Genomic DNA, 72,089 nt, shown 5'->3' with positions numbered 1-72,089 from the left:
AAATCAGTATCACCCCTTCCAACTTTGAGCTTTGTGCAAAGTTTAAAAGGATCTGACGGAAAATGTGTTATCTGAGACACACCGGAATCTCTGAGACTAAATAATAATGCCAGGACTTTTGTTGACTATTAATACCACATGAATGGTCCCGCGTATCCGCAAGCAGAGATCCGCCTCTCCCTTTCTCACTCTCTGGTTTCTCGTTCTCCCACACAGATGAAGCAGAGAGACTTCATTTATATCGAACCATGATTCTTCATCTTACTATTTTCTCTGTCACGAAAACATCACCGGAGAACTCAACTCAGAAAAAACAACCCTAAACTTACCCGAAATCAATTGCCTAATCTGCAAACCGATTTTACAGAATTCAAATTATCTTTGAATAACCTGATTTCGCAAACCCTAGAAATTAGATTCTGAGACTCTACGAAGATTCAAGTAGAAGTGATTTTTCAAGTTCTGAGAAGAAGAATCAGGTAAACTCTAACTTGTTTTTGCTTCTGTTTGTGGTTTGCACAAGTTTTAATTTACAAGTGTTATTGCAAGGAGCATCTTAGTAGGTAACATCATCCTTGTTTATTGTTGTAATTAAGGTGTCATCATTTCTGAGATTCTAATGAAGCAATTTCCTGCTGCAGTGTGGTTCATTTCTTAGAATCTCGTGGTATGCTCAAGGATGCGCCGGAGGTAGCTACTGATCCAAATTGCTATTCAGCTTGGAAGACTAGATGTTGCAAAGGTTAGTTTTTGTAGCTACTGCACTATTCCCTAAATCGTTGTCCGTCCTTCGCTCAATGAATCTGTGCAATCATTACTTGGAATAGTGATAAAGTGGAAAATTTTATTTTGGAGGCCATAGTTGTGGACTTAAAGAGTGAATCAAAATGGAAACATTTGGGTCAATAGCTATGTCCTCTGGAAAGATAGTAAATAGCAATTCATATCTTGTTAGACTGGTCTTCTATGTAGGCAAAATCCAGATGATACCAGCTTGTTGTCGAGTTGGTTGGTTATTCTTCTGAGGACTTTAGTGTAAATTCTATGTCATGGACAACATGGTTGTGTTTTACTTGATGTTTCCTGTGTTTGCTTTGTTGCCACAAGTTGACTAGATAAAACGCCTTTGGTATTCGAATGGTTAAATCTGCGTCCAATGGATGGTCCGGCTTTTCCCTTTTCATATTTCGACAAAGGCTTTGAATGATAAGCCTGACTTTGTTGTTTCTTGCAGTAGATATAGGAATGATTGATATAGATAAGCAGTAAGAATTGCATCTGTAGCTGCTAGCTAAATTTTGCTGTTTGGAATCGACCGGTTTATTTTCTTTCTTGGTAATTAGTATTACTACCGGCAGAGATAAAAACTAAAACATAGATTTCAGGGACTGCAGTACTAATGATGACAGAATTGTTTGGAGCTGTATTTTGTTTTAATACTTTGATTAGAATCCAGTAACAAGAAAGTATGGAGCCTTAATTACTCTTTTTGTTTGTCTGAGCTTTGATCTAACTCAAGCTACTTTCATGTTGCTTAAATAATGTGCTTGGAGTTTGGGGATTCTTGTAAAATTATTGTACTGCTATTCCTTATGATAACTCCACCTGTGTAGTTTTTCTGCACAGCCTGTCGCAAGCCAGGATAAAGGAGGAACGTTCATTACGGGCTTGGCGAGCCAATGGAAATACCCCACAGCCATTCCCCTATGAAAATAGGTCGTGATCGGCTTGGCGAGCTAGCGATAGGCCAATAGGGGGAGAGAGCACTACCAAGATGGGTGACCGCTTGGGAAGTCCTCGGTACCTTTGTTTGGTTGAAAACCAGGCATTCCCTTGGGAAAGGGCGGGAGCAGTACCAGAAATGGGTGACTGGTTGGGAAGCCCTTGTATTCCCTTTCTTGCCTACCCCAACTTTTTGGGACTGAAGGCTTTGAAGAAGAAGACTGCGATTCCTTATGATACTATTGGACATGGTCCTGTTATCATTTAAGTGTTTTAGTGTTTAACATTTTGAGTACCATTTGTTTCCTCGTATTTCACTACTTCCACTGTATGTGGAATAAGTTCACTTGATATCTGATAATTGGAATCAGTTTAATTGATATCTGACAGAGATAGTTGCTGCCATTGTGGGTAGTTCATACTATCTAAAAATGAAAAGATGAAGAACTACGTTTGTGCTTGATCCCCTTGAGTCACGGAGAAAGGTAAGTAGGCAGCCGCTTTGCGGTCCAGCACAACTGTGCGAGAGGTTGTTCGTATCGTCGGGAAAGAGTAGGTTACTGCTTGGCAGTTCATACCATCTATTCGGAGATGATTGTAACCTTGGCAGTATTAAGAGGTTGTTCATATCGTCGGAAAAGATTTGGTTACTGCCTGGCAGTTCATACCATCTATTCGTGGATGATTGTAACCTTGAACCCTTCCGTTAAAGATTGGAGGCATGCAGTAAGTCCTTGTAGGCATGCAATAAGTCCTCTTGAGAATCGTGCAGGTGGTGTGGTAGATGTTGGTGCTGGTAGTGATCTTCTTTCACTATTTGTTTCTCAGGTAGTGGTAGATGACAATGATTTTTTTTTCTTCATATCCTTGGAAAAGGGTTGGTTACTGCCTTGCAGTTCATACCATCTATTCGGAGATGACGAACTACGTCGTGCTTGATCCCCTCGAGTAGCCGCTTTGCGGTCCAGCACAACTGTGTGAGGTTGTTCATATCTGTCGGAAAAGAGTTGGTTACTGCTTGGCAGTTCATACCATCAATTCGGGAGCAGTGTAGCTTCCGCCTAAGAGCATATCCTACGTGTGTTTTTTTCCACTTGGGTTACTTTTTGCTGAATCTTCTCAGGTCTTCCTTCTTACCTTTGAAATTTCCTCCTATCAGAAACCAAATTATGTATGCTTTCAAATTAGATTAGAAGATACATTTTCTATATGGGAATGGTTTCTTAAAATGGTCTGTTTAGATGATGGTATAGCAACCACTTGAACGAAAAGAGTACAGAATATCTTATTTTTGAAATGCAGTACTGCCCTGTTCTAATATTTGTCCAGTTGCTTGTGGCATATATGATCATGATATGCTGATGTGTCATATTGTCTGTGCAGTCGGTTGTTGATGTTTTTGACCCAAGATCTTTGGTCGCTCCATCTATATGCCACCCACTGGATTTTCTCTCTCTCAAGGTAATACTAGTTTTATAAGTTCATACCAACACATACGACAAATTTATTATGGTCCAATCTCTCTTTTGTTTTGAACTCAATTTGCTTTCTTCTGTCATTTGTGAATGTATAACGAGGTTGTAATTCACCCTCTAATGTACTTCTGCATTTAACTCATTGTTTTGGTGGATTGTAATTTCTTCTGAAGCCTCTATCTTATCAGTCACTATTACCTACACTTTTTTATCTTCTAGGAAGAAGAGCTTTATGAAATCGAAATTCCGCTAAGCTTTTGTTGACCTCTGTTGGCACTAGACTGCATGGTTTGGTTTGTTGGTTTGACGAAAGGTACATCTTTCTTTTCTTATTAAGGATGTGGATTTGTGCATTCTTGTTTCATATTCACTATGTCGTGCATGTTGCATATTCTTCTTGGGAAGGTTCTATGATGAGGTTTATGCTAACAACTAAAGTGAATATCCTGTACTGTAAAACAATGGCTTTCGACAGCCCGCAACCCACTGGTACCAACTCCATTGTGTTTTATCTCGGCCAATTTATGTCATGGCTGGACAAGAGATTACTGGAGCTCTTGGCATGGTTGCTCACAGTGCTCAGAGTTATCCCATGTAGTTATTAACTACGGTCAGGCACTGGAATTTTCTTTACTCTCCTTTTAGTGTTGTCAGGGATGGTGAAAACGTTAACCCTAACTCTGGAATTTACAACTTTTTAAAGCTAAAATGTGGGGTGCTGAACAAGGAGGAGTACTTCAAATGTCTACATGCAAACTTGATCTGAAAGAGCTTTACTATCCTCGAATTGACCGACTTCCGGGATTGAATGGTTATAGCCTTTCACACTCCCGACAGTAGTGATGTCATATTTGGAGTGTTACATAGTTGTTAGGTGGTCAAAAGCTGCATTTAGGAAATCATGCGTTCTTTTTAGAGTTTGGTGCCTGACGCTAAATCACAGAAAACGACGTCCTTCAATAGTTGTATTTTCTAGACGCTCCAATTGTAATTTTGCGATCCTTTTGCTTTCTTGTTTGTCGAAAAAAATATAAAAATTCTTTTAACCGCCTTTCTTTTCAAATTTGCTTGAATACTGTAGCTGTACAATTTGTGTAGATATTATATTATTTTAATCTGCTGAAGATCTTTGTGAGGTGAATAGGTTTGTGTTACAGTCCTCTCTCGACATGTTTAACACATTTGCAGGATACCGTGCTAGAGCTTGTTTAAAAATCATTTTCCATGCTTCAGGTTAAAAATATTGTTTTTGAATTAGGTTTCGAAACTCAAGATTATCTTTGAAATTCTTGAGTTTATTTTTGAATTAGGTTTTCAGGCGGCTTCAGGATTTATGGTATCATTCTGTGTGACTTGGCCTGTCGGTACTCCAAGACCTGTTGCATCAAAACTTGCTGCTGATACATCAATTCACTTCTTTTCACTACTTTTATCCTGTACAAGTTGTTCTATCATATTTTTTCATTGACCTCGGATGGCCGTTTATTAAGGAGCTGGGTAGTTTGTCCTGGAATTTATAATCTAGCACAGTAGCACCGCACTTATAGCTCAGAAACAGATGATGGAGAAAGTGAGAGATCTTAAGTTGGTGTCATCTGTATTTACTATGTTTGTGCCTGACTAGCTAGCAGCGATGAGGTTCATGCATGTAATGTCACTCCCTTATTTAGCCAAGTTAAGTGGGTGGGAGTGGAAGACAGCTGAGCCACATCCATTTGTGTACAAACTACAAAACTTGAAAGAGTTGAGAATCTTTTTCTAAAAACGGCAAAAGAAATTAAGCTTTCATTTTCGTTCTCTCTCTCTCTCTCTCTCTCTCTCTCTTTTTTTTCTTTTTTTTTTTTTTTGGCTGATGGGCTTTTAGTGTGATTGATTATGCGTGGCTGCTACAGGGGTACCACAATTGCTTGGGGGTTATCCGTCCAGTGTTGAAGACTGTTTTCCCTTGCATAGATTTTGACACCCCCGAGTAACTCTATACCCTTCCTCTCCCAGTAATCACTAAACATTAGTAGGCATGGATTTTACCAACATGAACTAATATGCCATGACATAACATTGTGATTAGCCCAAAGGTAGACTTATGCCATTTAGTTCTCCCTTTTGTGTGACGGAAATGACACACATCTACCCAGTTTGCAGCTTGCAAAACACGGGCATAATGGCCGGTTATTTGACCCGGCCAGCTCCCAGCTTGCAAAACACGGTCATCATGGCCGGCTATTTGACCCGGCAAGTTTGCAGCTTGCAAAACACGGCCATCATGGCCGGGTGAGGCCGGTAACATTGCCCTGACAAAAGAGACGAGGATACATTTTCAATTTCAACACAAATCAATGGGTTGAGCCATATACACATAAATACCATCCTAGCTCTCATTCATGATAAAGGTGGACTACAATAGGATATGATTATCATCGACAAGTAAAATACATTCAAAGAGCACCTAATAATAGATAGAGAGGCCATCTCCTACAAATCTAGATCTTGATCTTCACAGAACTCGCCGGAATTGTTCGAAGAGACCCAAATCTTGCTGGCGTACTTATTCAATGAGACTTGTCGCCGGAGTAAACCCATTACCAACTTTGAAACAAAAGCAAACAACAAAGACTTAGCTGATTCAGTTTTTGGATTCGAGATTGGAAATCTTGGCTTGTAGACGAGAAACTTCTAACGCTAGAGAAGCCAAAGTGACAGACAATTCAGTTTCTCTAGGACTGGGATCAACAAGAGCAGGCCCTCCTACTTCCATATATCGAACCTCTCGGTAGGGAACCCTCAAAACAGGCAGACCATATTGACCCAAGTTCAGTACCTCATGCGACCAAAATCTTACGATTAGGCCTGAGTCCATGTTAGGCTGGTGATTAGTAGCTATTTGGCGAGGGAAAGTGGTGGTAATCACCAAACCTTGACAGTTTACAAATATGTCATTGTTGTTTAAGAAAGCTATGAAAGCTTCGAAATCGCTTCTCTGCCATGGAAAAGAGTGACCCACGAGAGATCGATGATCAAGATTAGTGATATTACGGTAGCTAGCATAGAGACTGAAATCACCTGGATAAAGAGGGGTGGCGCCGGTTCTGTTATGAAGCTTCCATATACAGATCTCGTTGTTAAAATGTTCCATGAACAAGTCGGGATCTTCAAACCAGCACCGACGTGCTGCCATAGTTGATTGGTGAGGGGAAGAGGAGGTTTTTGTGTAAGAAATTGGAAGAAAGGTGTGAACTGAGTGAGGATGAAGAATTACACTGACGCATCAACAAAAACGAAGTCTTAAATAGGGGATCCAAAATGCTTGTGGTTCGTGCAGACAAAAAATTGCTTGCGTGTTTCCACTAGAGCTAGTCGGGTTTATCGTTTTCTCTATACCTCAATTATTGCCCTGTTGTTACATGATTTACAGTACAAAATTAGTTATAAAAATCCACAGTGGCCAAATTTGTGGTACAAAAATCTCACTCAAATTTTGGGATCCATTAAAACTCCATCGTAAATAAAATTGATACAAAAACTCCAAATTTTTAAAAATTGATACAAAAACTCCGAATTTAAATGTTGGTTTCATCAAATTTTATTTTGGTTTCATCATAAAATTTGATGAAACCAACATTTAAATTTGGGGTTTTTGTGTTACTTTTGTTTTGATGGGGTTTTTGTGTTACTTTTATTTTGATGGGTTTTTTGTGGAAGGATTGTGATATCTCTAGGGTTATAACTCGCGGACCGCCGTATGCTTTATCGGAACAAAATCCGTGTGTTCTTTGGCTATACACCGCTACATATCTCGGCCGTTTTATTGAAACAGAACGCGATTAAAAACGTATTGTCTAGAACAATGTAGTCAATCTCGGCTGAGATGGCCGAGATGATATCGGTTTCGGTGTTTCACAAAGATACCGATTTTTCACGGATATTCACCGAAATCATCTGCTAGTGACTACATTGGTCTAGAATGGCCATTTTTAAAAGCGGAGAATGCTTTGAGGGTCCATTGAAGATCGCATGTTAGCTTTTTTTCTTGTGTGTAGGCCACATCATAGTGATGTTAGACTTGCATGCGTCTAGGTCCTTCATTTACAGGTATCCGTGATCGATATCATGATTCATGTTCGAGTTTCAAAGAGTAAAACCAAGTCGATTGAGTAAAAGAGAGTTGGTGCAAAACAACGCGTCGTTTGGTACGGTTGCCTTTTCGGGTTTAATCCTACTGTATTTTTTTTTAATCAGTAGGCAAAGGTTTTTGCGTTCACATGCAAGCAAACGGCTAAATGAAGGACATAAGTTTCGCAACATTCAGCATAATCGTCGTCCTTGGAGACAATATAGCAAGTGCCAAAGGGGTGCCTACTATTTATTTACACTAGTTCTCTACTTCACTAGGGTAGGGTCCGTAGGGATGACATGGGTCTAGTCATGAATTTGAACATATGATTCACGATGGACACAATTGGGGAGAGTATGGATAGGTGATAAATTTGTTGGAAAACCACCGGTTTTATGTGAACAAAATTTTTTTATTATAAAATGGTTTTTCAAAATAATTAAAATACCTTCCAAAATTATTTCTTGGTTTTGTGGGGTAAGTTTAGCTTATATATTTTGGATTTGTACGGGGTTTTGAATATAGAAAAAAAAACTCTCTCGTATCCACGGGTGTTGGGTGTTTCTTCTTCGTTTTCTATGTTTGATATGAGGGTTTTAAGTGCTAACGATGAGTTTTTCCGCTGCCAAGCTCTAGAAGGACAAGATTTGAATGTGCTATTCAAGCTTTGTTAAGATTGTTGTATCTTTGGAGGCAGATGTACCCGTAGGGCTATAGCATCATCTTTTCAGAGTGTAGCCCGGCATTCTTGTCTTAAGGACAGTATGTTGAACATGTGCCTCAATCTGCCATTACCAGTTTGTTTATTCATGATACTTAACAGGGATCCATGATTCAAGACATAGGCAATCTTTCCTGACATGGGAGACGACACAAAATCTCAGATAAGTATTCATTAAACTAATTTGTTTGATATAGTATCGTTTTTTAATTGTTATCCCCAACAATCTTAAGGCAAGAATTTTTTCATGATAATAATTAAAATTGCGAAATTGAGTTTAATATTTAGGGCAGGGCAGTGTAGTTGGGTGTTGTTCGTGTTTTTTTTCTAAAAATAAAAATCTTTTGAATTCAATGATGAAAAGATCCTTACAATTGGTAATTGGCACCTAAATATTGATTTAAAAGTATGTTGAGATTGGTCGTCTCTCAATTCCTTGTTAAACCCATAATATCAAACGTGATATTATGTGATAAAGTGGAACCTAAAATTTAAGCCATGCAGCTGTTCGATACATTGTTTGATAAAGTTGAAACCATAAATTTAATTTGTATCGGTATCATGATATCTAATCGGTTGTCGTGAATTGAAGTGTACCTTCCTGAACCCATTCTTCCTTATGCTTATTTGGCTTGATTAGATAAGCCAATTGGAACCTGGTTATTTGCTAAGCCTTGCACGTAGTCAATTACTTTGGCAACACATCCTTGGAAACCTTCCTGATATTAATTTGCTGGCATTACTTGGTTGTGGGTCTTTGCTTTCACGGGGTGTTCGATGTACAATAAACGACCTTGTGATACTGATACAAATGTATGTTTGAATATGTTTTCTAGTATGGTGGCTCGCACGATGTTGAGACCAGTAGCAAGCGGCGTGTGACTCCAGTTCAAGGGATCGGCTTTCTTGGATTTCAGCTTTTCTTAGGTCTTGGAATTCTCTTGCAGCTAAACGAATACAATATTGTTCTGGGGGCGTCATCATTGCTGATGGACCCAGTCAAAGGCATATCAAAAATTCGTTTTGATACTTGGGAGAAAGAGATGACAGTAGCAAACTATCATATGGTCTAGATACTATATAAGTGTATCAATTTTTGGACTTGATACGCATGCTCAACGCTGGCAAGTGAGTAAAGGAATCAGCTGGCGTTTGCAAAAGCAAGGATCCTTCTTGTTTTCCATCACTTCTACGGACTCCATGGTGGTTTGACTTTTAGCATCGTGTGATACTGAGTTTGGCGATACACCCGACCACTGCAGATGTCTTCATACATAGTGTGATGTTGTGTTAACTGTGCATCATCAGTAATTACACTTACTATGAAAAATGCAGGTCCATAGAGAGGGAAGTAGAGAGAGAGATAGAGGGGATGTCAGTCGACTTTGTCCTCAACAAAGAGGATGGTGAATAACAGTAGCAATTGGTTATAATCTGAAGTCTTGAGATCAGTGGGTGGTGAATCATGAATTCGTATTAGCAGCTCTTGATCTTTATTGGGATTTGTCAGCAGCAAAGCTAGGTCCGAAAAGGGTTGAATTGGTTAAACCGATGGTGCAAATTAAGGGGGCATTACTTCATGGCTAAACTACTACTGTTTATGGGGGCGAAACCTTCTTCACCTGTCTGATTCAACTTTAAGCCGAATCATCACCTACTAAATCTTATGCATTACCTTGGATACTTTTAGGAGACTTGAATACTACTCTGCATGATTCTGAGAAAGTTAGAGGTACTGGTATCTCTTCTCGGCATCATCTTTATGCTTCTCAAATTATTAGGGAAATGGGTCTGACAGATGTTATGAAGTCAGGTAACCCTTTTATTTGGTCTAATCATAAAAAAGGCGAATCCCTTGTTGGAGTCAGGCTAGATAGAGCTCTAGCTAATTCTCTTTGGCATGCTCATTTCTCTGATGCTCTGTTAACTACTTTGGTTCCTATTGGCTCCGATCACGCACCAGTGCTTTTAAATACTAATCCTCAGTCTATAAAGCTTGTAAGACCATTTAGACTTTTTGAATACTGGCTGGGTCATAAAGATTATAAATCTGTTTTAGAATCTGTATGGAATCATCAAGTCCCATCTAGAGATCGTGATGTAATCCAGCAATTCTACTGAGAGTGCTTTAACTACTTGGAGTCAGATAACATTTGGAAGCATCACAAATAGAAATAAGACTCTTAAGAATCAACTTCAATCTATGACTAGGACTAATTCTCAGGCTGAGTTATCTTCCGAATATAGACAGATTAAATTGGAACTATCTCACTGGTATGATATCCATGACCAGCATGTAAGGCAAACTTCTAGAGATAACTATTTTGCTTATGGTGATCGGAACACCAAATATTTCCATGTGAAGGCTAACTTTAGAAGAAGGCGAAATCATATAGATTTGCTTCAGAATTCTTTAGGAATTTGGTGTAAAATACGCGATCAACTTTGGAGTCTTTTGAATGATCATTTTCAACATATTGCTTCTTCTTCTGACCCTCCATGGGATCAGGCTTTATTAAACCTTATTTCTCCCTGCATTACAGAGGATGATAATGAAAATCTTTACAAGTGCCTGATGTTCGTGAAATCAGAGATACTATGGCCCAAATGCCTTCGTGGAAAGCACCTGGGCTGGACGGGATCCAACTGGGTTTCTACAAACACAGTTTGGATCTTGTGGAGCATGATGTTGTGTGTATTGTGCAACAATTTTTTTGAAGTCATATCCTTGACCCTAGCCTTAACTTTACTTTTCAAACATTAGTCCCAAAGGTTGAATGCCCTTCTTCTCCTTCTGATTATCGTCCAATTAGTTTATGTAATTCCACATATAAGCTTTTCACAGAACTTATGGTGAATAGAATGAAGCCAATCATCTCGAAAATAATATCTCCTTATCAGGCAGCATTTGTGCCAGGAAGACATATCCAAGATAACATGGTCATAGCTCACGAACTGATTGACACAATGAAAACTAGAAAAGATAGATTTGGTGATGTTGCTATGAAACTGGATATGTCGGAGGCAGTTGATCGCTTAGGATGGAAACTTATTGCTGATGTTCTTCCCAAGTTAGGTTTTGCTAAAGCTTGGTGTGATGATTATTCAATGTGTTAGTACGCGTACAATTTCGCTTCTTTTGAATGGCTCTCCTTGTAAACCTTTTCAGCCTACTAGAGGTCTCCGTTAAGGAGATAGTTTGTCACCTTATTTATTTATTATTTGCATGGACGCACTATCTCGATTACTTTCACATGCTTAATCTCAAAAGCTTATTCATGGGTTAAGCCGGCTCGTTCTGGTCCGACTATATCCCATCTTTTTTTCGCTGATGATGTCCTTTTGTTCTTAAAAGCTAAACCTTCTGAACTTAGATATGCTCAGGCTATTTTGTTGCGTTTCAGTCGTGTTTCTGGTCAAGTTATTAATCCCCTTAAAAGTGCAATCACTTCTGCCAGAAAAATGCCAAGAAATCGTCAAACTGAGTTAGCAAACTTCTTACAAATGAAACCAATGAAACTTTCTGATAAGTATTTAGGAGTGCATCTTTTCCTAATATGTCAAAAGTTGAGAATTTGCAGCCTTTAGTGCAGCAAATGCAACGTAAGCTTGATGGTTGGCAGGAAAAACTCATTCCTCAAGCGGGCCGGGCTATTCAGATACAATCAGTTTTGAACTCTGTATCCATGTATCAAATGACTTGTTTTCCGATACCTGACTCTATTATCAAGCAACTTGATAACTTACAGCGTAGGTACTGGTGGGGGGCATCAGCCTAAAAAGAAAGGGCTGAATCCTATAGCTTGGAAAAGATTGTGCTTGCCAAAAAGGTATGGAGGTATAGGTTTTTAAAAACCTTGCAAAATTTAATCTTGCCAAGATGGCTTGGAGACTAGTTAATCACCCTGATGATTTATGGCCAGTCAATGCCAAGTAACAATTCCTGAACAACAACATTGGCTCCGATTGTGGCATATGGCCCAAATTTAGATTGTTCATTTGGAAGTGCATTAAGAAAATCCTACCTTTAAAGAACTATCTGTTCAAAATAGGCATTGTTTCTAATGATTTTTTTGATCATTTATTCTTCTACTATGTCCTGAAATATTTTCGATAATTACTGATTCTGTATCTGTGCAAAGTTGGATTTGGAGCTGGTTTACTACTAACCCAAATCCAGATTCTACTAAATTACAGAACTTGTATATTACTATTCTGTTGCTGTTATTCAAAAGATAAAAATTCAAATAGCTTCTTTATCTCAAACAAAAGCTTTATATAAATGTCTTACTGTTGATTCTTTCTCTGCCACTCTTAGATTTGGAAAGCATGATTTAACCTCATCACTTTTACTAGCCAATGCAAATCGCTTTCTAATGTTCCTGGATGGAAAACAGACGGTTCCTTTGTAGCGGCTAGATATTCTCAGCCATAGAAGCAGAAATGCAGGCTCTTTTAGCTGCAATTCAATGGGATCATCAACTTCAGGTGGACAACATCATTTTTGTGTCTGAATCTCAAAGTCTAGTACATGCAGTAAATGGAGATGTCTCTAATATTATTAGATTGTAAAAATGACATGTTATCTTTCTCCAAATCGCAAACTTAAGTTAGCTAGGAAAACTCAATTACTATGTCAGCCTCCAACTTGTTATCAAGTAAACTGTTTCTGTTAATTTACAAGATTCTTTTCTTTCAGAAAAGTAAATAAATAAAAACTACTGTGTTGATAGTTCCATTAAATTTCTCATTCCTCTTTGTAACTTTTTTTCCTTTTAATAGAATAAATTTTTAAGTAAAAAATGTGAAAAATAAACATATTGGGAATAGTGAACAAGTTAAGCATCTCCCCGTAGCACGGAACCTTGTGTACCAGTTCCATATAAACACCTGCAATCGACTTTTCGAATTCCCTAATGGCATGCAAGTAAAGTTTGGCGTGATGGTTCAGAGCCAACCCCAGTTTTTGCGTCATGTCCAACTCTTTCTCGAGATCGGCAAGGCTCTGTTTTGAGTGTTGTACCATCGGCCCAGCATCACAAAACTCATCAATGGTCGAATGCTCTTTTAAAAGAGCCTGGATTTCATCCGGGAATCTTATCATCCTTCGTAGAAAATCACAATAATGGTAACCATGATCATCTGATAAATCCATCTTCTTCTTAATTTGTTTATTAAACCCCAAAACTGTATGATAAATAAAACTAGATATATGATGAATTAGCCCCGGGACTATATATGTATTCATATTTATAGTGAACAAAAATCAATAAATAAGGAAACGTAAAATCGACCTCCCTAAAATAGATCACTTTCCTTCCTTTAACATCTTCTAATTCTATGCCGGGGTCTGAATCCACAGTAGGAAGCAATTAACTCGAGAACAGGCCTTAGTACTGCCTCCTCCACTATCTCTAATGCAGAGAGAAAGCTCAATTGATGCAAACAATCTATTCTTAAGAGCTTTATTAACCAATAGGAGATCCTCCTTTTGCTTCCTAAGAATTTCAACTTTTCTTGACGCACTTTCCAGATGGATGCAACACAGTTCATTAAGAATCTTTAACTCGTTATAGTCGCCATCAGAAGAAGAAGAAGATGAAGAGGGAGGAGTGAGAGAAACTGATTTGTTGGTTGATGATGATATTGGCGGGAATTTTGATGAATTCTGAGAACTAAATCTTGAACAAAGACCTGATGATGAATCGTTTTTCATTGAACTACCACCTGACGATTTATGGTTCGGTGATGTTTCTGATTCTTCTTCTTCCTTCTGTGTAAGAATCGGTGTATGATAATCTTCAGACGAATTGCTACTGCCGTCACGAGATCCAGATGAACCGTTTTTCTGCATCTTGATGATAATCGGAAGCGTAGATGAGAAGATTCTCCGGTGAGAGAAAGAGAGAGTGTGTTTAAAACCAGTGAGTTCCAGAAATGAAAGACCTCTTTATATGGCCTTTTGATAGAAAGGTGGGACCGGACGTTTTCTCTTGATAAATGTCACCGAGACATCTGACGTGGATGCGTATCCTTCGCTTTTTTGTTTTTGATTACGTGACATTACACGTAAGTAACACAATAATTAAACGGAAATGATCGGTGTACCGTGAGATAATCCCGCAGCCTACATCGTGTGAGAGAGAAAAAAATGATGGACCCCACCCCTGGATGATTAAGGGTCCGGTTGGCATGGGTGTAATAGAAGCAAGTAGTGCAGTCAACTGTGTGGTCAAGGATTCAATGTTGCCTTCTATTACACCATTGACCATTCTACTACCCCTTTGACAATATTTGACCATTATTAAAAATCAATCATTTTTCATATTCTTCTTGCTCGATCTTTTCTTCTCTGAAAGTGGGTGTTCACCTTTTCATATATATTCTTCGATAGATTAGATGGGTGATTTTCCTTTCATTCACCATCATATATTCTTCAATAGCTCTAATCAGATATGATAGAAAAATTATTTCACAATCTAAAGATATGATCATTGATTAACAAAAAAAAAAAATCAAAGTACTAAAGAATGAAGATGCACCATTAAGATTCCACTTGATCTGCTTTTATCTTATTTTCTATCTTTGTTTGGAATTTCAGATCTATTTTTTGTTCAGGGTATCAAACCTGTTTTTTCTCTTTTTAATCAAATCTGTTTTTACATGATCCGATATTTTCTTTGATTGATTTCAATCTTGTTTCCAAAATTAAATGAATTTTGTTTAGAATTACTTGCCTTTACTGGAAAAAATAATCTTTCATTGCTCATGCCAAAAATAGAATCCCAAAATACTTAAATTTAGAATTTCCTAAAATACCTTTTAGAATGAGAATAATTGTAGGATTACTTCTGTAACATGCACTAGCTGTATATGATGCATCCTGCAGTTCCAAGAGACCCCCTCTTTCTTTACCCAAGCAAATAGTATTCAATAGTCAGCTCCAGCGAGAAGGTCCTGAAAAACACAACGTGCCTCAAATTTAATGGAAAGAAATGCTCGAATCACTGTCTTAGCTTGGCCATGACTGTGGAACTAGAAAAGCTGTGGATTTTACAATTCCATTCTTTAATTGTTCATAATATCTCACAAATGCTATCATAATCGAGTTGGTTAAACTTAGCAGCTAGAAAACAAGTAGAATAGTTTAAAAAACCTGGAAAGTGGCAGCTTTCTATGCTACAAAGGAGAATTGGTCCATGAGGAATGCGGGTTAATCCTAAATGGCAACAAAGAATTATACAGCTAGTGCATGAAGTGGCTGCTGTAGAATGAAAAAGCAGAGCAGTCCCAGAGAAATCGATCAAATAATACCAATAAGTAATAACCTTGTTTCCTGGAAATCTTTTCACCGTACAGACATTTACACCCAAAAATACAGCAGCTACTGTCAACCTCATACTAGGATTACAAAAGGTGAATCCAAAATGGCAAAACAAAGTGCCTATACATTTGTGTTTGGATGCTATAGCTGGCTGTTACAATAGACGGAATCCAAAATGGCTCCCCAACCCCAAACATTTCACATATCTGATATACAAAAGCTATTACAGCTAAAAAACAGCACCTACTTCCAAACCTCATACTCGCATTACAATAGTTGGGCAAAAAAAAATAGACAATGTTAGCACGCCTGTACATTGTGTTTGGATCCTATAGCTGGCTGTCGCTGTTAGCACACCTGTACATTGTGTTTGGATACATTGTATGAGTTTAATCTTCTTTATTACAACCAAGCTCCCCATCCCGGGAACATTTCACATAAACGCTCTGAGTCAATGGCGTCTTGTATAAGTTGTTGTACCTGCAAGAAAATATAGCTCAAATCAATAAATCATGTTGATGGAAAGACCTTATAAAAAGTTGATGATACATAACTGGCTTTCCTACAAGATCAACCACATCCATTCACTGGCTTACTAGGTCAACCACTTTCCTTCACAATCACAATATTCCCAAGAGAGTGAAGTATTAAAAAGAGGAACTGATGAGAACTGTGGTCCACTGATGGCTTTACGGTAGTTGCTGGTCCTACAACATCTGCATCCGATGAGGCACTAATTTCTAGTTCTAATTTTAAGCATTAAAATTAACTCAATCAGATTACCTGTCCATGAACACTTCTCATTTCACCCTCTTCATACCCATCCAACTTCTGTCTCACACGCATTAATGCACGAGCAGCATCCTTATTCCCTTCGTACACATCTTGTGAATCTTCCAAGATTGTGATATCATATTCAGATTCCTGCAATGATGACGATGATGATGAATAGACGTTATTGTTTTTTGGTAAGTTTAATTACAGAATTAGATAGCTCTGTAAGTATTAAAAAACTAGACAAATAACTTCAGGTTTGTTCATCTGCAGAATTGGATGAACAGACGTTATATTATATGAACTCAGTTTTGGGTTATATTGTTTCAAGATCCGGGTTCATAATTTGCTCTATGACAAGTGAACAACAGCTATTCATTGCCAGAGTTAAAAGGCTGTTTCATCCGCCCCATCCCAGAGGAATTCAGCAGAACCTTTACTTGAGATGTACTTTATATTAAGGAACAATAAAACTAACTATTAATTTTCTTCGAAATACCATGGGTTCCTCTGGGTGACCATGAAAAGCAAATACGGTGGAAGGAAGAATCCAGATAGTATCAAATGAAGAGCAATTTGGGGAACCAGATGAAAGCAAAAAAACTCATCACAGATAGTCTTTAACCTACCTTTTGAAGTTGCAAAGCTTTCAGAGGAGACAACGCCCATTTATAGAGAGGATCATGGATGAAAACCTGCACAGCAGTACTCTGAGGTAAGAAAGAGAAACAATTGGATTTTGCTTGTTTAATTGAAAGTCTTCTGATTAATCATACTTCAATGATGGTTAGCAGTGCTTCCTTATTGGTCCTCATAACAGATAGAGTTTCCTCACAACATCTTCTAAAGACGCCTTCAACTCCAGTGACTCCCATACCATCTATAATATCTCTTGTTAGCCTAAATGGGACCTGCAAAAGATGGCAAAGAAAGACATTCAGGTCCCCTTGTGCAGGTAAAGTGCTAAACTATTATTCCACGGAACACAAAAAGACAAACCTGCTCAGGTGTTTTGAGCATTAAGCCTTGTTCAAACGCAACTCCAAGGTCAATATGTACTACTTCTGCAGTGGCTTGATCTAAGAGAATATTCATCGAGTGTCGATCACCAAGCCCAACGATGTAACCCACCTGCATTGAGAATGAGCAAGTGTCAATGTTACTGCTACTTCCCAGCAGTCCTGCTAAATGAAAAATTGACGTCTAATTTTACTAAGGATGACACAGTAAAACAAAGTGATTGTGGGATATCATTGATGATTGAGACTGATTATTATTATTTTTAGTCAAGAGTATCTGCAGGTGGGACTATCAATGAGCTGATGAATGTAAGCACCACTCTGACGTTAAAAAAACATACCTAGGATGAATCAGAAAGGAAACAAAGTAAGAATCCAGCATGTTAACCGTATTTGAGTAGATTAGGTAACATGGGCATGACTAAGCTGCAGAAAAAGTTGCTCATTACTAGAACAAGAATTCTGACATGTCTATGGTAAGAACATGAAATAACTCCTGAATGAAACAAGAAAAGAAGATATTGGTGGAAGAGAAAGTGCACTATGGAATCTGCCATTCAACTAGAGTACACCAACCATTGAACTAGCTGCCACACTTCGTGTATAAGAGAGTCTCTTTTCAAACCAATTAGCTGGTTGCAAGAATCTCTCCAAGAAGAAGTAGTGCATGACAGGCCTGCAAGAAATATGATCACACAAATAGTCAAAGTGAGCGGGTTTTCAGTTATACTAGCAAAAATGGCCAAAAAGTACAAAAGAAAGTTTGAACCTGAAATTCTCACAGACAGTCTGAAAAGCCTTGAGCTTGTCCTTTTCCTATATTTTACAAAGAAATAACGATTTAATATGGTGAAAAAAGGTAAATGGTAGAACTTGTCCATACTCTAGTCATCTTGTATCTTCACATACTGTGGTCTACTCTGGAAGTCAATACGTGTCCCACAGTTGCATAAGGAAAACGTATAATGCTAAGATGTTTCCTAGACCAACAGCAAGTACATGATGCAAATGAAAGGTCTTTAGTAAAAGCATGTGTCACTTGCCTTAGCCATATACTCACGACATCGAAGAAATGACCAGTCTCCTACTCCATAACGCACATGTGCACCTCCATTCTTTAAGCTAGAAGAGGCAAAATCAATGTGATCAAACATCTCTGAGGAAGCATAAATATCATATATGAGCACTTAAATATTACAGCACATCAACCTTCCCAAAAGATAATCGCCGAGTGGAATAGTGCCATCGACCCACTCAAGGACACCAGCACTTGGGGTAAATGGAACCACCTGTTTCATAAACAAAGCATTTGTCATTAAGTACATAATAACCAATAATAAAAAGACCAACCAATTGACAGCCATTTTACGTACTGTGACTCAGAAAAAATTCTAGCATAACAATATAAAATGTTGAAAAAATGTCATTTTTTCGCAAAAGCTGTAGATACCTTGTATGTGCGAATTCCTATTCTCCTTCTCCATGTGTCGCGGTGGTTCTGCAGAAAAGTGTTTACCAAACCAAAAAACTGCTCCATGACCTGTACAACCATCAATCTGTAAGCATCATAGAGGAATTACCAAGTACTGATCATAAATGTAATGTTAATAACATGAAGTCTGCTCAAAATATTGAGAACTAAAACTGTACAAGTTATACTTCAGATATTATTGCTGTATTTTCACTTTGATCAGGAAATACCATTGCCACGGATAAACCTCGCTGCAAACGAAATGAAGATAAAAAATAGACATAGTTTGAAATCTTACAGCATCTTGTCGTAGGTCGTCATTTCCAGATTTTGCTAGTTGACGATACTTGCGACCATCAGAGCCCATGCATATGACCACCTTTGGAGCATTTATACCATTCATTACCCTGCATAGTCTCGGACAATGCGTGAAAATTTAGGAACGTGATTCCAACATCGCAAAATATCATCTTTTCACTTGGTCCCTAGTTATTAAGGAGTTTGAGTCTTGCAGTTTAAATGATGTAATGATAAATTGGCCGAGAGCTTATTTAGATCCTCCTTGATCATAAGCTAGTAGCCTGTTACTAGTTTTGTTTTTGTTTCTTTTTGTATTTCTCTCAAGGGTGGTACAAGCCTTTTCCACCCTCTTGCCATATAGGATCATTTTTTTTTCTTTGCCGATCAAAAAAAAAAAACATCGCAAAATATGTAACTCCTAAACTGATTGCATACATGACAGAATCGGCTAATCCCTTGAAGTGCGGAAAAGATCCTTCAGGGTACTGACAGCTAGGGTCCACTTGGAATGTAGCTGTCACTACAGGTACCTGAAAGTGAGATGTGCCAAAGATTAATCACGGGGTTAAACATTTTGTCATCAGCTTGCAGAGTTTCAGTAGGTAAAACCGAAACGTCATCATTTTCTTTCATATAAGTACAGAAATGCTCTTACAAGTTCCAGTTGTCGAAGGCTTCGGATATCTCTAGGTAGCGGTATCCTTTTGTTTGTATCCTGTAGAAGTTATAGGGTTAGATAGTTGAACCAACAAAGAGATGAAATCTTTATGTCACTGACCAAAGATTACGCTAATATTATAAGATTAGAAAAATATCAAAGCGTTACTTCATATGTCACAGATAACCAACCTCTCTCTTTGTTTCTAACTCAGCCAGTTTAATGTATATCTCCACCATCTGCTTCATCTATAACAGTATATATACTTAAAAATCAGAATGATATAGAAATATATCTGACTCGACTAAGGTTTACAGTGATGGTGGTATTACCTGTCTAATAATAGCACCATGGTGTGCAGATAATTCGTCTAAAAGATTTTCAGCTGCTAGCTTCTTATCCATGTCCACCACAAATGAGTTTCTACTGCGTTGTTTGTCCTTGACTCGGTCACCATTCGCTAGGGCCAGAAGCTGATGCAAAAATTTTGCATGAAAACCATTATTGATTGAAGCATCTATGACTAGTAATTACTATAACAAAACAAGAGTGAGCAAACACTGATTCATTTTTAAGTTAATATAAGTTTAATGTCCACACCTGCAGTATTGTATGGTACGGATGGTCAATGGCCATCTTCTTCACAAGAGAGACCAAAGCATACTGCATCGAAGAACAAGAGTCTTTGATAAATAGAAAGTTGCCATATCTTTACTCAAATGAGCAAATGAATATCGTCTGATATACCTGAAAACTATGCCGCCCTTGTCCATCTTTCGAACTACCCATTCTCGATGCAATTTGATAAACCAATGGAATAAATTTGTAAGACTGTACCTGCAGAGATGTTTGAACAAGAGTATAAAATTTCTTGCTACAGAAACTAATGAACTCTTCTTTAGTTCTTATTTAATACTAGAAAAACAAAGATATAATTACCCAATATAAAAAAGGTACTCAGTTTATGTTTGAATACTTACTTCCTTTACTGCACTAAGCATGGCATTCACAACGTTTTGCCTTGAAGACAGACTGAACCACAGAGAAACAAGTCGAAACACCTGATAGGACATAGCTGAAGTATCTTAGGCATTCCTTCATATGAATTTTTAGAACCAACTTAATTTGGAGAGAGATGGAGAAGAACATTATATTTATAACTAAGAAAAATGTGGGAATGCTGGACACTATGATAATAATTAACAAAGATCGTGTGAGACAACTAGAATAAAAAAATGTGATATTTCAAATATTTTACATCATGTATATCCACACATTTGTGAGCAGTGAACTGCTCTAAGTTCTTCATCGGACTCTAAATTCAATATAGATGATATTCTAATAGGCACATACCACTCTGACGTCATATTTATCTCCTATGACCAAACAACGTTGATATCCCTCCAATGCTAAGGTGAGGAAATTGTCCCTGTCATCCTGAGAAGAAAAATTGCAACCACACAAATTAAACAAGTATCTACATATAATAATGGTCCAAATAGACAACCCTAATACTTTAACTTGCTATGAAAATTTACTAGAGTTTCAGATCGACTGCTTTCTATTTTTGATTTAGATCAACTTAGTACATAACTTCATGTGTACCAATTACTTTTAAGTAATTTTCTGGTGGGTCTATTAATTTTATAGCATAGTAGATGTCACCATCCAGCCATCCACCTCAACAAAAAGAACGTGCTATTTCATAATGCTGTTATTGTATAACATACACAGAAAGCCCCGGGATAGAACAAGTATCCATAAGATACACTAACAAATAGATAAAGCCATTTACAACATTCCAGTCTTCTTTAATCTTCAGCTGAAATTGAACCTCAACATGAATGAACTAAAATAATTAAATTGTGTTATGAATGGCCACATATCCTTTAGGCATAGTCTCGTTTGAGCGATTGCTGATTTCTCAAGTGTTGATGATTATCTAATCTTGTCTTGTAAAGCGTCTACTCTCTACGGCATTAACAGAGAGATGTTCTGATTTCTCAAGTGTTGATGATTATCTCCTTTTGTGTTGTGAAGTGTCAATAACATTAACAGAAAGATGTGCATCAAGGTCAAATTAAGGAGATCATGCTTACACAAACCTTTATTTATTTATTATTTTATATTGTGAAGGACTTGAACCCATGACCTTAAGCTACATACACGCCAACCACTGAGATACATGTTATTTGGTAAGCATACACCATCAGTCCATGGTAACTTTTTCTAAAATTAACAAGACCGTTTATTTTATACCTGCAGCTTTTCAGCCTCCCTCTTATCCATTGTGAGCTGCTTTTGCAATTCCTGTATTTTTATCGACAAATCCATCTTTTCTGCCTACAGAACACATTGAGAAAAGTGTCAAAAGTGAAAACAAGAATTCAACAATGACTTATCTCCCACGGGAAGGTAACGAATGGCGGTACACGAGGAAAAGTGGCATTAAAAGGTGGTACTTGCCTTTGTTGAAGTTTTTAGTCGTTCGATAAGTACTTCAAGCTCCTTTGTCTGCACAAATTTTAACTAATATATAAAATGGAATTGCATAATATCATCACCATTAATCAGAGTGCACTCACAACACAGGTACCTTGTGCTTTCTCAGTCGCAATGCTGCTTGCCATTCATTAGAGACGAGCCTTTCTTCATAACTTCTAAATAGAGCATCAGAATAGTGTGCAAGATGAAAATGTGTTTGGCACTGTCTCTGTATACACTTCTTGTCTACACTTTTTTTAGGCTCAGCGAGCTCCACTGCAGGTTTAAGGTACTGCTCCAAAATTGTCCTTGAGCTGCATCATTGCAAAGGTAAAAGAGATATATCAGCTCTCTGTGATGCATACTAGAGTCTTTACCAAACATACCAGTGGTAGTGAAATGTATTTTTTACTTGCTAGATCGAGTTTCAGCCAACCACTTTCCAACCAACCGATATACATTTGAGGCTTCTCTGTTCACCTTGTTATTGTGTAAGACGTATTTTGCAAGATTAATAGCCATCTCATGATGACCTTGGGCACGTAGCAACTTAGCTTCTTCAAGCTGTTATACATACAAGATCATCAGTCCCTCATCAAGGTCATAACTGGAATATAAATGAGAAGGCAAAGAGGCATCCAGGAAGCAAATGCACAGCTAAAGTAGGCTTAACAGTCGTACTTTCATGGTTCAGATGAGGAAGATAAACCCAGGGTTCCAAGTACATAGTTGCTCAAACTAGGCATTTTGACAACATTTCTAGGCAAAGAAACAATTTTGCTACAAGTTCCACCAACTGAGACCTAGAGATTAGCATACATAAAATGGTAATGAGGCAGAAATCTTGCAACTTCTAGTAACATCAACACTGCAAAAACAAGACCTAGTTCTTTAGAAGTATTTCTTGAATGTAGCAAATGCTCAGTCCTATGACACAGGTAGCTGATGTTGTATATATAGGGTCATGTGCAAGTTGTTGTGTTGTTGGCTCGTGCATATAACCCTTCAAAACTATAATTGTTCTAATACGAAAGAAAACTACTAAAACAGCGTACCCTTCCCGTCAAACATATGTCTGAAGTTGAATTTTGTCCTTCAGTTCCAGAACTGAGTAACTTAAACTCGTGTAAAGCTGCAGCAGCTAAGGAAAATCTACCGCCCTGTAAACATAAAAAATGACATAAAAGAAAGATCCCCGATGTCATAAGACATAAATGACAACTTCTAAGGTAATGTTGACAACCTTACGAAGAGTGGAAGCAGATTCCAAATGATGTTGTATTGTGGAGTCCTTGCAATTCAGAATTTGAAGTAGAACTCGCCTAAATGCGATAAACGGTTCTAACAAAGTCATATGAACTTGTGTCTGATCCAAAATGAATCTCCAATCCATATTCAGCAGTTCCATCTGAATTAAAACAAGACCATTTGAGTAAATTGAACAAGCTTCAGAAACAAGATAAAAAGGAAGACCTAGATTTGATTCAGGGCTAATGTGACCTAGATTCCAATATTGGTTAAAACAGAAAATGATACCTGATCCATGGCAGGAATGGTAGGTTCAGAAAGAACTTTCGGCTTCTCAAAATACAATTTTGTTTCTTTATGAGAAGATGGATTCCACCGTAAGTCCCAAGCCATGCCAAGATGGTTTAAGATCTGCAGGATGGTTGGTAAAATGAAGTGTCAAATTTTGCTAAGATAAGTGGCTGAAAATATTTATACTGGTTTAAAGATTCTGAACCTGAAGTTTAACTATTGTGGAGTAGATATATTCAGTACTCTCTTTGCTTGCATGATGGATCGATAAAACAAGTCCCTAACATAAAAACAAAGACTGATGAGCAAGGAAATTTAACATGATGAAAAGACAAAAACAAATTGATGGACAATCATCATCACCTGCTTTGAATCTATAAGCTTCTTGTAAAACTCATCGGAGTCCCCCTCTTGTAATGACTTTAAACAGCTAAATATTGAAAAAAGAAGAACATTCTGTAAGTTACGACACGTTTTTGCTTGGTTAATTAAGACACACACCCTACTATATAAGAAAGAGAAAGAGAACCAGACTTGCGAAATAATCAAGCACCAAAACCAAAACGAACTAGAGGTCATTTTATCCAAGTGAATGAACCAAACATCACAGTTTTCCCAGCAACTTTATACCTACTGATTGAGCTCATAAAACATCATTTACACATATATGAGTTACTTCAAGCTTATAATTCCGTTATCAGAATTCAGAAACCAGCCAGCATAAAAAGAAATCCGTAAAAAGATATGTTGAGTTACTGAGTGCATAAAAGGAGGAACCAGGGCCGGCCCTGACCTTAAGGATGCCCAAAGCAAATATTAAAAATATTGCCCTCTAACCATTTGACCAAGTCAACATACTTTAACCACAGTTTTGACCATTGGACCTACATATATTGATTTTTTTCATACTAAACTAATATTTCAGATGTTGCAGTAATATTACACTAAAACTAACTTAACACTTTAACAGCTATATGTAATAGCTCAGCGATGGTAAGGCTTATTAAAAATTTATAGTAGTAACTTTTACTAAAACTAATAGCAACACTTTTGTTCTTTAATTGCTCCCAGATTTATTAATTTCCTATAATAAAAAACCCCTGTGTATAACAACAAAACTGTAATACTACTATTTATCTTTTTTTATTAAGGTGATAACATTAATATTATTACTTATTAACCACATGATATCATGCTTAAGGTGTACTACCTTGAGTTCGAGTTGACTTTGGTCTTAAGATTGTACATATGATGGCAGTTGTGAAATTGTGAAAGTGGTCTCAGACAAGAAAATTGATGCCTCCTTGGTTTGCTCCCCAAAGTTGACCATCGTCAACTTTGGCCCAAGGTCGGGCCTGGGAGTAACAATTACTTGCTGATTTATCATCTGTTGAGATGCAGGCTAGAAGAAACATAAAAAGTTTACTACTTGGAGAAACCTTCTAAGAACAGTATCTGTTCACTTCCAACGATACAAAGATGCACAGCAAGATAGTCGAAACTCGAAATACAGCAAAGTTTACCTGTGCAGGTTTTCATTAAAATGATCAATTTTGTTGTGTTTTCCTGCCGCTTGATAATCAACTTCCACGTGAAGTAAGGAAAAATCCCACTTTCCAGTACGCCAGGCAGCTTCATACTGAAATAAATATGGAAGACAAATACAGGAACAAGTATTATAAAAAAAAAAATCCAGCCAACGTTAAGTATGAACAATTAACATTCTTCTTTGAGCCAGAATCTGTACTATTAAAAACCTGTAATTCGGTGAATTCTGAATCATGTTCAAACTGGCTACTCTGAGAAGTCAATCCCTGACAATATAACTCTAGTAAATGAGTGCAACCTGTTTGCTGCAAAGATCTCATAAGCCCTTTGTAAGATTTCTTTTGATGGATATCATCTTCAGATTTAGGAAAGGGAAGCTGATGGGACCCGTGAGAATGCTCCTGCAACAAATTGCGTTGAGAGCCTTCTAACTGCCCTGCTGGCACAGATCGCACTTGCAAGTCATAATACTCAAGAGCCTTACTCCAATTACCCTCATGTTCATAGGTAATGATTTGAGATTTCAACTGTGACCAAAACAAACACAGTAAATTAGATAATCAATAAAAAAGAAAGCACAAGTAATCACAGTAACCTCTTCCTACGAGGCTCTTGAAAAGCTTGTACACTTCATCCACATCCACACACATATGAATTTAACGTATTAACCTTGTATGATTGGACGATCCCATATAAGCTATCAGGCTCGTTGATCTGCGTGACTGCTGATATAAGTATCTCGATGTGTTGTGAGAGCTGAAAAAAATCAAATAGAGAGGTTATGGTCCAAATTTTTGTGGAGGGTAAAAAATTACAAAAAGCATTGATCTATTGACCCTATTTTTCAGAATGTTGACTCAATCTTTGTACTCACCATCTCAATAGGTGAAAAATCAGGGCTTCCTAATGTTAGGCAATTGAATTGTTGTTCACACCAGTACTCCACATACATAACAGCAGTGAAATATGAGCCACAGTGCTGCCAGAGAAATACATCCAACTTGAGAAAAAAATCAAAGAACAACTTTACCATGGATTAAAGACAAAACAGAGAAAGCGATACTTACAATGGCCGCTTTAGCAACAAGAAGATAATCAATTGAAAGCCAATATACCTGGCACCATATCAATGTGTAAGAATAACACGAAAACTAGAATTCCTAAATCATTAATTTAAATGGAATGTTGTAGAAGAAATTGTAAGAGCAGTGCTCTTAAACTTGGTTATAAGTAAGCAAGAACACAATTCAAATGTTGCAAGCACATAAGACAAGCCTTACTTTCTCCCATGTTTGGGTTGATATCGGCGTTGAACTCGAAGTAGCTGATAAAGCTTTGGATTTTTCAGAAGTGGAGCGAGACCTAGAGGTATAACTGGATGGTTTATCATACTGCAAAAGCGCAACACAATATGTTAATAGAATGACCACTGAACTCCAAGATAGAAGCATCTAATTGCTACACCTGATAAAAGTGCTTGTTTAGCATCTACCTTCGGACTATCTCGCTTGAGTGGTGCTGACGAAGTGCCCCCTCTTTCCATGACATAATATAGTCGGGTTTCATTTAGTGCATCCAGCATAACCTGAACTGATTTGATCAGTTCATTAGACTCCGTAAAGATGTTTTCTTGGACCTGCATTCGAAAATAGATAATATAGATAAAACATCACGGTAAAAATTGGTGCAAGTAAGATATGGTACCAGTACATTTCTAACAAAAAGGGAAACAACAGTACAAAGTTATCCCCTATGGCAACCAAGGAATGGTTGGAGACCCTAATGAATAGCTCCACAAAGAGATAACACTGAAACGGGTCCAAATGCATAAGTAGAGTGACAGTAGGTAAGCTGATAAACCTGCGAGGAGATTAATTTACAAAGATCAACTTGTGAACCCTTCGTTCTCGCTAAGTTCACCAAGACATGTGACAATAGTAGCTCCGCAAGTTCATCCTTCATCAAAACAATATCTTGACATAATCTGAAATCAGGAATTAAGCTTAGCATTTATTAAATCAGCTTTTACTGAATACCTTAAACACAATTGGAATTTTCTGAGTTAAAGTAAAACAGAAAGGACACCTTAAAATCATATCATCAGTATGCTCAATAAGTGAATGAACAAGAGGACAGATCCAAGTCTCCAACGTTTTCCCAAGGGTCTTCCATAGAGAAGAATTCTCCAGTGGAATTGTTTCAGCTGTTAAGTGGAACAGTGAAGGAATTCATAAGAAAAAGGCATCCACCCAAGAACACAAATTAGGTGAAGATTAAGAAACAAGAAAATAAATTTCCTAATAGTGGGAATCTTAGAGCAAGCTCAAAAGAAATGAAAAGAAAGGATATGCACGACAGAGGATGAAAGATCTAAATGGGCCTTTGATAATGAATGGGTAATGGAGCTCAGCTGTCTCCAGAAACTACATAAGACATATTCATAAAGCCATATCAAAACCCCAGGCAGAAGAGCGAGCAAGGCAGGTGTTAACCTAACTGCTGTTAGTGGTAGATCTCATAGGTTCGAACTGTCACAACAGGCTAATAGCAGCTGATCTTGAAAACTGGGACTCATCGGAGGGTCTGCGGCTCTCTCAAAGGGAGTGGTCCTTGTGATCACACAACTAAAAGAGGCACACTCCCAGGGCAATGGAAAGGAAATTTTCCTATTTAACTGAAGTCTGTAATTCATATACTAGAATATATAGCGCTAGGGGACTTACAGCCGACAATGAATACTGCTAATAAGCATCAAAACTATGAAAAAGAAAAGGAGAGCATATTAAACAAGTATGGGTCTACCACTTGATGTTTTTCCTGACTGTGATAGCAACTTCTCGACAAGTTGCATATTAACCCCTTTTGAGTGCACCTGCAGCCAAAGAATCAAGCTTAACAAACATGAAACAACTACATATATGAGCATACTCTCATAGCCGGCAACTGGACTATGCCTCACATGATCAATGATTCAAATACAGTAATATACAGTATTTTTACTACACACTGTGAAATTGAGTTAAGTTTGTGTACCATAATAAGAGACCTCTCGTAAGAATCCAGTGATAGCAGAGCTCTTTGTCCCCTTTCCGTTGATAATATCCCCTTTAAAGAAGATGCTCAATGATTAAAATTGAAGACCATGAAGATCTCATGAGTAATCATAGCCACAGAAACAAAAATTATGCAATAATCTGTAGTTACACCACATAATAATCAGAAAGTATTTGCACTCAAACAAATCGTATTTATCAAGTGAGAGCACATTCAATATGAATCCAAATTCCACATATATTTCCAAACCAGTACCATCTTAGGCTCCACTCAGTTATAGCTTTACTGTTTAACATTGTTCCTTTTTTAATTATTAAACAATCCAAGGATTCCAAACTAGAATTACACGATAATATGAAAGAGGAAAAAGAATGAAGATTCACTCTTTTCCTTACTTAAGCCAGGCCCAAGCTGAAACTGAGGTATTGTCTTAAGCTTGAGATCTAAAGTATGTCTAGCTCACGCTGGTTCAGAAATGAGGCATGAAATATGAATAATGTAATGGCAAGAAACTTTTGCGAAGGTTCCATCATGTCATTCCTAAGACTAGAGCAAACAAGTATTTAAATGTAAAGCTCCGGAATTCTGAGGCTCCACATTTTAACTAGAAAATATTTCCTTTTGTTATCAAGCATGTATGCCTATTAACGGAAACTTGGGAATATAACAATCTTGAAATAGCGGAATTATCTGTTTTCAAACTGATACTTCCATAACAAAACTGAAGCTGAACTATTTCAACAGTTCAACTAACTGGAAACATAAACAAATGGTGTTACAACGGTTTGAAGATCTCAGAAACAGAAACAACACATACACAAACAAATGGCGCTCACAAAATCTGCATGTTGAACTTAAGGAAAAGACGATTTACCCGAAGAGCTCGTGATGTCATGTCTATTATGTTAACAGATTCGTCGAGTAGATACTTCTTTAACAGCCTTACAAGTGTGATAAGGAGTTCTTCAGGTAGTCCAGTGTCAGAATTAAACCCAACTTCTGTAGCACCACCCTGTTCAAGCGGTTGAGAAAGAGACATTTGACTGGAATCACCTGGCAAATGGAAAACTACCACATGCGGATCTCCAATGCCAACCTGTATTACAAATCAACAGCAGAAACTTAATTACACACAACCCATGCGGAAAACATGTCTTAGCAGGAAAACAATGTAACATATAAATTTGTGTATACCCTAGAAATGAAATCCGACACCAATGCTCTTATATCGATAGCATCATTAGAACCGCACATCCGAATTAGAGTCCAGACAGAAGATACAAGTTCAGGTTCACAATGCCAGCAATTGTACTGCCCCACTGCATTTTCCACATTCTTCTCTGGTTGAATAATTTCACCCATAAGCAGCTTCTTATGTAATGTTTGAAGACTGTAAGAGATAAATAAATAAATAATACAATGATTAAATCCATCATTTATGTAGAATCGGCTACACATAAATATATGGAAAAGTGTAGACCGTATTGAGCTAGCAAGGATAAGAAGGCACCTCCATAAAACTAATCTCTGAGGAAGGTACGATGTTCTTCTGACAAACTTCAAATGACATAATGCACATTAGAACAAAAGAATTCGGAAATCTCCGAACAGATTCACAGCTTAAACAAATAAATGAACGAGTAAATAAACTGAACTATGGCCCCATAAGCAGTTACCTTCAAGAAGTGATCTCTTGTGGAATAGTCTTTGCAAAGTTCCTGATGAAACTCTCGAATATCATCAAAGCCGTCAATCTCTGGAAAAGGTTCCAGCTCCTGGCCATGGCAATAAAAACATCGTAAGCCACAAAATTTGAAGTCGAGACTGGAAACGCAGAAAATATCAACTCCAATAAGAGTACTCATGATAATTATTATTCACAATAAGAAACGTATCTCTATAACTCCTTTTACTAAAAGATAGATTCTTACTCTGATGTAATCATAAAGCGAGGGGTCGGAATCTACAATTAACTGCCGAAGCAAACACATGACTTGAGAAGATGGGGAACTAGGAAGATCTCCCTTGTTTTCAGACGGGATACAACATGACACCAATTTCGACACCAAAAACTGCAGCAGAAAGCAAGAGCATGATATAAATGAGAGAGAGAGAGAGAGAGAGAGAGAGAGAGAGGTATGTCTACACCAATAAAGTAGCTGAACTTGGGTACCTGAAGCTGTTCTCCAAGCACACACATTGCATCTTTAGAGGGGTTATTTTTGAATGCCTCGAGCAACATGGACAAAATAAGACAGCACTGCTCCTGTAAAGCATGATCTCCAATATTCTGCCCAACTAAGTTGAAAAGGTAGCTGCAAAGACAGTAAGTAATGTTAGAAATCAATAAAGCAGGTAATTTTGAGAGCTTCGGAACATGAACATTTTGAACTAGTGCTAGTACTCGTGCTCAGCAGAATAAGAACTAGTAAGCAACTAATGAGAAAGTAAAGAAGGTTCTATGGATTTCCAAAATAAGAAGTGTCTGGTGAAGTTTATAGCTGAACAAGTTAGAAATCGCAGACATTACATACTTGGAAGTGCTTGAAATTGCAGCTCTATGGCCTATGACAGTGATAAGGGCCTCAAGTCCAGAAAACCGATGGCACCTATGTCGATGATGAATAGCAGCAGTAACTTCGTAATGCATATCTACTATGAACTGCATATTCGCAAGGATAAGTATAACAATGTTAGCCCTTAAGTAGAAGAAAAGATTAGACACCATTAAGATCATGTACATATTTAGGAAATTAAAAATGACCTTAAAGACTCTATCAGCACGAAATACGTTGATTTTGTCAACAATGCCAACATTTGAAGGACACTGCTCCCTGCAAAAATCCATTAAAATAGAAGTATTATATGCTTTTTGCCTTTTTGTTATTCTATTGGAAACATGTTCCGATAATGTATATGAAACACAACAGAAAGAAATATACATATCCAGGAATCCATCAACAACTGTTTGTATTGCTTTCACAATAACATCCATGGAGAAAAATGGCATGCCAGGTCCTGAAGCAGAAGAAGAAAGTGACAGAATGAAGCTAACAATGGACACCTGCAAAAAAATGAGATATGTAAATAAACAATCATGATAAACGACAGGATATCACTCATATATGGATATAAATACCAAGTATCTAAAACTAAGTGGTACACCCTCCAAAATAAAATCACTGCTCAAACTGTCCTACCATTCTATTACGTAATTACTGGAATGAAAATGTTATAATTTGTTTCAGTATGATCACGTTGGAATGCCTATGACTGATCAAAGTTATAGAAGGTTGCAATTTGTTTGTTTCTTGGACGTAAAAAATACTGAGAAGTCTGAAATAGAGCTGGTGTATAGCCGTTGCACCAGTATTAATAATAGAGCATCAACCCCTAGCATCAACCATAAGATCATTTGTATGCCGTACAGACACATTTAATTACTTTCACTATACATAAGAAATCCAACGAATTTATCATTTACGAGGTTCGTACTGGTCAAAGACTAGTAAATAATATTTACCGCCAACTGATATTAAGCTAGCCAATTGTCCAGATTAATTAACTTGTTGAGTTCTTTCATTATCATGTACTTTAGGTGTTAGATTTCTTACATTCGCATTAGAACCCAATTCTTAGTTCCTGCAGCCAGGAGGATCCACCAACCAAAAGAAAAAAAGTATATACTAGGATAAGGATTGTTTTGAGGTTCTAAATTTCTTTAGGAAAATCATTATACATCATTAAAAAATTAAGACAGATATTGACACTGGTCGCACTGCAGCTAAACCCCGTTCATTTCAGGATATGGAGAAATTAATTTTCGGAAATCAGCTCATTTTCGGAAGTCAAATACTTATATTCCAGAAATGTAGTTTATCAATTTTTATATTCCAGAAGTTAGGTTTATGTGCCTATCTATCCTTAGGCCGGTTCCTATGGTAGCTGGCTAAATTTTCAAACTGCCATGCGAACTGGAGTGGCAAATTCATTTTGCGACTATGGTAAAATGCTATAAGCGACAGTCTCCACCGGGAGATGGAGAAGGAATCGCTCAGTAATACTTCGGTGACATTATATTAATATAATAATGACTTAAGCTGCCTTTAACTGTCCCCACACATAAATATAGGAATAAAATATTAGAAAATATAGTTGAGCCTTGTGAAAACAAAACAGGTGTCAATAAAATAACAGAAAGTATTACTCAGCGACTTAGAGTTGATCGCTAGGTGCATACTACACCGCTCGGTACATATTCGATCTCACCTGGCTAAGTGGCAAATTTGCCACTTTGCCAGCTCCATAGTGGGTGCATAAATGGCAAACTCTTTGGTTTGCCACACCCATAGGAAGGGGCCTTAGGGAGTTGCTTAAATAAGAAAACAACTAAAATTCTTGGGAATGTTCTAGGAGTGAAGAAAAATGCTAACCATATGTTGCTTAATGAGATTGTCTCGTTCAAGCTCAGAAATCTCGGCAATACTTAATATAGAACTCTGAAGTACTACAGCTCCTTTTTCCCTTCCCAGCTTCTTACTGCAATGCAATGCCATACAGACACCAAAAATTGGCACAAAATGACTTTTCACAAGAACTGCCAAAGATTGACCAGCAACCTATACACAAATAAACAACAAATTCAGTAAAACAACATGGTTTAGAGGAGTGCCAAGGAGCAGCTATCAGCGTAGAAACATGCACACTGATTTGTTCCCTCCAACAGAGTACAGAGGCAGAAGATAAAAGCATGCAAGACAATGTTCAAGCGGCATAACAGGTTTCTCGAAAATGAAAAGTTCTATGCCTATTGGAAGCTAACCAGTCTGAGCTTGTGATAGAGTAGGTTGCGTAGAAGAAAGAGGACGAATGAGATGAAGTTATAGAAATACCTTAGCAACCCACTTCAGATTAGTAGTGTCCCCGCTCAGAATCAGAGCTGGAAGTAGCCACGGACAGCAATACTGCATGAAGTAACTAGGTTCTGACTTGAGAACAAAAAGATCCCGTATCTGCAATGAACATTAGCTATATCTTAACATGATGTGTAGCACGTTAAATAAAAATAGTAACATTTAGCCAAACAGAAGTATCTCACGGTGGAAAGACATTACCTCCATAAGTGCAGCTACGCTTACTCTGCAGGCAACCCAAGAAAAGAGAATGACTCCCATAAGTTGGTCTAGGTACTGCAGGAAATTAAGTAAGAAAGTGAGAGATGATTATAAACGAGCATTTACAGTATCAGCTTGCTCGTCTTGATTAAACTAACGGAATGTAAGAAAAGTATCAATCTAGGGTATAAAAAGAGAATGAGTTGATTGAAACGGTTTATTCATGCACAACTAAGACCTATAATAGTTCAAAAGACTAACTTGACATGCTATATGGATTATGGCATTCAACGGATGTGAAAAAAGTTGACAATGTCGTGTGCTATCAAGTTCCCAGCTCTTGAGACCGCATAAAACTAGGCAGAGATATCTCAGACATCATGATGGTATGGTAAAAATGTTGGTTTGCACAATATAGGAAGAAAACAAATAAACTGATCCCAAACATAAGGGACTGAAACTCTTTAAAATGCACCAGTACCATAGTAATTTTAATTGATGTACTCTAATCCATTGAAGTTGTAGTAACACCATTAACTTCTAATAAAAATAATAGTATAGAAAAGTTAGATACAGCACCTTGGATCTAGTTGTGTATTGGAGTTTACTTGACAAATTATCAAGTACGGCAAAAGCCAATTCCCTGGAGATATTTCGCAATGAGTGAAAACCACCAACACCAATCACATACGATAGACAGGGACATGCAAGGTAAAAATGCATACCTCTGACAAGGATCAATTGCTGCTATGACACAAATGATGAAAATGGCCTACATTTTCTCCCATGGGAGAACAATATAGAATGATTAAGTTAAGGAAAATTCCAGAAAGATAATGTATCAAGATACAGTACATATGATCCAAATACTAATCTAGTAAATCAGTACCTCTAGTTCGATCTTTTCACTGTGAAATGCAAGATGCGCCAAAGTAATAATAATTGTCTCCATTGCTGGACGAGGATGAGGACCTGCAGCTAGGACCTCTGCTGCAGTAACAGGTGCTTTCGATGAAGACATCACCAACTTGACGCCAAAGTTGGAACTGTGAAGAATGGGATGAAAATATAACTGCTTAAACAATCCCCTTGATTAGGTAAAATATGAAAAGCAGCCATTGAGAGTTTCAGCTAGGGAGACCAAAAACCTATCATCAGTGGCATTCTCCATCAAATACAGAACAGACTTGGAGATATACAGAACAACAACCATACAAATAAAACTTAGAAAACTGGACCTGCTTCAAGTTTAGCAGCACATTTCAAAATCTGTTAGTAGTCCATATAGAATGTAATACACAGGGTTGTTGGCCCAATTCCTTCAGCTAGACTTGCAGCAGGCATATTACATAGCTCAAAGTATGACGATCAATTAGCAGAAACTGCTGTGTGTACTCTTTCTGTTTTCCAGAATTAAAGGGAAAAAATTTCATTTAGGTATTCAGTAGGCTCTTTTAAAGTTGAACAAGATTCCATAAAACCACTTTTAGCAAGTAAATTAATAAACAACTAGTTTCAGTCAGGTCCATCCTAAACCAGCACCAGAGTAAGATCAAGAGGTTATGCCTCTTGTGTCACTAAATACTATCTACTACAATCACAAAATCATCAGAAATATAAAGATAACACACTAATAGTATTTCGAATATTAACCAGATACTCACTCACCAGACATCTTGAAAGAGCTCATTATGACCATCCCAAGTCTGGAAAAGAACTCCAATCCGCCTAGCCAAGAACAGCCTAACTCGATAATCACAATCTTGAAGCATTGTAAGAAGCTTTTCGATCATTACCTGAGTGTAAGTATGACAACCTAAGATTATAAGAAGATAGCAATGCACAACAATCGATCTAAAAAAATATCCAGGTATATGGCCTGAACACTTGAAGAAGCAACACCTATGAGAAGATATGATGGACAACAAAAAAATAGGCATCATCACCTGGCCAATAGAAGGGTCAAGTATAATGAAATTGCATATGCAGTCAATCAGTTTAGCACGTCCAAGCCAGTCAAGCAGATCATTTTCCCCAATTTTGATTACCATGTCGCGGAGAGATTCTACACTCTGTATATCCGACACCAAGCAAAAGTAGAACAATGAGATCCGATAAATAACAAATTGACAATTATCAAGTCTCAAACAATGAGATCTTAATTGTTTCTTGGGGTAAATAATATACCTGATGACGGACGAAGTGGAAGAGATATATAAAAATAACATAAGTGATTTAAATTCTTTTCATTAGCTTTTAACTATTGGCATTTTGTTTAAAATGAATAAGAAGAAAATGTTGTAACCAAGAAAAGTATGACTTCAGAACAACGAGAACGATCTAAATTCTTTTCATTAGCTTTTTAACTATGGCCATTTTATTTAAAATGAATAAGAAGAAAATGTTGTAACCAAGAAAAGTATGACTTCAGAACAACGAGAACAGTTGGATGCAAACTTTGGGTAAACTTTTTATGCCTTTACAATGCCAGATTATCTCCCTTCATCTTTTTAAGCAAAAAGCACTATTAAGCCTAACTCACTCGAACATTGTTTATCATAATGCTGAACATAACCAACCAGTACTAAAGAAAGCTAACATATGAGATTACCTGTTCAAATGGTCTACCAGGTGTATGTAATAAATTTAATTTTTTATCCTTTCCACCATAGCCTGATGATATTAGATTTCCAAGCAAACCACGTGTGGCAGTTAATACATTAACACAGCAGAGTTTAAGAGACACTCTCACTTCAATCATTTTATTCACAGAAATCACCTGCACAAGAGGAAAAGAAAAAGGTATTCCAAAACATTAATATTGAAGCGTGGACATTAAACATCAACTAATCCCAAAAGTTATTAAGTGGGAAACTTGCAGAAGTTTCCTAAGAGCAGTACCAAGTCCGAGAGCTTGGCAAACGAGGAGCCTGAAAGATGTTTACAGAGAATATACAGTATATATTCAGAGACCTGGCAAAAAGAAATTTCAGATATTAAGAAATAACCAGCTAGCATTCTAGAAAAACACCATCACTTGATGCATCAAAACATTCGACGTACCTCAGAATCATTTTCCTTGTGCATCAGAATAAACAAGATTTCCCATGTAATAACAGGTAATACGGTGAAAAAATTTGTCATCACTGAGATCATGTCAACCTTCCACTTCACAGAAGAAAGGGGAGTGACTATACCCTTGCTAGTGAAATCCATATCTTTAGAATCCTCGTTCACGTCCAATTCCATATCAACAATCCTTGCCCTATTGCCACCCAGCAGATAAGAACCTTGTGGACAAGTTTCAAAGGCAGAAAACAATTCCGCTGTGGCTATATCAGAATATTCACTCCTTGAGCCATCACCAAATTGCTCAAATAGTTTTGCGAAGGCCCTTAAAAGCTTCTCAATAGCATGTACAATAGCTCCAGAAAGTACATCAGCAAAAACATTTTGATCTTTCCCACTACTAAAAACTGGAGAACAAATCAAACTCTTCAGAGAAACTAGAGTGGACCCTGTTCCATCAAGAACGAGACCAGCGCCAGCACAACCATGTCTTCGGATACTATTTATGTTTTCGTTAATGACAGAAACAGCATGCTGGAGCAATCTTACTAAAAGCTTGCACATTTTGGTGACGAAGGATGAATTCGCATCTATTAACCTGCGAGAAATAAAATGTGACAAGTACAATGAAGCGCGGAAGCCATGCATACGGGATAGAACAACGGAATTGGCAAAAGGTGATCACATTGTTCTGAATATACGATTTACCGTGTTAGAAGTGAGCCATGAATGCAGTTGCATAAGAGACCGCTCAAAAAGAAGAGATCCGGAAGAAGCATCTTTTCAATCTCCTTATCCATAACAACTGAAAGAATGTGGTTTTCCAATTCTTGAAATAAGGGTATCCATACTTGACGGGGGAGACGTACTCTATGGTGGGATTCAGATTGAAACAACTACAAGATTAAATTGTAACCATAAGTTAGAAACTTACAAAACCAGTTTAAGTTTAAAGAAAGTTTAAAATATAGATAAATAAATAAAAAACACCTCTACAGAAGAAATAGGCTTAATTTCAGCTAAGACTTCCACAGAACATTCAACAGGTCCACTGAGAAGATTTTGGTCATGTTCCTCCCCCTACAATATAAGAATAATTCTTCACTACAGTTACCGATTTCGACATGCACTTACGAAATTCAGGGAAAAAACAAGCTTTTTAAAAACCTTATATAAATCCTCGGCATCTTCAGAAGGACCAGTAATAGAGTTTGAAAGGAAATGGTCCTTGTAGCAATGAGGGAAAGGAGCAGAACCCCCACAAAGGGAAAACATAGCAGCTGGCAATAGCATTGTCAAAGACTCATTCAGCAAAAAGCTTTCCTGAATAAAGAAATACATGTTAAGAAAGCATTATATTCCAAGTCCAAAACACTGAATGAAAAATGTAAGGAACAGAAATTTTGATATAACATGGAGCTCCAGATGGGAAGAAAACAAAATTAAATACAACTATTTAATGAACATTAAGGATAAATAATGTTAGCACTTTTCACATATCCCACAGCAAATTGGATTACACCACTAATTTCCCTTTCGTTATTTATTACGTAATCTGACGCCATAAAAGCAAAGACTTGATCTCTTCTATAATGAGTCACATAGAGAATTTTTGTAGAAAATGGTCAACAACAGCCAACTCAAAAGGCTCAAATTATAAAACAGAGGACTATGTATGTGACAACATTCTGTGAGACTAACAAGGAGCACACACATCTCCAAGAACACTCTCCCAGTGCTACGCTGTTTATTCATATACACAACCTCCTAAGACAGTCAAGTGGAATGCTAACAACCATGTGTAGATAAGACTTTGAAGGAAGCATGACAATTGCATAGAAGAGTGTATGGGTCTAAGAGGGTTAGACAAACCACTTCCTTCATCCCTATGCTGGACAGTTAAACCTCAAATCTTAGCTTATTCATCCCCATTGCTATGCTGTTTATACATCCCTATAGATTTTTAGCATCAATACCATGCCAACAACCGTAGAAATTTTGGCAAATTCTTTTTTGTTTCAAAAAACAAATTCTATAGTAAACATCCATGGAAAACATTTATGGTTCAGAAATTTAAATAATGAATCCGGCCTAGGTGAAGAGAAACTAACTAGAAACTGAAGACGCTCCCTCTCGTGATCTACCACACGTAACTTCCAGAAATGACAGTTCGATGCATTTGAGTACCTTAAATTTACAATTGCTTCTTGTTTAAATTACAAACTGAAACGCAAAAGAAAAAATGAAATGGCCAAACCTTCCAGTTAAGTAATCCCAAAACTGATCTTAAAAGATTTTGCCTGAGATGTAAAATGTCTCGTATGTCACCCTGCACAAGTAAAACCAAAACACAAGAATAGCATTATATCAAATCAGCGTGTAAGCTTTTTGTAATGTGTTTCACATGCGATATCCAAACACAATTAAATGTCAAACCATGTCAAAGAATAAGCTTCTAGAATGATATCAGATGAATGGGGTCCATAACAGAAACAAATTGTACGAATGTGATTAATATTAATAGAGAATATAAGCTTAATCAAGTTAAAGATGTGAAAATTGATAAATACTGTCATACATGACAAACTTCCACAATTATTATTGCATAAGAATATTAAGAATCTTCTTTGCAGGTGTTAAAAATTATCAGAAGACATTCATAACTAAATTTTTCAACAAATGCAACCTTGACCACTAGCAAACAAATACAGAGAAAGCAAGTATATACCTGTGAACCTTTTCTTGAAAAATAGCAGGCAATGAAGTACAATGCTGACCTGGTTATGTATCAAAACCATAAAATAAGATAACAAGAAAATTTGTAATAAGAAAAGGTCAACTATGGAACCGCTTACGTTGATGGTATGTGCTTAAATAAGCGAAGGTCCCACACATCATGAGGTACTATAGGTATCTGTACTAGCTCCTGAAAAATGACAACTTGAGACACTACGGTGTAAGATGATACCTTAACAGAAGCAACAAAACATCATGGAAGCGCCAGACTTACATTTGAAATAATATTTCCAAGCAGCGTTAAAGCAGCATCTGCCTGTATCAAGAAACATGTTTAATATAGCTAAAACTAATCACCTTAATGATCAAGAGAGCTGAGAAATCATGATGAACGTAAATTTATTACTTGAGAACAAAATGAATTTTCTAAGTGGAGTGCATAATGCAGCTAATGCATGGGGAAAACAGGGGAAAGAGTTAAAGTGTGAGCAGAATTTCAGTAGCGTGTAGCTACTAAGACTAAGAAGACATCATAGAAATGATAAAAGCAGCAAAAGAATAGGTGGACATGGACTAGTAGGGGAAATACAATAAGTTACCAGATCTGCTGCACTTACTTACAAAAATTAGCAAAATCAAGAGTGAACTGGGGCTTAGACTCTTAGTATATATCCACCAAAAGAATCGAAATCTAACAGCAAAAATCAGTACAAGCAAACTTACAACAGAAGTCACATTACTGAATATAGGCAGCCCGTGAATCAAAGAGCTCCATATTTTGTTCCAACTGGCTCCAAGCTGCAACGTTAGTCAAGCAAAAAGTTTTAATTAAATACATCCAGTTTGTAGGTAAAAATAAATGGTTGCATAATTAAAATACCTTGTTGCAATATGGGTGGGTACATAATAAATTTCAGTTGTGTTTCGAGGCATTAGTCTAACTAAACATGTCTTTAATAGTGAATTAACAATTGGAAGGTTGAACTATGTTGTATCTACTGAAGAGGGTGGGCTTTTATTCTGACTAAATAAGAAAATGCATCTACAGCCCACTGATGGGGGTCTAATACTGCCACTCGTTAATTGCAGGATGACTAGCTTTCTTGATAAAGGATGCATCTATATTTTGAAGAGATAGGCTATATGTCAGCCCATCAGTAATTCAGTTCCAAATATTAAAATTTCCATTACGGTACAAAGAATATCAGACATACACATGCACATTAACTATAAAAATACATCACTAGTGGACCAACCAAAACTAAAATTAACCTCATTTTGTGGAGGAGACGAACTATGTGCAGCATCAGCCCTTGCAATAGGAAGCAAACGGATAGAGCAGAGCTCCTGCAGGCTCCTTCAGAACAAGTTAAGAAGTAATTAGTTTTTAGCTCAAAAGATGATTATAGTTGCACATAGCGTGCAACTTTTTTTCCCTTTCTCCTAACAAGTAATATATATTGCCATGGGACATATATGGGCATCCTTCGGATTATGTGTGCCATCAATTACCACATCACATGTACATATGGATATCATACGCCTTCTTTTTTGTATGTTCATGAAAGAATGTATGTTTTTTATATAATATAAAGACTGCCAACTGGATAACATGAGACAAATACAGGATATTTCTGAAGAAATTGAACCACTTACCGCAATACCCACAGCAAACCATCGTATGAGTGTTCTTTATTTCCATCGTTCATAATCCTAGCAAAGATCATTAAGCATCCAAGTCATTGAAGAGAGACATGATATGCAACACTTATGCATACACCATGGATATAACAGCGCTTGCACACGCACACCATTATTGATGAAAAGATTCTGACAATCACATATTTTACTTAAATACTTGAATTCTACACTTGGACATACTTACCTCTCAAAACTTTCGCAGATGCCCTCAAACCAGTAGATAAGAAAATCCTTAGGGATGCGAGAATTATAGTTTTGGACAAGAAAACAAAAGGCACCGTTCCTGTATTAGAAAACGAAAAGCACCATTGGTTTGTGGCTTTTTCCAGTAATCACAAGCTGTGAAGTGCATGTGTGTATATATGAGCCTACAGGTAACAACATACCATAACCATTTCCCTTTCATCAGACCCTGTCTTAGACGGGTAGCAGCATCCTCCCTTCTAGGTCGTTTCTCAGAATTTGATGCCTTGGATATACCAATATTTACACATGCCTGGAGGAAAAGAAATCATCTGTAAGCATCCGAAATACTCTTGAGATTTTTCTCAAACAGAAAATCTTAACAATCTTTAGATGAAATGTATTACTGTGTTCAATGGAAATTGTGAATATCAAATATAAACTTGAAAACTTAAACTTTGGAATACCAAACTGGAACTGCACGAGTTGTCAAAGAGTCTTTGGAAAAGAAAATATCTGTGGTGAAAGCCTATCAAATATCCCTTTTGATTGCGGAATAATCATGAGTTTACAGCTCCAATATCGTGTATATAGCTGAGAACTGAGAATTGTAGAAACCTACCCTGTAAAATAGAGAAGCAGCAAGCTCCAAGAGACCGCAACGTAAGTTCGTCAACATTCCAGGCTTATCATCCCTACATGTGTCACCCCTGATTGCAGCAAGCACTTAAATGATTATCCATCAGAAAAACCCATGGAGCTTCCCTGGAGAATAAAAACTAGAGGACACCTACACTCACCATAGAACTGCAGAGCTAGCTATATTGCTTTGATCTAAATCCTTGCCAACAATATCTAGAAGTTGTTCTACCAGATGACCCCCGTCAGCAGCAGTTCTGATTAATTTTAACTGCAATGTTGCATAAAGGACAAGTGCATCCTGCAAAACAGAAACTATTAGACTATACAGCCTCCACACACAAAGAGATGCAATCATGCAAGTATGGAGACTCACTAAAAAGACCTACCTTCAGAGCACGATCATGAGTTGTGAGCCAACAACGAAATACAAATTCTTGCACAGCAGAATGGATTTCCATTGGCTCAGAATCCAGATTGGGGCCATTCTTCCACAAGTATGTGTTAATGCATTCAATAAGCTTGCGAGAGATCTTCCCCTCATCCCTGACGTACAAAAGGCATTTGAACATGCTCAATGACAATGCAAACGAGGTCAAGGAACATAGCCTTTAGGTCTAGTAACACAGATAAGAATTTGTCAAGGTGTATACGGTGTACCTTATGTGCAAGAAAATCCCAACAAACCCCTTCACAATGTCTTTTTGAAGATTATCTGGGAAATCCCCAGGAGGATTTTCTAGTAAGGAGTGCAATGTCAGGATGCAGCGAAACACTTCCTCTTTTGGGTTAGATTGAATGTTTCTTTTTCCATCTAAACAAGTTTCCACCTTCCCCAAATACAAGAGAACAAGACCTACCAGCGGGAAGAGATGAAAAATTACAAAAAAATAACATCGAAACAATGGATACCAAAGCTTCATATATAAATAAATAATGTACTTACCACAATAAACCCGCTTCCTCATATGAAATCTATAATCTTTTACTGCGATAAGATGTCGGAGAATGGTCCCGTATTCAGACTGGTAGCTTGGAACATCCCTCAAGACCTCCCATATGTGACTAAACAGTGACTTGACAACGGATAATAAGAGCTGCATCTTGCCTAATATAAAACAAATGAGATATGACGAAAATCGAATTAATACACACTTAAGGAGTTCAAATGAACTAATTCTAAGTTAATAACACAAGAGCTACTTCCCGACTAGTGTAGACAGCCTTTAATCTAACAAAGCGCGCAATTCTTGTCCATATCAACTACCAGGCACCCTTTTCCCTTCAGTCAATATAAATGAAGGAAGCTTGAAAAATCTTTTACAACATCCAGTCGCTCTTGACCAAAGAAAAACAGGAGCGGCATTTGGTCTAAGATAGAACAAATGCAACTACCAAAATGCCATTGAATTTTCATGTTTTTAAGGGTTGTTGAAGTCCAGTCATTCATGTAATACATTCAAAATAAACAGATGACTAGAGAATGTTATATTGTTATTAATTGCAAAACTCAACGGTTCCCACATCAGCAATTTTCAGGTTTCTAGTTTTGGCTTGAGTGCAGTAAGATTGTAAAGAACACAATCCTGACTAATTTGGTGGTTCCATGGTAATTTGGTTAGTAACTAGCTTTTCAGATGCAAAGCAAAATACAGATACAACGGGAAATCTGGTGTTATCTTGCCTTTTTTGGGGGGTTCACTGTATCTGAAATTGCAAATTTTGTCCAATTCAATCAGTATCTAGTTTTTCACTTTATTCCACCAAAATATCCTTACAAAAACATCCAAACGTTTTTTAATTCCTAACCTGAAAATTTTGTATCCTCAGCCTGTTGAATCGCAATCCGAAGAGTTTTGGCAAAAATCAGCTTTGGTGGACGCTTCTTGCTCATAGATATCTCAGACGAAATACATCCTATGAGAACCCTAATAAGGAACGGCCAGGTTTTTGCTGAATCACAAACAAACAATCAAAAACATTACATAAGAAAACACTAAATTAAAATCCTCATTTGCTTTTTTTCAAATACAACACAAAACTTACAGTGAGGAATCTCATTAGGTTTGAGTTTCGCAGTATTTCCACTAAGAATTTTGCAGAATCCAAACGATCTTTCTCCTTCTAACCAATTACTCAACAGCTTAATTCCTTCCTACAAAATCCAACAAAAAATATTCAAAAAAAAAAATCAAAAAATCAAAAATCAAAACCGTAGCATTTCAAACATTTCGAGTTCTTGACTACTGCAACTACACTGATAATTGAAAAGAATTAAGCATAGAAAAACATACTTCTCGAGTTTTAACTTTATCTGATGAAAGTTTTGAAACAATCTCTTCAATATCCCCAGAACTAGCCATTGTCATTACTCCAAAACACTTTCAATACTCCTCCAAAGTTAGGGTAAAATATTTGAGTTTGAATAATCTTCCATGAGAATTAGGGTTTCGATGATGTTCTTAGACACAGTGTTTTGTTGTGTTCGAGAAGTTGAAAATGGGGAAGAACTAGAGAAGAAAGAGAGTGAGGGTTTTAGAGAATAAAAGAATAGGAGGGTTTTAGAGAATAAAAGAATAGGATGGTTTTTCCCGGGAGTAGCGACAAAAGCGCTTTTGGTGCCCCAAACTTACAGGGCCCATCCGACAGCACTGGACAAAAGTCGGGCCAATGGGTATTTCTTGATGGGTATTTGGGTACTACGATGAAGAATCTCAAGAGTCGGAAGCTTTTGCTCGGAGCCCACCTAAATCTTGGCTCAAAAAAGCAACTTTTCAAACAAGCTTATTATAGGGACCCTCCCACCGAATTAAAAACTTAAAATTAAAACCAAAACAGGAAACTTAGGCGCAAGCCCAAAAAAAATAATATTGTTATTGTCAGACCCACAATTAATTTTAGGTACCGTGACACCCATAATTATTTTCGTGGCACCCATAATTATATGAAATTATTACAAATGTCTGCATTACGGATTATGCATCCGCATGACGGGTTATGCATTAGGAGTATAATTGGCAACGCAACTTGGATATAACATATCTAAAAATCCGTGCCTTGAAATTTTACAAATTTTATATCGTTAGAAATCTTTTCAAGAGAGCTACGCAACGAGTACAAACAACAATATCAAATTTTTGTTTTTCACGAAAAAATCGGAGGTGATCATCATTTTAGGCAAAATTTCGAAAACTGACTACATAACCATTATGCAGCCACCAAAAAAGATGCACAACACATTCTGCAGACGCATAATGAATTATGCATCTATAACAAGTTATGTAACCATTGTTTTGGGAGATTTTAGTGCGTACATAAAAAAATTGATGCATAATGCAGTATGCATCCATATTTACGGATGCATATCAAGTTATGCATCTATTTTCTCGATGCATAAAAGATTGTGCAACAATTTTTTCAATGCACAATGCATTATGCAGTCATATTTTCGGATGCATAACGTGTTATGCAACCATTCTCTGGACTGCATAACAAGTTATGCTGCTATTATTGTAGGTGCATGACAAGTTATGCAGCCTTTTTTTTTGTTGGTTTCAATATTAACAAAAATGTTGTTGCATAACGTGTTATGCAACCATTTTCGCGACTGCATAACAAGTTATGCAATAAATTTTATAGATGCATAACAAGTTATGCAACCATTTTCATAGTTGCATAACAGATTATTCAACCATTATGAACAACACCAACACCAATAGATCACACTAGCTTTCCAACCAACAACATCTATCCCTTTATTTTGCTATTAATATAGATTTTGTCAAGGGCGTTCTTGATCTCATCATGGAAATGATAATCCAGTCCTAGCCTTTGGATGGTATTGATCAGCTTCAACGAATATGGCAATCCACTGACTCCATCAACGAATATTCCTTCAGCTTTTCGGCTTTATTTGTACAGATCTCACTCTGTCCATTAACAAGGTAATCCGCAAATGGAACATCAATTAAAAAATCTATTATACATTACACAAGAGGTCGGAAGTATGACCTATTGGACCATGCACTGAAATAGACTGATGAAAACACATGTGCAACAACCATAGCTCCTATGACGATACCACAAACTGTTGTTGCAGCTCCAAGACTTAGAGAGTAGTTATCAGCCGTTGGGACAATAATATACGTATTGACCATATACAAGAATGTATTTGCTAAGTTCAACATCAGTGACGTACAATGATATCTATATTCATAAACTGGTTTATCAGTTGGCATTGGTAACTCATCTTGCATGATAAGGGCATGTTGCTGTTGTCATGCCCAGACCCATTATTATCCAAGTTCCAAGTTTTTCTCACAATCCCTTCCATACAATATTAGTAGCTACAAAATTAGCTGTCAGATCCGCACAGGAAGTTCGCACTAAAAAAAGCTGGCAAAACCAACTGAGACCCATTTGCTTCTGGTCTCTCCTTCTCTCTCTCTTTATGCACACCAGCAAATGCAAACATTCTCTCCCGCATGATACATGGTGAAGATTTACAGCCACCCCATACGCCAATATGGGATATCATTCTAGTCGGGAATCCTACGCAGGAACGTCATCATTCTGCTCAACCCGACCAGACTTTGATCAATTGCTTGAAACTGTCGACCTTGATTGGCCATTCAAAGTAGACGGTGTCGATAAAGATGATGTTCGAGAAACTGCAAACGAAGTGTTTTTCACGTCATGTCGTTCTTCTCCAGGGTTCGGTGGGAGGAATGCATTATCGTATTACCCATCTGGGCATGACAACAACAACGGGGATGGTGGTAGTTTTGGTGGAGGAGGAAATGGGAGGAATAATAATGGGTCTGGTTTGGTCGCGACCAGTAGATTAAAACGAAATATACATTTTGATTGAGGAAAGAAGATAACTTCACTTTGCTATCGTACCCATCATTCCTAAACTAATCAGACACCCACATATCAGTCAATCTTCACCAATTAACGGAAACAAGGTCTTCTCTTCCTCCCATTGCCTTCTTCATCTCGACCACCAAAACCACCACGAGTTTTATCCAGGATATGTTTATGTTTTCGCCATCTTGGATATGCGATTTCAGAGAATGGTATTTCGAATTTATTTATTTTTGTTCTTCTTCATCTGGTTGTAGATCTGACTTGATGAGTTTGGATGGGGAAAACCAGAGGTCTGAGTTGGGGTTCCAGTTTCCTATTTTCTGGATTTAGGGTGAGGAAGGCGGAGAGAAAGAGGAGAGGGTGTGTGGAAGTGGCATAGAGAACTCAGAGAAACATTAGGTTTAGGTCTACAAATCTGTGAAGCCATTACAATAAAAATATCAACACAAGTAGAATACATCGACAAGAAAACATCGAATATTAAAATATGGGCCTGTGCATAATTTTATCACCGAAGATGGGTGCGACCGTGAGTTTTTTTGACCGTGGGTTTCACAGTGGAAGGAAAACAGAAAATGGGTCTGGTTGTAGTTTTCACAACCAAAAAACCAATATCAGTTATCCCCATTTGATTTGTGCCGCCATACTCGATACTTAGGGTTAGGTTTGAATATTTTTTTCTTCCATCTTCCTCTCCTCTTCTTCATTGTTCTTCGTATACTCTACGATTAATCGTTGAATCAAAAATTTCTTCGTCGATTAAAACCAACCCATAAGAATGCCTCCACGAAAAAAATCAGATGCCCAATCGAAATCAAAATCGATTGCTCAACAGAAATTAAAGAAAATGCTTGCTTTGATTGCTCAAGAGCAACAAAACGAAGAACAAGAGTTATCGGACGATCAACTACTCAGAAATATGGCTTCTGTGAGAAGGTAAGTCACTTAAAACTGTTTAATTAGTGTTTCAATCGATTTGTAGCAATGGGTTTAGGCCGAAATCGCGAAACCCTAAGTGAAACAGTTGAGTTTCAGAAATTTCGGCACTCATTTTAGTATGAAGACCACACCGGAAACTAGTATCGGCAGTCAATCTAGGATGAAGACCACACCGGTATCCCGTTCCGGCATTCAATTTAGGTTGAAGACCGCACCGGAACTTAGTTTCAGCATTGAATTTAGGATGAACACCATTTCTGAACCTAGTACCGGCATTTACTTGAACTTTTACGAGTACGCCGGTAGCAAGCTTCTAATCAACAAAAAACCCTATGTTTTTGTTAGATGTTCCGTCGTAAACTTTACGTTAGATTCCATGCCGGTACTAGAGTTTTGTATCCAGAAACTTTAGAACTACTACCGGCATCTGGACAATTTTATTTCAACGTCGGTACTCTGTTCCAACATTTATTTTTATTTTACGTAGCTTCCGGTACTTGAGTTTTCTTATCCAGGAATTTGCTATAGTAAACCGGCATCCTAGAAGCTTAGTTATCAATGCCGGCAGCTGCTCCCGGCATGTAATCGTTTTGATATACTATGTCGTTATTGTATTCCGGCATGTTCGATACTTTTTTTCAGTATGCCGGTATTAGAAATTAAAGTTAGTTGTCTTATATTTATTTTGTGCTTCTTTTGAAATAGATCTAAAGCAAAGAAAGCTAAAGCAAATGAGGCTAACAAAGGAAAATGTAAAGATGTTGTCACTAAGAAAAGAAGGAAGGATAGCCTTGATACTCCTCAATATCTGCCTCCTCGATGGAAAAACAAAAAGCGTTTGGGTGCTAATACAGGAGGGGAAATTTGTGAGAGTGGTCGTGATCGTAGTAAAACCGGAGCTGTTGGGGAGGAAGATGAGCAAGAGGAAAGTGAGGAGGAAGATAATGAGATTGAACCAAATCAATTAGAAATCCAAAGCCAAGGAGTAGTGGAACAAGGTGGTCCAAGTCAACAACCCACACAAGGCAAGGGTAAAGGAAAAGGCAAAGGCAAAGGCAAAGTTAAAGGTTCGCACCTTCCTCATGTTATTGACATGATGCCCGACCTTGATCGTGGTAGAATTTGGGGCGCAGCTTCTTATGATCCGGGGTATCTATTTGGCTACAAGCACTCGTGGGCTCGTACTATATATCAAACCTATGTAAGAATTTTTATCTCGTGCATATGTATTGTTTTGTATTTATTCATAATCTCTTAATCATATTATCTCTTAATTGTAGGATCATACGAAGGTTGTGCGTGTTTGCCGAAACCAAGCCGCGACTCATTGGGATTTGTCTAAGGAGCATGAAGATGTTCAAGCAATAGTTAAGGATTCTGGTCTATATCCTTTGGTTGAAATTTACGTGAAGCCAGATATTGTGACAATCAATTGCTTCGTCGAAAGGTATTATGGTGAATCAGATACCATTCACTTCCCGTTTGGCGAGATGACATTGATCCCTGATGATGTTCAGAACATCCTAGGCTTGAGTGTTACCGGAAAATCAATTGCAGAAGGAGATAATCATTCTTTTGAGCTAGAATGGACGAAGTTGCACGAGCTTACTAAAAAGTTGCTTGGTTGGGATTACAAAACTTCTGTGGGAAGCTTCTATGTATCTAAGCTTAGTAGGACAAAGACCATCAAGATGACCCTACTCAAGGAGAAGTTTCAAAACTCAAAGGAAAGAAGTTTGAAGGATGGATGGGACCCCGCACATATTCGTTATACAGCTGTTGCATACCTATTATTCATTTTGGGCACTAGGGTATTCCCTGACACTAGTGGCAACAGGGTTAGTGCAAACTACCTTCAATACTTGGATCCATTGGAAGATGTCTTTAGTTATTCTTGGGGCACCGTGGTAATGGCACATTTGATGACGGAGATGAGAAGGGTCTCTTTGGCGGTTACAAACCAATTTGTCGGGAATTTCACTATACTCTAGGTAATTTTGTTTTTAAACTTATGTTCTTATTTATATTGTTCACATGTACCCTTTTCACAAATTTTACTGATTTTTATATGTATCATTTCACATTGGTATAGGTGTGGGCTTATGAACATTTCCCAACATTGTTCAAGGACAACCCCTTCTTGAAAATTATTTCCGTTGATGTCCCAGAGGAGCCTAGAGCCAAGAGATACCAGTTCAACATCCATCCGAAGCCCGGTAACAATCATCGACTGCCAGATATGAGATTGGCTCTGGATGCGATGACTACCAAAGATGTTCTATTCGACCCTTACAAGGAGGCTAGAGAAAACCGCGAATATTTGAGATCTCATAACGTTGCATTTTACAATGGGCCTTTGTTCCACCCAAAGGGATACGTTATGGATGATCCTCGACGTGTGATGCGGCAACTTGGATACAAGCAATTACCCTGCTACATGACATCCTCTACTGAAAGGTATCAGCTTTACCTTTATGTGTCCATGGAAAGTTCCACAAGTTTGAGGGTAGAGTATGATCCAACTCCAGAACCAACACATTGGAAGGATAGGGAACCACGTCGTTTGGTAGATGCTACTAATTGGGAGCTTGCGAACAACGGTGATGAAGCCGACCCAACCTACATTGACAATTACTTGGAATTGTCACATCCTTTTGTCGTGCGCCAGGAAGACGTCGAAGTTCCACCTCATAAAAACCCTTCCGTTCCAACTCCTATAGAGGCACCACCTACGATGACCCAACTTAATAAGACCGTCGGATTGCTAGTAAGTATTGTTAATTACTTACTCGTTTAATGTAGATATAATTTTATATTAGCATATATATACTAATTATGTGTTGTATGTATGAAACTAGCGGCGTCGTCTTGGCAAGTTGAAGAAGATGTTAGGTTGCAAGTACGAGGAAGGAGAGGTGTTATCCCTTGAAGAAATGAAGGAAGTCGTGGAAAATCTTGATAAACTTGAAGACCCAAGTGAAAGAACTTTGTTTGGGGAAACAAGGAAGGTGCCTGTTTCCAATAAGCAAAAGACCAAGTGATGACTCTATAGTTGTATTTCGTTATTTGGATGGTGGTTGTTATGTTTTGAACAATTTCTAACTTTGTTGAACTCTATAGTTGAACTCTTTATTTGTTTGGTTTACTTTTGGTTTATGATACTTTGATGAATAACATTTAAGCACGATCCAGTTGTTTGGTTTATGTTAAACATGTTTAGATCTACGTAAGTTGTTTGGTTCCGGCATTCAAAGCAATTTAATTTCAATGCCGGCATGTATACCGGCATGGAACTGTTTACTCCAAAACCATGCCGGGCACAATGGATAAAAATGAACAAATTTCTGTGTAGATTACAGGTAGTTCCGGCATCAGAAAAAGTATTAGATCTAAGCCGGAAACCTGATTTTCTTACTCTTGCATAGTTTTGCATAATTCCGGCATTGGATTTTGATAAATATAGTATGTCCGTATTTGTTATAAACAGGTTACGAATTCTCTATTTATTACATTCCTAGATAATCTATTACATTAGATTTCAAACTTTAAATTAAAACATACTAAAACATGGTAATGGAGTAACTTTGGTTAAAGATGATCTCATAATCTATTTCCATCCTTTTTAAACAATTGCGGATCCTTTGAGCCTTTCGCAAATATCTTCGAAGACATCGTCTGGAATGGGGGTGTCAAGGACAATCTTCATTGGTTCATCTTCCCTTTCAATATATTCCTTCCCCTTCATATAACACCCATCACACCTATCAATAGGCTTGCATTGGCCCTTGTGGTTTTCTCTTGATTCTGCTAGTTCAACAACTTTGTCAAACCATTGAAACCCATCGCACTTTAGATAATTCAAACACCTTAGAAACATTCTTCCATTTTCAGCATCATCAGTTTTTTGCAATCCAAAACCGGAGTGTCCCATCACAGCTTCTACACTTTGAATAAATAAAAGGACAGTCAATGGCTAGATGAGAAGGTGACTTGCAAATTTGACACCGGCAATCATGATTCTGTAAGAGAACATTGTATTAGTTATGCATCATAATAGTGAATATTTTAACTGTCCATATATTGTTAGTAATGTTCAATCTACTTACTTTGCAAATAGAGCTTGATGATGAATCTCCAATCGCTTGTGAACTTTAACCGTGCTTGATTGATCTATTTTTTGGTGCTTGCTTTCTTCAGAAAAGGTTTTTTGTTATTTGGTAGGTGTTTTGTGTAGATTTTTCCAAAGGAATGGGGGGTATTATATAGAAATGAATCTCCAACGGTCTTATTTTTCAAAAAACTAGCCGTTTTTTGTTGAAATTCACAAATACCGGCATGGTCTCAATTATATATTTAATGCCGGCATCTAGTACCGGCGTTGAACCATGTTGTTCAACCATGCCGGTAAAAGTTGCATATTTCACTGTGAAGAAATTCACTTGTACCGGCATATACATCCAACGGTAAAATCTACCGGTACTTGGTGCCGACATCCTATGTCACATTTACTTCTATGCCGGTGTTTGGGTGATTTCAAAAAAACTAGTCGTTGGGGTTTTTCTTTATATAAGGAGAGATAATACTTGGACCCAAAATCCCAAAACTCGTGTGTTCTTATATATCTCCTTGAGCCTCTTAACTTAGAAACCCTAAACCCTAGAATAATTATCTATAAATAGCTTAGTATATATAGTAGCTAATCCCACATACAACAAATGGCAACGTTCGACTCTGAGGAAGATTTAGCAATCACCCAAGCATGGTATGCCGAAACTCGTCCTTCAACTATAGATAACAGCACGCGGTATTCCATGTGGTTGAAGATTTTTAACAAATTTATTCACGATTACGGTAACCCGAAAGGGAGAACTGCTCAACAAATCGAGCAACGACACGACATCATCTTAAATGCGGTGGTTGAGTATCTAAAAATGAAACACCAGATCGAGCACGCTACCCACAATAGATTGTCCCCTCAACAACTTGTAAGTATCTTTGTGATTAATTCGACACAATCCACTCTTTTTCAAATTTTATGTAAAAAACTAAGTTTTTGTGTTGTTTTTGTAGCATGAAGCCGTGAAAACGCGTTACTTACAGGAAAAGGGAGAAGCATTCATGTTTGATGCCAACATGAACCACATTGTAAGAAAAGTCACGGAGTACCACAAGCTGGTTGAATCGGAGACGAATTCTTCCTAAGAAGATTGATAGGGTTAGTGGTATTTGGTTAGGTTTTGGTAAGGTTTTGTGGTTTAAAGGCTTGATGCACGTGCTAAGTGCATTCGTGCTTCCTGCGACAAGGATTACATTTGAAATAAATTTTAGTTCCGGCTTACATCGTTAACATAATTCAATACTGTTATATCCCCGGCATAGAAACTATATATTATTTTATGCCGGAATTTAGTGTCAAAATTCTGTCTGCAATAAACCAAGTTCCGGCTTTAAAGTTATATAAATTACAGTGCCGGTACATCCTACCGGCATGGTCTAAAATCTGACGTTCACTGCCGGAATTGAACATTGAATGCATAACGGCTATTTTTTTTAAACCATAAACCAGTAAAGACCATTTCCGGCATAAGATCTAAGTTACTGACAATGCCGGAATAATAAAGTGGAAAAGATCCATTGTGTCCTCATCTATTTAAAGTGGATACACCTATTGCAGTTGATACCTCAAAAAAAAAAATCAATCACATTTCTCTGATGGAAAATCAATCACCAACTACCGATTTCAGAGAAGTTTTATATAAAAAAAATTATTCACTCCGATAGGGAATCAATCATCAACCACCATCAACTCAATTCCCATAATACTAGAAAAACTTAGAAGGAAGGAGCAAACCACCAAGTCACTTGCTGCAATGGAAGAAGATATACTTAGAAGGAAAAGAGTAGAAGAAGAGGCATCAATAAAAGCAAAATATCACAAAGAAACTAAAGATATATACAAACGTGTAAAACAAGCGAAGATAGAAGCGGATGTTGAGGAAAAAACCCAATGGATAAAAAATTACTATATAGTATCGGATCTCCCGGAAGATCACCGCCCTTCAAACCTTTTTGGGGTGTTTTTGAGGATGGTCCTTATATGCCGGAGTTTGTGGAAGGTAAGTGCAAGAAACGCAAAAGGGATTACGGGATGTGTTTGTAGCGAACCGCACAATTGCACTCATAAAATTATGTCGCAAATACAACGAGTTTCTCGCAAAATTCAGAGGGAATAGGTATCAAGCTCAGGACGCATATTTTAAGTGGAGAAAAGATCCTTTTAGGAATTTTGAAGCTGCTTTGTTTCTTGAATCTCGTCCCAAGACATGATGTTAGTTGCAATTAGATTAAGATCCTTCATTTCATTTGTAACGTTGTTTATGCGGTTAGTGTTTCTAATTTTATTTCCTTAAGATTAGCATGAGGGCATGTTTGGGTTAATGTTATTTGTTTCCTTAAGATTATGTGTTTAATGTTGTTTTTTTCCTTAAGTTTATTCCCAGTGCCGACATTCAAAAAGAACCAAATACTATACCGGTATTGTACACCCAATTTAAACTTATTGTCAGAATGCCGGCATTGAATTGTACCATATCTAAATGCCGGAATTATGACTGTTACAAACTCAATTTATGTGGCAGTTACAAACCCCTTAATTCCACTTATGAAAGTTCGACAACTCATTCTAACTCCTTATTCTCCTCCATTGTAACTGTCCCACCAATTATCCCCCATTATAACCGTAACAAACTCCCTCATTCCATTTATGTGACGGTTACAAACTTCATTGTTAAATAAAAATTGACGGTTATAGAATGGAAAGGGTCTCATCTTTCTATTTTTTTGTTTTCACTTCTCCGGCCATTCCAAAAGAACTTCCAAAACCACTAAACTCCATTATTTGGTTTCATCCTCTGAACCAAATTCATTCAATTCTTCAAACCCAAAGAAGAATGGGTCCTCGCAAACCTCCTGAAAAACCCATACCTAATCCTGGTGGTAAATCGAAATCAGAAGCATCTATTAAACAAGATGATGAGGAGGAAATAACATAGATGATGAGGTAAGTGATGTCTATGTTTATTGAAGCATTTTTAGGGTTTATTTCATAATATAAAAAACACAAACTGAAAATTGCATGTTGTATTGTTTCTACTAGGTAAAAGGAAATTTGAATTAGTGAATTTGAAACTGAATTTAGTGAATTGAAATTCCAATTTAGTTTCGGCCTACCATTAAATTTGAATACAATGCCCGTTTATATGTCATGTATCCCCCTTTTGTTTCATGTAAGTTATTAGAATACCGGCATAGAACCCCTATAAAATTCAACACTGGCACCTATGCTGGAAGTATCGTAATATTCAATATCCATGCCGGTTTTGATCACCTTATTTTGTTAAATATCTGTAGACAATTCCCATATTACCGGCATGGGATTATATTTACATACAATGTCGGTACTGCAAAACCGGCATATCATATTTTTATATTACAGTGCCGTTAGTTATGTCGGCAGTATCGTTTAGTTCACCGGCCATGCCGGTTATGATTTTCTTATTATGTTAAATCTCATTTTGTACGTAGGTCCATAGCTGCCAAAAAGAAGAAAGGAAAGGGAAAAGTTGTTGATGAAGGAAAACCTAAATCTTCTCGGCCTCTACGTAGTCGACATGATCCGGAACATGGTAAGGTCATGATTCAAGAGATTCCCTCGGAGGGAAGCATAAGCAGCGATGATGATGCTGAGTGGGAGAAATTTGTACCTCCTGATCCATAAGGTGGATCATCCTCACATGGGTTAGGACAACCTGAAGTTGAAGCCGGTGAGAAAAAGGAAAAGGACCCACCAAGGCACCTCCCAAAAACATATGACATGATTCAAGAACGCAATGATGGCAAACACTGGGGTCAGCCGAGAGATCCAAAACTCTTATTTGACTACAAGGACTCTTTGGCTCGTTGGATCTATTCAACTTATGTAAGACGTTTGCACCTTGTAATTATATTGTTTATATATGCCATCAGGTGAATTGATGTTTGTTTGGTGTGTTTTTATATGACCACAAGAAAGCCTTCCGTGTTTGCCGCTATCAACAAATGGATACATGGGATTTGGAAGGGGAATGTGGGGATGTTCAAGCAGCAGTAATAGCATTTGGGTTGTATTCCGCGGTAGAAAATTATGTGGCCACTGATCAAGTGACGGCAAATTGCTTCTTAGAGAGATTTTTTGCTTCAACCGATACCATGCATTTTACTTTTGGCGAGATGACCATTATCCCTGAAGATGTCCAAAGAATATTATGTCTAGAGATCCTTGGAAAAGCCGTTAAGAAAGAAGATGACAATAAGACCCTAGAATGGTCCAAGATCTATGAGCTGACTAAAAAGTTGTTTGGTTGGGACAAGGAAACGACAAAAGCAAATATGTACATGTCAAAGAAAACCATGACAAAGACTATTAAAGTCGTCAAGCTCAGAGAGTTGTTTGGGAATACGATGGGCAAGGAATTGAATGCCGAACAAATTCAGCAAACTATCGCTGCTTATCTGTTGTTCCTCTTGGGCATCGTAATATTCCCCGACTCTAATGGTAACAGGGTGCATATGAACAACTTACAATACTTGGATTCCTTGGAGGAGGTTCATGAGTATTCATGGGGCACTGCTTTCTTGGCACATTTATTGGCGGAGATGCGTAGATCTTCTAAGGAGACTGCTTGTCAATTTAATGGGAATTTCATTGTATTACAGGTAATGTGAACTAGTTATTTTGTTTTCCAATTAGTTCTTTTCTTATACATTTCATTGGAACGATCTTTCATTTGCGTAGGTGTGGGCTTATGAACACTTCCCAATATTGTTCAAGGACTACAAATATTTGGAGTCGTCAAGGTATGGTTTGGCACCACACATTCCTGTAGCTAAGAAATACTTTTTTGATAATAGACCAAAGCCCAATAACAGAACTTGGTTACTCGCCATGAGAGAGGCTTTGGACTCTATCGTTGTCGAAGATGTAGTGTTAGACCCATATAGGAACGAAAGAGGAGTTCACTTTGCAAAGAATAACAATGTAGCATTTTAAAACGGACCATTGTTTCATCCAAAAGTATTTTTTAGGCATAACCCTCGTCGTGTGATGCGCCAACTTGGGTACAAACAGAAAAAAACTTACGGGTAAATCTGATGCCAAATTCTCTCATGACTTTCCTCAATGTCTATCAGATGAACAGCATACGCTGGTAGTTTATAAACCAACTCCTCTACTTGTACATTGGAATGAAAGGGAAGAACAACAACTAGTGATGTATAGGGTTGGTTGGGAATTGGCGGAAAACGGTTACGAGTCGGAACCAAGCTTCCTCAGAGGTCATTTGAGGTACTCCCATCTTTCTATTGTATGCCCGTCCACAAAACAGTGCCTCCACAAGCAGAACCTCCCTCCACAACCGCTGAAAAACTTACTGTACTCGTACTTCTAAAGACCCTCACGTTGGTGGTACGTAATTATTGTTCACTTCCTATTATTAGAATTATATCTATAAACTTATAAAAGTTAACATACTAATGGAATAATATGACAACAACGTTCGCGGCTAAGAAAATTGGGAAACTGGTTTAACTGCAATAACAAGGAAGGAGAGGTGCTGACCCCGGCAGAAATGAAGACAGTCAAGGAAAAGATAGACAAAATTGAAGATCCAAGTGCAAAGGACTTGTGGAAGGAAACGAAGAAGAGGATTCAGAAGAAGCCAAGGACCGAGTGATCTAAGACGTTTGTTAATATTTCTTTTATGTTTTTTGTGCGTCTTGCTAAACTTTGAGCATCTTTGTTTCATTTTTTTCGGTTTGGAACATCTTAACTTTACGTATGGTTAGTTAAACAATCTTGTCTTTGCTTATGTTATTTTGTGTGTCTTGCTAAACTTTGGAGAATTTGATTTCGTTTGTTTTTGCCTTAGAACATATTATATTGGTAAATCTATGTCAATTTTTATGTTTTTTTTTTCAAAACCGGCATGGTCGAAATTGTAATAACAATGCCGGTATACTGATTTCTTTTCCGAAACAAAGGAATTTAGAATTCCGGCATGGATACGCTTTTCTCGACAATGCCGGTACTCTTTCTTTTCCTCACACATAAGTGATCTGTGTAGAATTCCGGCATTATTAGGAAGTTAATTTCAACGCCGACACTAAACCTGAAATCTCTGTGTACTTATGGTGATTTTCCGGCATAAAAGAAAAAAGACTTTCTAAGCCGGGATCAATTCCCGGCATTGTAAAGTTTGAACTAAATCATGCTGGCATGTCCATAGCATATGGTTTAATAATAAACTTCCAAAAAAACAAAAGGTGGCATGGCAGTGAACCACACATTTCCAAATTACTCTTCATCACTTTCTAATTTATGAATGGGAATTTCTCCCTTCTCCGGGTTAATTGATAGCTTCAACGCATCCCACAATTGGTGGTTCTCCTCATACAATTTCATCCATTCCTCCGAGTGATTGGGGACTATACCCTTGTTTTTAGTCAACGGACAAACCGGTGGCAATGGACAATTTTCCTTGAGCTTCAGAATAATGAAATGATTCCCGTTCATGAACGCCAAGACAACTCTTCTCTTCTTAAGAGATTCTTTGCACTTTCTCCACTTTGGCGTATAAGTTGTTTGTTCGGTGGGTGAAAAATAATGAACAACACAGTTAAATGTATCCGCCACAAGATGCCCACAAACCGGCGTTCTCATCTAATATTCAGTAGGAAGGAACTTCATCTGGTGCTCTGGCCCTAACACCCGAGCATGCAAACTTTCAAACCCTTCGTCATCATCTACCAATTGTTCATAGTAGCTCTTCTTTTTCATAAGTTGTTCGGCCATTCTCTTTCTAGCGTATCGGCATGGTCTCATGCATTTACTAACCGCCTACTCAAAGATTCCTAATTGTTCGGTCACGGCATGATAGCCACAATTTCCATCTCCATCGACATCATCCGTATATACAATATACTCGCGAATAAACTCGGGAAGTTGGTCTATATAACCCTCTATTTTGGTATGGGAATGTCTATAAGTCTTACCTGTTTTGGAATCCTTAAACATCTTCATATTACCAATTTTCATCTTAATTATATCCAATCCATCCTCAGCAATCTCTACACTTCCAACGTCTTCGGTATGTGTTGGGAGACCGTACTTCCTTGGCCTACCCCTTCGCTTTTTAAAAGAGACTACTTCACTATCGTGTTGTTGATGACTAGGCATTGGTCGCTTACCTTTGCTATCACTTATCATTGGCGTGACTTCAGAATTTTCAGCTTGATGTACTTGACTTGGTGTAGGTTCCTTATTCAGCCTTTCATTTTTGATATGCAAAGCCGGCCCTTCAACTTTGGGCGTGACTTCGGAATACTCTCCTTGTTCAATCATTGTTGGTACATTCATAGGCCTACCCCTTTTCTTTGTAACCTCCGCTACATCGACTCTATGCGTGGCATCCTCTTCCTCGGCTTGTTGTTCTTGTTCCATCGATGCGGGTACCTTCGTCGGCCTACCCCTTTTCTTTGGAACCGGCACTTCATCGGCTTGTGGTGTTGATACGGAATCCGTCATTTTTTCTTGACTTGATAGCGGTAACTTCTTCGGCCTACCCCTTTTCTTTGGAACCGGCATTTCATCGACTTGTGGTGTGGATACGGAATTCCCCATTTGTTAATGACTTGATGGCGGTTCCTTCTTCGGCCTACTCTTTTCTTTGGATCCGGCACTTCCGCGATCCTTGCTTCCGAAAGCTCACATCCGGTTGGGTCTCGTTTCTTACTCGCCTCGTCTTCACATTCGCGTTGACTCATTGCTTTCAATTCTCTCCTTTGTTTTCTCCTTGTAATTTTAGTTTGTGGTCTACCGGGCGGATCTCCCTTTGTTGGATCTTCACTTTGTGTTATCCATGGGCGTGTAATTAGCCTTAGTTGGCTCAACAATGCTTGTCGGCTAACCGAGTTGCCACGTGAGTAAGCTTCATAGAATTCCTTTTCTTCATTTGTATCCCATGGTGATTGTCCGGGAGCTTCCGTCGGGGGAGGGTCGAAAGATAGTTGCTTCCAAATCGGATCTATAACCTCAATAGGTATCACTTCTTCATACTTCACAAGCATATGACGACACGGAAGCCCCAACGAAGACATGTCGGGACAAATACACACATCACCCTGTTTGCCATATCTTATCTCTTTTTTCATTTGTTTACTCATATATCTTATTGCCAATTGCGAGACGTTTAATTCTATTCATTGGAGAAATTTACCATATCGAAAATGTGATGTCATCCTTTCATTGAGCTTTTCTCAAAAGCCTTCTTGATCCTATCGATATCAACCTTAAAGTATTGTTCAAATGTCTTGGTGACCGTAACCACGTTTCCTTGGACGGACTGGATGAGATCTTTAAATCTCCCATGAGCGGACTCCGCTATACTAATTGCTTCATTCCCGTGGTGTTTATACCGATTTGTCCATGCACGCACAAATTTTTCCTTGAACTTATCCAACAATTTATCCCGACAATATGAGAGGGCACTTGGATACACTTCATTATATTTTGCAATAAACATGTTCAATCTATTTTCATATATATCCTCGGTAAGAGACCAATAAACTTTCTCCCAATCCTTTAGAAATTCCAACCACTTTATATGATTTTCATCGTATTCTTTGTCCACTCGCTCTTTAATCTTTCCTCTTCCATCTTCTTCTTCTTCGGGTGATAGTTTCTTCTTGCGAACATCTTCCTCTGGTTGAGCAACCATTCTCTTCTTAATATCCGCCTTAGAGGGTTCAAACAAAGCATGATAATGTTTTGTCACATTTTGACGTATAAGATACTACATAGGAAATTTTGTGCATCCGGAAATATATCAGATATAGCACTCATTAGTGCGTCATCTTGATCGGTTATGATGTCGACCCTCGGAAATTGATTTTTCGGGAACAATAATTTCAATTTTCGTAATGCCCAATGATAATTGTAATCCCTCTCGTTTTCCATTAAACACCAAGCCAATGTAAATGATACCTTTTCCGATGTTTGCCCCACGATGTTGAACAACGGCATGTTGTATTTGTTTGTCTTGCAGGTGCAATCCATCATAAGAACACCACCACATGTATGAGCCAATTGTGAAAGCAAAGGATGCGCAATGAATATTTGAAGGGGTTTGTTGTCCGGTCCTCTTTTAATGATACGCGTGTAGTTGTGATCTCAAACTATCTTCTCAAATTCTTGCATAACGGTCCTCCCTTACCATTCCACCCTTCTAATGGTTGCTTGTGCGCTATAGATTGTACTTAGAGAAGAAACGTTCTGATCATCCTTTTCCTTGAAGCCTTTGAGAATCACTCTTGGTTTGATACATGCTTTGGTCATTATCTTTACATCCTCGAATTCATGAGGTTTTAGATTCGCAACTAGGGAGTGACCAACAAAATCTTTCGGATCCCGGTGGTTATGACGGCCAAACCACACCGCACAATCCCATTCCTTTTCTTTGTCTTTGTCTCTTAAATAAAATACAAGCTTGAAGGGGCAATTATCCTTCCTCGTATGAGTCTTGTATACCCTATTGGTCTTTTTTGGATATACATAACCCTTTCTCTTATGGCTATTCTTCTCCTTGTATTGCCCATTTCTCTCGCAAACCATCTCAAAACGATTATCTGAACGTTGGGTATTCCTCACCAACACACACATGTTCTTAAGAGCCGTCTCTTTTGCCCAAGAAATCGCTTCCTGTGGAGATTTTATTCCCTACATAAGGACAACAATGGAATATTATAAGGTTCATTACAAGCAATCCCCACATAAAGTTCTAAAAACTAAGTGAAAAGTATTGTTTGGTAACATACCAGAGGCATTTTATAGTATTCGGACGTATCCGGACCAAGCAGTTTGGAATTTTTTGGATTAATGTATGTCACAATCTAAGGAATGAATGAAAAGAAAATTGAATTAGTTCAAAAAAAAAATTAAAGTACTATGTCGGGTACTATTTCCGGCATGCTCGACGGCAGTTCGGCAAAAACGACCTAAGTTAGTGCCGGCATTCTCGAAAAATGTTCCGGCTTTCCGGAAATGCACTTGAAAAATAGCACCTAATTTTAAACAGTACCAGCATTGTATTTACACAAGGTCCGACGCCGGAAACCGGAGCTGGCATTCCCGATACTTCTAAAACAACGCCGGTACCAAAGTGACTAACATTTGGATGTTTTTCTAGTGGTACCGGTATGCTAGATATGAGATATTACAAGCCGGTATCTCGTGCCGGCTTGGTCCGTAAATTTTTTACCACGCCGGTAATAGGTTCCGGCGTGCTCGATAATTTGTATAAGACGTCGGTATTTAAGTTCAAAACTCTCTAACTCCTGGATGTTTTATTGGTGGTACTGGCATAGAAAGTTAGGAGGGAACTATGCTGGTTTGGATATTCCATGGAATATTTGGTGGTAGGTAAAAAGTTAACTGCGTGCCGGCATGGTTTTTTTGGTTGAAGACCACGCCGGAATTTGTTTCATAATGGGGGAAATCTATTGCCGGCATGGAAATAGTATGAATACCTGCCGGTTCTGGTGGTGCCGGCGTGGTATTCATACTACAGGTATGCCGACACCAAGCTTTTTCAGAGAAAAATGGCGGTTTCAAAAAAAAAAATCAAATTTTCGACCTCTTTGCAGCATTACCTGTGTGTTGGGGTTGCTTGTAGGTGTCCCTTATAAAAAAAAATACTTGAAATGACAAATTAACCCTCACTATTAATAACCTAATTTAGTGATGATAATCAAGTTTAGTGTTAATGATTAATTTCACTTATATTAACTCAAAATCAAAACCAAAATCAGATTTTTAGAGTTAAAAAAAAAGTGTAGAGGAAAAAGAAAAATAAAAACTTATGTGATATTTGTGAAACTTGTGAAACCCTATATTTTGATTCACTCAACCAAAATGAGTGTTTCCAGTTGCAAATTTGAGGTGGGTGAATCTCTATATAATAGAGAAAACAAGTACTACATACCTCTTGATGGAGATCCTGATATGGATTATTTGTTGGATGGTATAGATGTTTTAACTCAAGATGAAGGTCAATCTCAACCAATTGAAGAAATTAACCAACAAAGTGAAGAACCCATCACTGAAAATGACCAGGGATACTTCTAAACTAGTTCCCATTAGCTTTTTGTTGCTCAAAATTATCTAAAGTACGTAAAAAAATCAAATTTTTAAAAATTTCAGAAAAACATACGGTTGGAATTGAGCTCGGGACCAACCATAACTCTATGTTACGGTTCGTAATGTATCAATTACCAACCATAACTGGTTCAATTTTGGGGAAAACCCAGAAAAAAACCAGTTACGGTTGGTATAATTTGTTCCCTTACGAACCGTAGCGTAACTACGGTTGCTAATTTCGTGCAGTAGTTACCAACCGTAACTCATCATCTGCATGAGAGTTTTACTGCACTATTTACGATTGATACCTTGTAAATAGTTACCAACCGTAACTTTTCTATGGCGTGTTATTTAATTTTCGTCTCCAACCGTAAGTTACACTGTGTGTTTTAGTTTTCTTTTGATTAATTTACGACTTGTTAGAAGATGAAACTTACCAACCGTATGGTTCCTACGGTTTGTATAGTATTAGAGTTACAAACCGTAACTTTGTTCTGGTTTGTTTATACTCTTTCGTTACCAATCGTATCTTTGTATATGTTTTTCGTTTTGTTGCCTCGTTTAGACTAATGTTGGTATATTTTTGTCCAAGTCGTTGATGTACCTACCATAATGGATGAACAACCTTTAGCAAATGAAATTCTCACCCAAGATTCTAGATTTCACTATTTAACCGAGGAGACATGGGATGAAAAAGATGATGTAAAGAAGTAGGCTAGAGAACGGTTGATTAAGTGTATCATAGTTTGTAATAGTATACAACAAATACGCTGTTGAGGGCGTTTCCAAACTTCTCCTTCAAATTATTCAACAACAACTTCTTTACCTTGGAAACCTTGTTTGGTTCCGAAGGGTCATAACCACCAGCCAACATAAACTCCAGCTCGGTCTCGTCTTTATCCCACCCAAGTGTTTTTTTAACAAGGCTGTAAAGATCATCCCAAGACATGTTGTTATCGAAATCTTCATACACAGATTTTCCTTTAACTTCCAAGTTAAGAATTTGTTTCACATCGTCCGGTATTATCGTCATCTCTCAAAATGGGAGATGAAACGTATCGGTTTCTGGCCAATATCGTTCCCTGAAGGCAGAGACTATAACACTATCATAATCCGATTGGGTATGCTGAACTCTCGGCCCTAATCCTGAAATTGACACTAGAGTACGAACATCACCACATTCTTCACCTATTGGCCAATAACTAGCCCTTTAACGCCTGAGCAAATTGATTCTTCTTCTTCACATTCTTGGGGGGACCTCTATGATCTACCCTTAAATGCTTGTCACCGTGGGGGGTGGGTGTATGATCAATCAGAGTTAAGTTATTTCCTCTCTTATTCTTCACCCTATCAGGATTCCTACACAAACAATACATTTGTATGATTTCTTAAAGGTTGAACCAACAAGATAGAAACAAATAAACCCAAAATATTGTGACACACAAAACTTACGGTTGGTAATGAGATGTTCAGAACAAACCGTATAAAAGATACGTTGCAAAACTGTTCAAAGTTACAAACCGTAGAAACTTACGGTTGGTAACTGTGGTTTCGTCTTCAACCGTATAATAACTTGGAAATTGGTTTTGAGACACATGATGACTTAAGGTTGGAGACGAAATGACACTTACACGCCGTAACTATCCTACGGTTCATACTATTTTGTGCCGTATACTACATATGGTTGGTTACAAACTCATAGATACGAACCGAATGGAAAAAATTAACATGCAGGACGAAATACGGTTCGTAATAGGGTGTCCAATACCAACCGTAACTGAACAAAAATCTCAGACCCAAGAACATACGGTTGGTATTTTTGATAATTTTAATTTTTATGAACCGTAGAAGCATCAAATTTTTCAGATACGGTTGGTAATTGAAACAATACCAACCATAGAAACAACATTTCCAGAATTCAAATTCTTCTTTTTAACCTAAAACTCTAATTTTTTATGGAGCATACACTTAAATTGAACACAATAAACAAAATACTAACTGGATTTTTGATTAAATATCTCATATAAGTCATTAATCCTGATTTCTCCACTTGAGGGGTTTGGAATTGGGGTTCTTCAGCGGTTGAGGGATTTTGTTGATTGGAGGCGGTTGAATCTTTGTCAACTTTCTTCTTCTTCGTCATCTCTATTATAGACTTTAATCAACGATTAGTACTGTTGGAAATCGCTGATTAATAGAAAAAAACCGATGAAGTTTTAATGGTGGAAGCTTCCCTTACGGTTACAATGGAGGAGTAGAAAAGATGAAAGAAAAAAACTTATTTTGATTTTTCTTTACTCATTCATAATTAAGTTGAAATATGATGGAGGATAATTCTGTCTTTTCAATTTAAAAAGGAGGGACAAATTAGTCCATTTAAAGAAAAAGGGTAATCTAGTCAATTTACATCCCCTTTTGGACATCCCCTAACCAACTAGAGGGACATTACTATCATACTGTCGCCCCTCTAATAAACCATGCCACCCCTATAATAAGCTTGTTTTGAAAGTGTATGCAAACACCCTCTTAAAGAAAAATGCGTTAAAATAAATCAAATTCTTACAAATCAGAAAAAATGGTTAAACGGCGTTAAAGTTAACCATTTTGCTAATCAGGGATTATGTCATGATTTAAATCCAAAAATCAATCAAAACTGAGTTTTAAACATTTCAAATTCTTGACTATTGCAACTAATTAAACAGAATTGAGTATAGAAAAAACATACTTCTCGAGTTTTAACTTTATCTGATGAAAGTTTCAATGTAATTTCTTCAAACCACCGGAACTAGCCATTGTCATTACTCCAAAACTTTCAAATACTCAGAAAGTTAGAAACATCTAGGGTAAAATATTTGAGTTTGAATAACCTTCCGTGAAAATTAGGGATTTGGTGATGTTCTCAGACAATGGTGTGGTTTGAGAAGTTGAAAGTGGAGAAAAACGGGAGAAGAAAAGAACGAGGGTTTTGGAGAATTAAAAACGAAACCTAATATAGGGGCTTCACATTCCAATAGAGGGGATTCATGGATTCCTAGTAACTAAAAAGTAGGTTATGGGTGACTTGATGCAATAACAAATACCTAAGTTATCCTCCATCTAAAGTAAAAACCTAAAAAACTAAAATCAAAACCTAATTATAATTCAAAAATCTACTCATGTTCTTCTTCTGAATTTCTTCTCTTTGTAAACCTCTTCCCCTTTTTTTTCAATTGAATTCTTTTTCATCATCTTCGATCAATTCGTAAAACTTATAACCGTTGATTGAAATTTCTATTAAAGATACATAAGAAACAAATTGACATAATTGATGGTAATTAACAAACCAATTCTGTTTGAAACAATTAAATCGATTAGAATCACCAGAAGAAAAAAAAGGTTTGCATAATTGTTTACGGTTAGGTATTCTTAATTTTCTAACTGTAACTTGTTATTTGAAGTTGTTACGGCTAGGAAACTAAAAACTCATATGATTATTATAGTTAGTTTTGTAACTATATGGATTTACGGTAGGGTTTGAATGACATAATACTTAACCGTAAAAAATCCTGGATTTAATTATAAATAAACCACATGATATTATGCTACGGCTATTAATACGCTTTATCCAATAATAAAAATACTAAAAAAGAAAAAAAAAACACATTATGATTTTTTTACGATAACTTTAAATATTCTTTGTGCCAAAAAACTAAACATGTTTTACATCAAATATTTTTACCCAATAAAAATACTCATTAAGTAATTTCTTAAAATATGAATTCTTTCTTTTTATCTTCCAATTTTTTTTGCTAATAATATATATTGGATTCGCTAGATCTGGGAGAAGACTAAAATTCTCAAATACATGAATAGTAGCGGTGACAGAAAAATCAAAAACAGTAGTAAGATAAATATTTATGGTTAGTAAAATAACAATCTAAGTACCTAACTAGCCGTAAGCAAATTTACGGTTGCCTGTACCTTTTAATATCCAACCACTTTTATTTATTTTTGAAATTCGAATTTTGTCAGTTACGGTTAGGAGTTCATATTAACCTAACTGTAGATTTTTATTACAGTTGGCTACGATGAAAAAAACTCAACCATAAACTGGTTTGAAAAACTTCAAAATTTAGTATTTTTACATAACTTAACATATTTAGTTTCTCTTTGTCATTTAAGGATACACCTACCTGACATCTCTCACTGAAATCAATCATTTTAATTCATAAGCTATTGAGTTAATCCAAATTTAGGTTTTTTTTTTCTTAAAAAAAAATCTTCTTATTTTCTTTCTTTCTATTTCTTTTCCCCCAAACCCAAAACACCAACTCTAATTTTCTATGTTTAACAATAAATCAAGATCAATAATATAATTTAAAAACTAATGATAGATTAGCTAATCTAATTAAATAGTTAAAACTAATTAAAATGCGGGTTGTTTAGCCATTATGAAAAATATGTAAATAAGGAGTTTCTGAAATTACTAACTGGTGTCCTATTTATGATTTATTAGTGAAGTCCCTCTATTGAAATGTGAATCCCCTATATTAGATTTCTTGAAAAAGGAGGGTTTTTCCCCGGGAGTAGCGACAAAAGCGGGCTTGGTGTTTATAAGGTCCGTCTGTTAAAGTCCGAACGAAACGGTTCAATAGGCGCAAATATGTTGCTTATTTAATTCCAGCTCCTATGAATCGCTTGAGGTTGGCACTTGAGCTTGAGGCAAACTCTTCTGTGCTGACGACAACTCCAAGTCCAGGTCTTAAGCCTATCTGGGACTGATTTTTTCCCAATAAAATCACTCTGTGATAAATTTGTAATAAACTTCCGAAGAAAAAAATATTTGATAGATTGTTTTTCAAAGTTTTTCTTTCCAAATGTATTTTCATTTTGGGCTAACTTTAAAAGTTACTCAAAGTTAGCTTCTAAAACAACTAAGCATAAGCTGTGGGCGCTCAAATTTAGCTCATTAATTCTCTATATTAACATCATTATGGATTTTTTTTTGTGGGGTTATATAAAGGATAAGAAAAAGATACATCTGCTTAAATGGGAATGGTTTAGTCTGCCAAAACCAAGGCTCTACTCGAGTGGTGTGGATGTCGTTAATGGGTTACAATATTTATAACATAGACTATACCAACTTGATTGTGATAGGGAGAACGTTGCACAAAGTGATTCTACTATAGTTTTCCTTATCTGACTCCTGATTGTAGTTAATTTATAAGATTATTACCGACATCAACAACAATCGCCATCTTTGTAACTCTAGAATTGAAAATGTTAATCACATGCTTATGAATTGTAACTTTGTTAAAAATATTTGGAAATGTCTGCTCACTTATTTTGGTTTGTTTGGAAATTATGTCGTAGACCAAATTATGTTGTGTCGATGCTAACTGTGATAATCTTTGTTCTATTATTATTATGTTTGTTTGGAAAGCTAGAAGAAGATTCCTAAGAATGCTAAACCTTGTGCTAGGTTGGCAAAAACCAAATTATGAATCATATTGCTGCACAAAAAAGACAAAAAGATTATAAGAAAACCAACCAAACAAAGAAATAAGACATGAGCAGGGACAAACCTAACAAGGGGCTAACCAGCCCAATAAAAGAACCAGACAAATTATGAATCATATTTCCCCTCCCTATTTTTGTCCCAATAATTCTTTATGTGAAATCTCTTTGAAAAAATCTGTTTTGAGCCCCCATATATTTATTATGATAAATCTACATAGTTTTTTTGTCCAAATAATTTTTAGCCCATGATTTTGTTTAAAATATAGTAAAACGTATTCATCTATCCATTTATTTTCCGATTTTTCTTCTATAAATCATAAATTTTATTTTTCGACCACGTTTTGTAAATAATTTTATAGATTTTAATATTTTGTTTGTTGGTTTATCTAATATTTTATATAAGAAAATCCAACTTCACCACTGATTTTGTAATTCGTTCTTAAAAAAATTGTTATGGCCTTCGGACGTATAGACAACCGGTAGTATTCTATCCCTACCGTTGAAAGATTTATGGGTTCGTCCCTGGACATAAATAATGTGTTAGTCTACTTCATTATGGTTTAATAAATGGGATCACACCGATATCAATGTTATTATATTTGCAATTAGTATGACATGGAAGTTAAAAGGTATTGGGCGTGTTTGTGCACCACCAAGAGTTAGCATCGGAGATCGCAAGCAGATCATAATAATTGTAATGCAATGGCTGACAAGTATGAAATGTAAAAAATATTGCAGTTATGTGGCAGAAATGGGAGTCCTCTGAAAACTCAATTTTCCGGGAAGAAAACATAAATCTAACATGTTATATGCACGACTCGGGATTTTATAAGGTTACTAAAGACTTTACTTTGTTACAAGTCAAAATATTTAATAATGTGTTCATTGACTCTGCTCCTATACATGTGTATAAGCATAAAATTTCTTTTGATACATACTGGTACTGGGCAAAAGTGACAGTTAGAAATTTGCGGCAGTGGTTTAAGGTCTTGGAAAAACTCGAAGACAGACGCTAGTTCTACTTTTGGTTTCTCACAACATATTGAAGACATGACAAAAGATACTAACAGAGAAGATGTTATCGAGGATAATGGTCGGAAAGGGGACAATTGGGAAAAAAACATATCGGGATATCTCGATAATATTAACATATACGGTAGAGACGGAAGAAATAATCATGATGTTGTCTTATGAATAAGTAATAGTAGTACAGAATGATTAGAAGTGTCTCAAAGGGTAGCGTGAAAAGAGGATTTTTCAAAAATTCAAGTACGAAGAGGAAAGTCCGAGCATAGTCCAGGGTATTTGAGTATATTGAATATCCTCGATGTTAAAACTTGGTATGATTCTCAAGTTAATAGAAAATTTTGCAATATAACTAATTACTCATACTTTATTATTAATAATATATAACTTTGCTAGGGAAAAGAAAAAGAAGCAATCTGTGACTTAACTGAGTCGAAAAGTCGGAAGTTAGGTCGGAAACAAAATTCTGAAATTACTTCCAGAAATAAAAAAAAATAATGTATAGTTTTAGTAAAAAAATTTTGCTTCTAATTTTTGAAAACGGCTTCTGCTTCTACTCACCAAACAGGTTATAAAATATTTCTTATAAGTCTTTATCGGATTTACAAAAAAAGAATGCTACCTCGTTGTTTTCAAAAGTTCGTTTTGAATTGATTTTCCAAACTAACTTTGACACATGCTACTTGTCATGTTGCTTTTAAAATTCAAACTGCCCCAATTATAGAAACCCTACAGGGTTCTGAGACAGCTTTAAACATCTAATTTAGTCTAACAATAAGTTCTTAGATGCTAATCCGCGTAGAGGTAGTAAAATTCTTTTCTTTTTTAATCTTTTGGTAATATTTTATTTTGTTTCTAAGAAACAAGTAATGTATCAGTATAAATTATTTTGCAGTATAAAACTTCTATAACGTGATGGAAAATGAAAAATACCCTTCAGTTAATTTAATTTAATTTCATTTCAAAGTATTCATCTTCTCTATTTGTTTTGCTTACAATCTATTTATACTTATTGGTCGTGCCATGCAATTAAATGAAATTAGTTATAAACTCGAATTCCGTGAGCTCTAGTGATGGTGTAAATACACATTATCTCCGTTCTTATGATATCCTAGAAACATTAGCATCAATATTACCATTTATTAATATTATTACGAACATCACTAAAGGCAATTGCACAAAAAGCTCGACGGAATCTTCTGCAACGCATCACCTTTTCTATTCTACACACTAATCATCATCTTAGCAAGTCCTTTTTTTTTTCTCGTTCCAACAATCCCACCAATAAAGGTAAGAACTCTAGTTTTACCCAGGCCTGTACCAGAGGGATAAAACTAGAGTATTCTATAATTCTTATCATCATGTCAATTTTTTAACAGTTTTAGCACAATACATTTAACAAAAAAAATACAGTAGAATTGGCTCATCAAATTAAAAGCTTTGAAGCTTAAGCAATTTTATATTAATACCGGCAATACTATACATAACATTTTTCTAATGTGCAAAAGTCGTTGAAACTTACATGACTTAATAAAATGTATTTACCTCTGGTTTCAAAAAAGTTGCATTGGTTTTATTTCCTAATTAGAAGTTCCAAAGGGAAATTATGCTAAATAATTTCATGTTTGTGAATACAAAATTTTACATGTTTCCTATATCACTCAGATATCCTCCTAAAAAAATTTGTTACATTAAAACTAGACTTGTGTGTGGGGTACGCACCGACCATATTTAACTTCTCATAACGGTTTATCTTCTTTTAACAAAATCGGCTTGTAACCCATGCTACACACCGAGTTCGATGAGAATTTTTGATTTGGTGTGGCGTGGCGAACGATATATGCTTTTAACAAAACTGGCATCTAAACCATGCTCGTACTACATTTGAAGCCCCGTCCCGTCGCGATGCATTTAACCTTGATTGCTCCTATTACACCAGTGGTAATAATCTTGAAAACTTTCTTTCAAAACTTTCTTAACAACTTTCATGGGGCTAACGCAATCTCAACTGCAAAAGAAAAAATGAATGTAGCACGGAAAAAGAGCACTTGATATTCATGATAAATAAAATTTGAGATGTAAATCCAACTTGAATGCTTGCAGCAGTACGAATTTTTCTAGTCAATTTCAATTTCAATAAAAAATGTGTATGTGTTGAAAATGAGAGGATAACTGGTACACCACCAAATTTTTTTCGTTCGGGAACCTATATGAAAAATCCTTGTACAAGCTATACGATCAGTTATAAAACTGTATTTAAGGTTGTGTTAACAAGGTACCCGAACCCTTCACGAACTGAATTCCAACAAGAACAAGTGTTATTATGTATATTTCAAGTTACGAATTTAACAAGAACGAGTCTTATAGGTTCTTTACAGTTGAGTTGGTACTATTTAGGTTTAGATACATATAACCCGTGATATTTAAATTATAAATATAAAATAATATTATGCGGAAAACTATAACGAGGAAGATACATATGTAAGAACTTGAACTCCTGTGAAAGTTAGATTTGGAGGTTAGAGAACCCGAGAATTCCTTTCTCCATGCTGAACCATCTCTCCTTGCTGGAAACTTGACTTCGACTTCTAGAAAAGCGTCCTTATCTTCTTGTCTTGTCTAAGTGTCTATTCGCTCCGTAATACAATCCTTTTCGAGTGGTTCTTGTCTATCAAACCACAAGTCTTCCACATGTGTCAAGATTATCTTGTCATCTCCGTCATTATCTAGTAATGGTAGTTCAAACATCTTCAACCTTCCTAAGTTTTCTTCTTGTTGTTTGGTTAGGGTTTCCGAACAAACTATACTCGGCTTCTCGTCAAGAGAACGGGATACAAGGAGAATGAACTTTGTGCTAGCATTCACCAACCGTTTTTCCTGAGTGG

The 72,089-nt window shown here is 37.0% G+C and overlaps 1 protein-coding gene and 1 long non-coding RNA gene across 3 annotated transcripts; one reads left to right on the top strand and one right to left on the bottom strand.

Annotated features, from left to right (window-relative positions):
• The first annotated feature begins 177 nt into the window (after positions 1-177).
• LOC113299853 lies at positions 178-4,985 on the top strand. 2 transcript variants are annotated; one of them, XR_003335224.1, is made up of 5 exons: positions 178-479; positions 642-742; positions 3,106-3,183; positions 3,417-3,510; positions 4,508-4,985. It is a non-coding gene; the product is annotated as an uncharacterized LOC113299853 (long non-coding RNA). The 2 variants fall into 2 exon arrangements; XR_003335223.1 differs by lacking the exon at positions 4,508-4,985 and having other exon boundaries at positions 3,417-4,321.
• Positions 4,986-15,363: 10,378 nt separating this feature from the next.
• On the bottom strand, positions 15,364-44,159 carry LOC113299852 (serine/threonine-protein kinase ATM-like). The gene is made up of 79 exons (XM_026548951.1): positions 43,937-44,159; positions 43,689-43,797; positions 43,452-43,595; positions 42,589-42,750; positions 42,303-42,498; positions 42,032-42,188; positions 41,804-41,943; positions 41,626-41,713; positions 41,207-41,316; positions 41,005-41,103; positions 40,776-40,832; positions 40,392-40,476; positions 39,843-39,917; positions 39,394-39,435; positions 39,239-39,309; positions 39,112-39,160; positions 38,641-38,712; positions 37,551-37,706; positions 37,374-37,463; positions 37,092-37,279; positions 36,378-36,981; positions 36,216-36,287; positions 35,926-36,093; positions 35,261-35,386; positions 34,983-35,110; positions 34,204-34,360; positions 34,040-34,086; positions 33,894-33,957; positions 33,315-33,389; positions 33,093-33,212; positions 32,634-32,819; positions 31,143-31,264; positions 30,965-31,034; positions 30,735-30,862; positions 30,374-30,515; positions 30,132-30,272; positions 29,877-29,975; positions 29,711-29,757; positions 29,395-29,590; positions 29,075-29,296; positions 28,180-28,251; positions 27,949-28,018; positions 27,232-27,349; positions 27,007-27,130; positions 26,639-26,782; positions 26,427-26,537; positions 26,214-26,261; positions 26,021-26,125; positions 25,816-25,902; positions 25,356-25,673; positions 25,122-25,237; positions 23,962-24,028; positions 23,804-23,878; positions 23,596-23,718; positions 23,303-23,467; positions 23,115-23,219; positions 22,472-22,623; positions 22,172-22,373; positions 22,042-22,089; positions 21,835-21,918; positions 20,929-21,012; positions 20,556-20,636; positions 20,323-20,412; positions 20,176-20,238; positions 19,908-20,048; positions 19,767-19,823; positions 19,573-19,632; positions 19,353-19,447; positions 18,916-19,024; positions 18,597-18,686; positions 18,356-18,435; positions 18,190-18,268; positions 17,916-17,962; positions 17,723-17,822; positions 17,127-17,258; positions 16,904-17,038; positions 16,757-16,822; positions 16,137-16,277; positions 15,364-15,833 (listed from the first exon to the last, which is right to left on the bottom strand). Exons 1-79 carry the CDS (start codon positions 44,009-44,011, stop codon positions 15,756-15,758), a joined length of 9,141 nt encoding a protein of 3,046 aa, XP_026404736.1. The 5' UTR covers positions 44,012-44,159; the 3' UTR covers positions 15,364-15,755.
• Positions 44,160-72,089: the final 27,930 nt, after the last annotated feature.

The sequence above is a fragment of the Papaver somniferum genome, chromosome 7, assembly GCF_003573695.1.
Source record: "Papaver somniferum cultivar HN1 chromosome 7, ASM357369v1, whole genome shotgun sequence".
Taxonomy (NCBI): Eukaryota; Viridiplantae; Streptophyta; class Magnoliopsida; order Ranunculales; family Papaveraceae; genus Papaver; species Papaver somniferum.
Note: the sequence above shows the minus strand (reverse complement) of the source record. Positions and strands in the feature narration are given on the sequence as shown.

Excerpts from the sequence above, each read along its gene's own strand:
- LOC113299852 (XM_026548951.1), bottom strand. The coding sequence starts at position 44,011 with ATGACAATGGCTAGTTCTGGGGATATTGAAGAGATTGTTTCAAAACTT. Across the intron at positions 23,468-23,595 it reads CCATTCCTGCCATGGATCAG|ATGGAACTGCTGAATATGGA; the intron begins GTATCATTTTCT and ends GTTTTAATTCAG. Across the intron at positions 17,963-18,189 it reads GTCGTGAGTATATGGCTAAG|GAAAAGGACAAGCTCAAGGC; the intron begins GCAAGTGACACA and ends TGTAAAATATAG.